This window comes from Scyliorhinus torazame, chromosome 25, assembly GCF_047496885.1.
Source record: "Scyliorhinus torazame isolate Kashiwa2021f chromosome 25, sScyTor2.1, whole genome shotgun sequence".
NCBI classification, from domain to species: domain Eukaryota; kingdom Metazoa; phylum Chordata; class Chondrichthyes; order Carcharhiniformes; family Scyliorhinidae; genus Scyliorhinus; species Scyliorhinus torazame.
In genome coordinates, this window is record NC_092731.1 from 8943256 (window position 1) to 9010755 (window position 67500).

General features: G+C 50.2%; 1 protein-coding gene across 1 annotated transcript; it reads left to right on the forward strand.

Annotated features, from left to right (window-relative positions):
- The first annotated feature begins 36472 nt into the window (after nucleotides 1-36472).
- LOC140402232 (cytochrome P450 2C18-like) lies at nucleotides 36473-55566 on the forward strand. The gene is made up of 7 exons (XM_072489860.1): nucleotides 36473-38800; nucleotides 44331-44480; nucleotides 46842-47002; nucleotides 47844-48020; nucleotides 48418-48559; nucleotides 53035-53222; nucleotides 55360-55566. Exons 1-7 carry the CDS (start codon nucleotides 38560-38562, stop codon nucleotides 55564-55566), a joined length of 1266 nt encoding a protein of 421 aa, XP_072345961.1. The 5' UTR covers nucleotides 36473-38559.
- Nucleotides 55567-67500: the final 11934 nt, after the last annotated feature.

Sequence of the window (67500 nt, forward strand, 5' to 3'; positions counted from 1 at the left end):
GGACCGGGAATGCAGGAGGAGACTCCGGATGAGCCGGGAAACCGTGGCACACATCTGCCACCTGCTGGCACACCTGTCACCGCGTGGCACTGGCGGGGGACATCTTGAGATATTCCTCACTTAATTCCTCTTAATTCTTCAAGTATTGGCCGATTTGGACAATGTTGAATTTAGAGGGTTCAAGACTTGAAGAATTAAGAGGAATTAAGTGAGGAATATCAATAATAGAGGAGATTGATGGGCCCTGATTTTAACTCCATGCAGGGAGTGGTGGGGGGGGGGGAGGAAGTTCACAGCAGCGGTGGCCATTCCGTGATGGACCCACCGTTGTAAAGATCAGGTGGATTTAGAATACTGGGATGTTCCCTCTGCAACAATCACTGTCTGTGTAATAATGACCGAGTGATAAAAATCCGTCTGACACAGGGCGACAACAGGATGTGAAACTTTTGAAAGTTTACAAAAGGGTTTCACCGGGGAGTCTGTCGAGATGGGAAGAGAAAAGACAAATAAAAGGTGTCAGATTGAGCCATTAGCACCCAGCCGGTTACCATGCGCTTTTACAGCTGGCAGCTTGCAAGAAAGCTGGTCGGGTTGCCCGGGAGCAAAATCCACTTCACTGCCCACAACAGTTTTAGTTTGGAGATTTTAATATTAGTCGCTGATGACTGTCTGCGCTCCCCCTCAATGTGTTCCCAGCTAAGATTTATTGGCAGCGACTTGCAATGGGTAAATTCAACAATGACCTTTTTTACCAATCGAAAAAAAAACCTACCCTTCATAATCAAGATGTCCCGAAACACATTAAACACTTTCCAAAGTCAGGCAACTTGTCTTAGTGGTGGAGGGTTCATACTGGAAAGGAAATGGGAAGCATTCACTCACTCCCCTGCCACTTCAAAATAACGTGCTGAGATCTTGGGCGTCATTCTCCGATCCCCCGCCGGGTCGGAGAATGGCCGTTGGCCGCCGTGAATCCCGCCCCCGCCCCCGCCGAAGTCTCCGAAGGGAGAAAAGTCGGCGGGGCGTTAATGGCGCCGCTGCCGCGGAGAATGTCACGGGTCTGCGCAAGGCAGCCGATTTTCGGCCTGCCGATATTCTCCCTTCCGGATGGGCCGAAGTCCCGTCGACGTGATGACCGTTCACGTCGACGTCAATCAAACCTCCTTTTCATCGGCGTGACCCGGTGCTCCAGGCTCACGCCGACCAGCGAGGAGGTGAGTGACGGCCTGGGGGGTTGGCTCTGGGCAGGAAATGGCGTGGCCGCAGACTGATTGCCTGAGGAGAGGTGTGTCTCGGCTTGTGTGTGTGTGCGGCGGGGGGGGGGGGGGGGGGGTGGTTAGAGTAGGCTGGGCTCCGGGGGAGTGCCGGGAGGGGGTCCGTGCCGGGGTGGAGGTTGGGGGTTGTGGAGGGGGTCCGTGCCGGGGTGGAGGTTGGGGGGGCGGGGTCCGTGCTGGGGTGGAGGTTGGGGGTTGGGGAGGGGGTCCGTGCCGGGGTGGAGGTTGGGGAGGGGGTCCGTGCCGGGGTGGAGGTTGGGGAGGGGGTCCGTGCCGGGGTGGAGGTTGGGGGTTGTGGAGGGGGTCCGTGCCGGGGTGGAGGTTGGGGGGGGGTCCGTGCTGGGGTGGAGGTTGGGGGTTGGGGAGGGGGTCCGTGCCGGGGTGGAGGTTGGGGGTTGGGGAGGGGGTCCGTGCCGGGGTGGAGGTTGGGGGGGGGGGTCCGTGCCGGGGTGGAGGTTGGGGGTTGTGGAGGGGGTCCGTGCCGGGGTGGAGGTTGGGGAGGGGGTCGGTGCCGGGGTGGAGGTTGGGGAGGGGGTCCGTGCCGGGGTGGAGGTTGGGGGTTGTGGAGGGGGTCCGTGCCGGGTGGAGGTTGGGGGGGGGTCCGTGCTGGGGTGGAGGTTGGGGGTTGGGGAGGGGGTCCGTGCCGGGGTGGAGGTTGGGGGTTGGGGAGGGGGTCCGTGCCGGGGTGGAGGTTGGGGGGGGGGTCCGTGCCGGGTTGGAGGTTGGGGGTTGTGGAGGGGGTCCGTGCCGGGGTGGAGGTTGGGGAGGGGGTCCGTGCCGGGGTGGAGGTTGGGGGGGGGTCCGTGCTGGGGTGGAGGTTGGGGGTTGGGGAGGGGGTCCGTGCCGGGGTGGAGGTTGGGGGTTGGGGAGGGGGTCCGAGCCGGGGTGGAGGTTGGGGGGGGGGGTCCGTGCCGGGGTGGAGGTTGGGGGTTGTGGAGGGGGTCCGTGCCGGGGTGGAGGTTGGGGAGGGGCTCCGTGCCGGGGTGGAGGTTGGGGGGGGGGTCCGTGCCGGGGTGGAGGTTGGGGGTTGTGGAGGGGGTCCGTGCCGGGGTGGAGGTTGGGGAGGGGGTCCGTGCCGGGGTGGAGGTTGGGGAGGGGGTCCGTGCCGGGGTGGAGGTTGGGGGTTGTGGAGGGGGTCCGTGCCGGGGTGAAGGTTGGGGGGGGGGGTCCGTGCTGGGGTGGAGGTTGGGGGTTGGGGAGGGGGTCCGTGCCGGGGTGGAGGTTGGGGAGGGGGTCCGCGCCGGGGTGGAGGTTGGGGGGGGGGGGGGTCCGTGCCGGGGTGGGTGATGGGAGGGCAAATGAGTTGGTCCACCTGGCCAGGTGCCAGCCTCCAACAGTTGGACCCATGCGGTCCATGCCACCTGGCTGGGGGGAGGAGGGGATATGGCCAATGATGACATGTCGTCGTTCCCCTCCCCCCCACCAGGTCGTCATGTTTTCAGATCATCCAGCGATGTTGGCCGCCGTGGTGGCAGCCGCTCATGTCTATGTTGCCCTGGATGAGGAGGAGGAGGAGGAGGAGGAGCGTGCCAGAGAGGCGGCGCAGGCTGCCGCAGAGGGGCAGGCGGCAGCCGCCCAGGCTGGAGGGACACCTGACCGACAGGACGAGGAGGGGGAGGAGGACGTCGCGGCCCCACGGCAACGGAGGCACCCGAGGGCGCCCCGTGTGTACCGGCCCCGGCAGTCATACCAGGACCTCACGGACCGGGAATGCAGGAGGAGACTCCGGATGAGCCGGGAAACCGTGGCACACATCTGCCACCTGCTGGCACACCTGTCACCGCGTGGCACTGGCGGGGGACACCCTCTCCCCGTGTCCGTCAAGGTTACGGTGGCCCTGAACTTTTATGCAACGGGGTCATTCCAGGCACCGAGTGGGGACCTGTCCGGCATATCGCAGACATCGGTGCATCAGTGCATCCGGGCAGTGACAGATGCCCTTTATGCCATGGCGCACCGCTACATCCGCTTCCCCGTGGACCGGGCCAGCCAAGATGCCCGGGCCGTGGGCTTCTCTGCCATTGCCGGGTTCCCCATGGTCCAGGGCGCGATCGATGGGATGCACGTCGCCGTGCGGCCACCTGCAGATAACAGGGCCGTGTTCACTAATAGGAAGGGGACCTATTCGATGAACGTACAGGTGGTCTGCGACCACCGCATGATGATCCTGCACGTCTGCGCCCGTTACCCAGGCAGTGTACACGACTCATTCGTGTTGTCGCGGTCATCCATCCCCGGCATGTACGAGGGACGCCATCCCCGGCTGAGGGGCTGGTTGCTGGGCGACAGGGGCTACCCATTGCGATCGTGGCTGATGACGCCTATACGGAGGCCACGCAATGAGGCGGAGAACCGCTACAATGATGCTCATGTAGCGACAAGGGGAGTGATCGAGAGGTGCTTTGGCGTGCTGAAGATGCGTTTCAGGTGCCTGGACCTCTCTGGGGGCGCCCTCCAGTATCGGTCAGATAGGGTCGGCCGCATCATTGTGGTGTGCTGCGTCCTGCACAACATAGCCCAGCAGAGGGGCGATGTGCCGCAGGCAGAGGAGGGCGGAGTGGAGGAGCAGCAGGAAGAGGCCCAGTCCTCCCCAGATGAGGGGGATGGGGGCAATGGTCAGGGCAGACGGGGTAGACACAGACGGGTGGCTGTCCACCGTTACCGGCTGGCCCAGCGGGCACGGGACAGACTGATAGACGCCCGCTTCACTGACTAGATGGGCGTGGGAATCGGGTAGTATGGCCACAGACCGCACACCATGACAACAGCCGACCACCCACACCCCCCACCCATCCACCCACCCAGCACCCTCACCCCCCTCCCCAACCCCACACACCCCACCCGCATGCACACCACCCCCCCACTCCCAATTGCCGATCCACCGGCGGCACAACGGGCCGGGCTCACCCAGTTGCGGGTGGACTCGTGTCTATCGCAGGCCATGGAGAATGATGACAACCCGCCTCCGATGAGCTCCTGGCTCTACATCGTTGGACTATGTCTGACCCATGGCCACAGTACCACCATCCACCCGGACCATCCCTGCATGCGGCTGTGACACTGCAGCGCACGGTCCCGTCCTCTGCCGGGGGATGTTGATGGCGGCCCAGGGGGAAGGGGGCAGACTCACCTGGGGCTGAGGTAAGACCACCCCTCACACACACACTTGCGCTCAACGTACATGACACCCCCGCACACTTTGGACAGAGCACAAAGGCAGCTTCGGTAGGTGTAACATTGACTTTAATAACCAAAGGAGTTCATGCACGTGCCCTAGCGCCTAAAACTCATCTGTGCCCTGCACCCGTGCCAACTTACTCAGTGTCTAATTGTTTGGCCTTACGGGCCCTTTGACTACGTCTACGTGGTTCCCCAGACGGTACAGCAGAACTGGAGGTGGACTCCTGTGATTCCTGCCCTCTGACACTGGATCCCTTTGGCGGCCGTTTCCTGGGGCGTCCTGGCCTAGATGGGCCAGGCTGCGGCCCGGGCGACTGGGATGGCGAGCTGCCAGCCTGTCCTGCCCGTTGCCCACCCGATGCACCTGGGACGGAAGGGGGGGAGTCCGAGGTGTCGCGGTGTACCGGGACCTCCCCTACAGAGGGAGCCGGGACGGACCACACCACCTCCTCCTCCCTCGGGGTGCCCGATGGCCCCCAGGCCTCTACATGGGTGGGGGATGCGAACGGACTGGCCATCCGACGCGCCCCCGACATCTGGCGCTGCCAGTCCTGGAGGCCCGTGCTGGTATCGACAGGGGTCTGCAGGTTTGCAGCCATGGAGCCCAGGGGGTTGTCGAACCCTGTCTGCGACAGTGCGACGCCAGCTCGCACATGGCCACTGGCGCCGATGCCCTCAGCGATGGCCTGCTGAGACTGGGCCATGGCCTGCAGAGACTGGGCCATGGCCTGCAGAGACTGGGCTATGGCCTGCTGAGACTGGGCCATGGCCTGCTGAGACTGGGCTATGGCGTTGAGCGCCTCTGCCATCTGGCGCTGGCACTGGCTCATGGCCTCCTGTGAGAGGGCAGCCATTTCCTGGGCCACAGACGCCGCCTGCACGGAAGGCCCCAGGCCTCGCAAACCGTTCCCCATGTCTGACACCGTCGCACCCATTGCCTCCACCGCGGACGCCACCCGTGCGGTGTCAGCCTGGGTGGCACGCATGACCGGGACCACTCCCAGCTCCTGGACGCGGGTGGACTCCTCCACCTGCGACCGCAGCCGCCGCAAGCCACCCGTCACCCTATTCGCTCGTCTCCGTGTCGGTGGTTGCATCGGATCTATGTGTGGGTGTGGTAACTGCAGGAACCCGGGATCCATCTGGGCGGCAGATGTTCGCTTGGCCTGGGCTGCCCTCCGACCGCCCGGTCCCTCTGCTGCTCCTACCTCCACCTGCTGTACCGGGACGGCTGTGTTGTGCGCACCAGTGAGTGTACCAGACGCCTCATCACTAAAGTGCCCAACCGTGGTGAGTGTTTCTGCGATGGTGGAGGGTGTTGGTGACAGCAGTGGCGTTGTGTCGTGCTCTTCGTCCCACTCTGAGTCCATGGCACTTTGGGGTGGGGGTTCGTCTCCACCCATCCACTCTGAGTCACTGTCCGGTATTTCGTCTTCCCGGGTAGGGGTGTCCTGGGTAGTGCTGTCCCGGGTAGTGCTGTCCCGGGTAGGGGTGTCCCGGGTAGTGCTGTCCCGGGTAGTGGTGTCCCGGGTAGGGGTGTCCTGGGTAGTGGTGTCCCGGGTAGGGGTGTCCTGGATAGTGGTGTCCTGGGTAGTGGTGTCCTGGCTCGGATGTGACGGGGGCCTGTGGCTGCCCCCCTCATCGCTGGGTGGTCGCTCCCGCACGTGACGGGGGTGTCGTCTCCCTGTTGCTCCAGGTCTCTCCGTCTCCCGTGGTCTCCGAGGGGCATCCTGCGGGCGTCGCATGCTGGAGGGTGCGGGTCTCTCCGTCTCCCGTGGTCTCGGAGGGGCATCCTGCGGGCGTCGCATGCTGGAGGGTGCGGGTCTCTCCGTCTCCCGTGGTCTCGGAGGGGCATCCTGCGGGCGTCGCATGCTGGAGGGTGCGGGTCTCTCCGTCTCCCGTGGTCTCCGAGGGGCATCCTGCGGGCGGTCTGCATCTGCGGGGATGGGTGCCTGGACGTTTGGTCCTGCGATACACAATGAAGCATGCATGGTTAGACATCAGGCAGTGATCAGGTGATACGGGAGAGGGGGATATAGGGGAGGGGGGATATGGGGACGGGCTGTTGGTGGCTCACTTGCTCGTGGGGCCCCGACCTCTGCATCAGCAACCTCCCGGTCCTCAGGTCCGCCAGCCAGTTCCAGGGCCCTTTCCTCGTGTACGGTCAGTGGCCTCTCATCAGCGGGCCCTCCTCCAGTCCTCACATGCTCCCTATAGTTGTGTGCGCGCTTCTCCTGGGGGGGGGGGGGGGTGGTGGCAGGGGTAAAAGGCAACAGTGTTAGGCAGGTATATGAATGCACGCCATCGGTTGCGCGTGCATTGCAGAGGTTAAGGTTAGGGCTGGATTCACTTGGGGATATGGGGGATATGGGGGAGGGGGGATATGGGGGAGGGGGGATATGGGGGATATGGGGGAGGGGGGATATGGGGGATATGGGGGAGGGGGGATATGGGGATATGGGGGAGGGGGGATATGGGGGAGGGGGGAATATGGGGGATATGGGGGAGGGGGGATATGGGGGATATGGGGGAGGGGGGGATATGGGGGAGGGGGGATATGGGGGATATGGGGGAGGGGGGATATGGGGGAGGGGGCGATAAGGGGGAGGGGGGAATATGGGGGATATGGGGGAGGGGGGGATATGGGGGAGGGGGGATATGGGGGATATGGGGGAGGGGGGATATGGGGGATATGGGGGAGGGGGGATATGGGGGAGGGGGGATATGGGGGATATGGGGGAGGGGGGATATGGGGGATATGGGGATATGGGGGAGGGGGGATATGGGGGATATGGGGGATATGGGGGATATGGGGGATATGGGGGGATATGGGGAGGGGGGATATGGGGGATATGGGGGAGGGGGGGATATGGGGAGGGGGGATTTGGGGGAGAGGGGATATGGGGGATATGGGGGAGGCTCACCCTGCCTGCTCTGACGAGGTCGTTCACCTTCTTGTGGCACTGGGTGCCTGTCCGTGGTGTTAGGGCCACAGCGGTGACGGCCTCTGCCACCTCCCTCCACAGACGCCGGCTGTGGCGTGGGGCAACTCTGCGGCCGTGCCCGGGATACAGGGCGTCCCTCCTCTGCTCCACCGCATCCAGGAGCGCCTCCACATCGCGTGACTCGAACCTCGGGGCTGAGCGACGGCCAGCCATCAAGTCGGGTGTTGCGGTCGGCTGTTCCGGTCGGGTGGGGGGGAGCTGCGCGGCCTTATGAGCCGTCACGCCGTGCAGCGCGTATGACGCTGCACGGCGTGAACCACTGCGCAAGCGCGGATCCCGTTACGTCGCTGCTAGCCCATTTCGGGCCGCAGACTATCGGCCCATTTTTATGACGTGACGCAAGTGGGATTTGCGCCGTTTTTTGCGCCGATCGGCGGAGTTTCCGCCGATAACGGAGAATTTCGCCCCTTTTATTTCCACCTGATGTGAGTTGGTGCCTCAGGTCAATGTGTGAGTGACAGCACCTCAGGCAGTACAGCAAAGCTACAGCACTTCAGGGAAATATCAACCCGGATCAATCACCAGGCTGGGACTTGAGGGACAAACTGCTGAGGCAAAGGAATGCCCTGAAAAGATAGTGTGAATATCTTTATGCTTTTATATTAATTTTTGCGATTTGAGTGTCTCTGGCAAGGTAAATGGAGCACCTTCTGCTACAAACCATCTGATAAAACGGAATAGCTTACCAAAGTCACCCCAGAGATGGTGAAGGGAAGTCAGTATGGGACTGGAGTCACATATCGGCACATGCTGAGTACGGATGGTGAAAGATGCAGTGAAGCTGGTCCCCTTTGTCGTACACTCCTCCAACCAGCATGAAAGTGTCATTTAATTGTCTGACTGTGCAGAGCTCTTCCATTCCAAGGCACACATAGAATTTGCAGTGTAGATGGGGGCCATTCGGCCCATCGAGTCTGCACCGGCCATAGGAAAGAGCACCCTACCTAAGCCCACACCTCCTCCCCGTAACCCAGTAACCCCACCTCACCTTTTTGGACACAAAGAGCAATTTATCACGGCCAATCCACCAAACCTGCACCTCTTTGGACTGTGGGAGGAAACCGGAGCACCCGGAGGAAACCCACGCAGAGAACGGGCTGACTCCGCACAGACAGTGACCCAAGCCGGGAATCAAAACTGGGTCCCTGGAGCTGTGAAGCAACAGTGCTAACCACTGTGCCACCGTGCTGCACATGCACACCATTCCAGCAGGGGTCAGGAGCTATCAGTTAGAGAGGAAGCTGTGGCCACACTATGTTCCCTGTTAATCTGAGAGCACAGGTCGATTGTGGCGCCCCTACCATTAGAATCCCTACAGTGCAGAAGGAGGCCATTCGGCCCATCGAGTCTGCACAGACCCTTTTGAATGAGCTACCCATTTATACTCCCCCGTTCACCCCACCCTATCCCCGTAACCCCATAGCTTGGCCTGCACACTAAGGGCAATTTATCACGGCTAATCTACCTAACACGCGCAATTCTGGACTGTGGGAGGAAACCGGAGCACCCGGAGGAAACCCACGCAGACACGGGGAGAACGTGCAAACTCCACACGGACTGTCACCCGAGGCCGGAATCGTACCCGGATCCCTGGCGCTGTGATGCAGCAGTGCTAACCACCGTGCCGCCCTGGTTGGGACTAGCTAACTGTGCTACAACCCTCCCCTTCGCCCGAACATTGATGCCTCCAGCAGACAAGATGCCTTTACTTCTTAAATGTCTCTGGTAAATGTTTGGGGGAAAATGTTGGGATAAGAGACACAGTGTGGTCCAAGCATTGGATCTGCCACTGAGATTGCTTAACTCACCAGTTTTGTACCAGGATCAAGAAAATATCTGAAAAGCTCAGCAGGTCTGGCAGCATCTGTGCAGAGAGGCACAGAGTTAACGATTCGGCCCCATTGACTGAGGTTCTGTAGAAGGAAGTCAATGGACTCAGGACGTTAACCGTGTTTCTCTCTGGAACCAGCATGGCGGGTCTTAAACAGTCGCTGGAGTTACTAGTCCAATATTTTACTATGATGTGGAGATGCCGGCGTTGGACTGGGGTGAGCACAGTAAGAAGTCTTACAACACCAGGTTAAAGTCCAACAGGTTTGTTTCGATGTCACTAGCTTTCGGAGCGCTGCTCCTGCCTCAGGTGAATGAAGAGGTCTGTTCTTCATAAGACTTCTTACAATATTTTACCATTATATTAGTTTACCTGTTATGGATGAAATGTATCAATCTTTAAGAAAAAATGAGTTGGAGATGATCAGGCTGAAAGATCACCTGCTCTGGGATTGAAAGGGGCATTTAGTACACGAGCAAGGCGGTTGTGTTGAATTTGTAGTGAATCACTTTCAGTTCCGGACACCGGAGAAAATGCCGAGAAGATTCCCAGGAATTGTTCCAGGGCTGAAGGACTTCAGCTACTGGAGAAGTTGGGACTATTTAATTGGACAGCAGAGGGTCAAGAGGAGATTTGATCGAGATTTTCAAAATTCTGAGGGGTCAGGGCAGAGGAAGAAACTGTTCCGCCTCGGTAAGAGATCTAAGATCTAAGAACGAGATGGCACAGATCGGAACTGATTGGCAAAAGAAGCAAAAGTGAGGTGAGTAAAATCTTTTTCCACACAGCGAGTGGTTTGGGTCTGGAATGAGCTGCCTGAGAGTGTGATAGAGGCAGGGTCAATTGAAGCATTCAAAAGGGAAATAGAGTGTTGGTTAAAAAGACAGAATGTGCAGGGTTATGGGGATGAGGCGGGAGAATGACACTTAGCAAATTACTCATTTGGAGAGTTGGTGCACGGTAGCACAGTGGTTAGCACGGTTGCTTCACAGCTCCATGGTCCCAGGTTTGATTCCTGGCTTGGATCACTGTGTGGAGTTTGCACTTTCTCCCCGCATCTGCGTGGGTTTCCTCCGGGTGCTCCGGTTTTCCCTCACAGTCCAAAGATGTGCAGGTTAGGTGGATTGACCGCGCTAAATTGCCCCTTGGTGTCCAAAAGGTTGGGTGGGGTTACTGGATTACGGGGATACGGTGGGGGTGTCGGCTTAAGTAGGGTGCTCTTTCCAAAGGCAGGTGCAGACTCGATGGGCCGAATGGCCTCCTTCTGCACTGTAACAATTCTGTAACTCTATATTTCGAGGACTATAAATGTCAAACGTGCCACATATGACACGCCCAGAGGTGGCGTAGCTGAAATACTTCTCTCAGGCACTAATAAAGGTGGAACAAAAGTGGTAGATCTGTGGATGTCCATGCCACTCTTGCACTGGGCACGTCAATCAGGAGTGGACCCACAGAAGACAATGAAATGATTTACTGCCTCGACATCAGAACGAGGAACCTAATACAATGCATTCACTCCTGAATGAAGTATTTAATGACAGAAAGTTTATGTTTCTGCAACATTTGCTAATCAAAGGTTAATTTTGAGACGACCAATCCACTCCTGAATATTTGTGATGAACTTGTAATCAAATCATTTGAATTGGTCGAGTAAACACAGCCAAGTGCTAAAATGAATTATTAGACAATATGAATGGTGACTGAGTTTAATATGCAAGGTGAAAAGTGTGTATTTAAGTGACTGAGGCAGGACAGATAATGAGTTTATAAACCCATCTGGTGAAATGATTGTAGTTGGTCAGAGTGAGTTCACTTCTCATTCAGAAGACAACCCAAGGAGCCCGAGGCTATGGGATGTGAGGTTAATGGTGTGGATAATGACAGATCAGCAGGAAGCAAGTGTCTGGATGACTGTTAATTATGTGAAGCATTGAGGGATAACTTTATTAAAAGGATTTGGCTACGCATCTTAAGCAGGTCATGAGTTCTTCCATCTGACAATGCAAGTGTTAGTTTTGCATTTACATAATCTGTGGTTCTGAATACACATAACAGGATAACGCTGCTTCTAAACCAATTATCAAATCAAGTAATCCTGTCAAGGGAATTCTGGTGTCTTGAGGGGCTTTATTTTGCTATTAATCAAAATCCGCTAGCCACTGTCTGACGTTGAACCGAAACAATTGCATATCTGGTGTTGTATTTTTTGTTTATAAATTTAGAGTAGTCAATTCATTTTTCCAATTATGGGGCAATTTAGCGTGTTCAATCCACCTACCCTGCACATCTTTAGGTTGTGGGAATGAGACCCACGCAGACACGGGGAGAATGTGCAAACTCCACACGGACAGTGACCCAGAGCCGGAATCGAACCTGGGACCTCGGCGCCAAGAGGCAGTAGTGCTAACCACTGCGCCACCGTGCTGCCCTCTGGTGTTGTATTTGTCCAAAATGGAGAAGGCTCAGTCTGGGAACGCACTGAGCACATTGAGAGGGTGACTGTGCAAAGCACTGACACTTTAAAAACACTGCGTTGAGCCCTTACTCCCTGATTTATTGAAAAACAGTCAGCTTTGATTTTGGACTTGGATTTGTGTGGGCATTCAAACAGATCCAAACACAAATCGCCAACGAGGCAGTAATTCAATGAGGGCAGTGTTTTAACTAATTGTCAGATTTTGAGTGTGAGGTGAGTGACCAGCCCTTTGAATTCGTTTATTTTTTTAAAAAGTGTCCAATTAAGGGGCAATTTAGCGCGGCCAATCCACCTACCCTGCACATCTTTGGGTTGTGGGGGTGAGACCCACACAGACACGGGGAGAATGTGCAAACTCCACACGGACAGTGAACCGGGGCTGGGATTGAACCCGGGTCCGCCGTGCCGTGAGGCGGCAGTGCTAACCACTGTGTCACCGTCCCGCCCCTGGACCGCTAGATTTGTGACAGCGCACGATGCTGAGAACGCAGGAAAGCCATTTCTAAATTTGTCAACAAACGCTTCCTAAACCAACCTTAACACAGAATTGGTCAGCAGAAACGTCTGCTTGCAGACACCCTGTGAGAATAAGTCATTCTCTGTGTGTCGAGTCAAATGCTTCAGCGAGGAAACATAATCAGACCTTTGTGCAGATTGACGTCTGGGAAAGATATTTAGATTTCAGTGACCTAATGTTTTCTCTTGAAGGTAATCCTTTCCAAAGTTTTCTCCCAATGTTTTCCCTTTTCCCTCCCCACAGGCATTGATTGATATTTCAGTGTGGTTGCACAAGAGCTGGCAGCTGTGATTCATTGCAAAACATCTCTGAGGCAACACAGTGAACGTGGCCGGGCCACTTCACCAGCACTGCAGCCAACAAAACTGTACACTGAACACTGACCAGGAGAAGGAGCCCCCACACCCTTCTGTACTTTCTGTACAAATAACTCAGACCAAAGAATTCAAATAAAAGTGAAAAACCGGAAATCTGAAATAAAAAAGGAAAATGCTTTGTAAACTGGGCACATCTGGCACCGTCTGTGTAGAGGGAAACAGAGTTAGTGTTTCGGGTCCACTGTGACCCTTAACCATTGTGTGAAGAATGGCTCTCACATCAACATCCCAGTTAAGCTCTGGGCTCCCCACAACCAAAGGAATTTGTTTCTCTCAATCTACCCAATTGAATCCTTTTGATATTCACTCCAATTGCATCTTTAATTTAAAACCCAATTATCAAATGTTGGTCTTCTAAGGACATCTGTAGGCAGAGATGTGACCACTGTTACAGTTCAGGATTCCCCCGAGCATTTCCCCCTCTATGTTTATGGAGGAATAAGAGTTCCAGAAACAAATGGAGTCTCCTCTGAGGTGAATGCTGCACCGTTAAACATGCGCTGAGCAGCAATAGTGTGCTGTGTGACAAATAATTACTCATGGATTATGTCGTAATACATAAGAGTCCATGTGGGATGTTCAACATGTTTCCTGTCTTCTCTTTAAGCACCACATTCTCATCATTAGTCCAATGATTTGCAATATTTTTCTGGTGTAGTAGTTATTTGTTGACTCTGTGATCGTAGAATCATAGAATCCCTACAGTGCCGAAGGAGGCCATTCGGCCCATTTAGTCTGCACCAACCCTTCGAATGAGTACTCTACCCATGTCCACCTTGTCCCCATAACCTAGTAACCTAACCTGCACATCTCTGGACACTAAGGGGTAATTTTGCGCGGCCAATCCACCTAACCTGCACATCTTTGGACTGGGGGAGGAAACCGGGGTACCCGGAGGAAACCCACGCAGACACGGGGAGAACGTGTAAACTCCACACAGACAGTGACCCGAGACGGGAATTGAACCCTGGTCCCTGGCGCTGTGAGGCAGCAGTGCTAACCACTGTGCCACTGTGCCATCCTTGAATCTTTCATGAGTGGTGTGATTCCTGTGTCACCCTCATAGAATTCAACTTCACAAGCAAATTGATCATTAACAAAAAGAACCTCCAGTTCTTAGCCTAGTCCACAAAGGCCCCTTCAACTGGACTCCCAGTTACCCAAGATAAAGGGCATCGTACTGTATATTGAATAGCTTGATGACCAGATAGATGTTCATCCATCTCTCAATTGACAGCCAGTATTACAGGCCATCAAAAAGCGTTGTCGTTTTGCATTCCAGCATTTCCCCACTGCCCCTCCTTTGTATCTTAATCAAATTACTGACATGTGGTTAAAATCAGATTATCTGCGGTGGCATGGTGGTGTAGTGGTTAGCACTGCTGCCTCAGGGCACTGAGGACCTGGGTTTGAACCCAGCCCCGGGTCACTGTCCGTGTGGAGTTTACACATTCTCCCCGTGTCTGCGTGGGGCTCACCCCCACAATCCAAAAGATGTGCAGGGTAGGTGGATTGGCCACGCTAAATTGCTCCTTAATTGGAACCCCCCCAGATTATCTGCACATCATTTCATTGCTTTTTGAGGAACCTGGTTATGCACCAATTAGCTGCAGATCTCCAGGTCCAGTTCCTGCTCTGTCCTGCGTTACTCACACTCAGCGTGGGCAGGAGCTGGAATGTTACAATTGACCACAGCACCTGTGGAGTAGGGAGGGACTGGATTAGCCAGGGCTGCAGCTCCTGATAGCCACGTGGCCGATTCTTGCTGGGAACTGACGATAATGTGGATGTGAAACAGGGGCAGGTTCAGGTTTGCATGTGATGCCACCTGAGCTGAATAGCCCACCAAAATATCTCCTAGTCTCACAATAGAAAACCCTTTGGAAGAGGGGGCAGAGGGTTGGTTGCGGCAGTAAAAGTTCCTCCAGTGGGTAAAGGAAAGGAGGGAAGGAAATGAAGGTGACAATGTAGCAAATTCAGAGCCCAATTGGTGGAAGACACCCACAGGTAATCAGAAGACGGTGTTTTCCAAATATTATGACATATGCTTGAGAAGTTACTCTTGACTCAATGGTCACTGTTTTGGCTTTGAGCCAGAATGTCACTGGTTCAGGTCCCGGTCTGCAGGCTGAGCACATAGTAAACTTCAGTACAATCACCTTGTGGGTGAGTAGAAGGTCCCGTAGAATTGTACAGACTGGTGCAGGGGAGTTCTCCCTTTGGGCTCCATGTGGCCTTCAAGGTGTTTGGGGGAATCTTGGAGATAGGAAAGATTCTGTTTGAATGTAGGTTATTTCTTTACTAATAGATGCACGGGCAGCATGGCGGCGCAGTGGTTAGCCCTGCAGCCTCATGGCGCCGAGGTCCCAGGTTCGATCCCGGCTCTGGGTCACTGTCCGTGTGGAGTTTGCACATTCTCCCCGTTTTTTGCGTGGGTTTTGCCCCCACGACCCAAAAGATGTACAGGCTCGGTGGATTGGCCACGCTAAATTGCCCCCAAATTGGAAAAAATGAATTGTGTACTCTAAATGTATTTGAAAAAAAGTAATGGCCGGGATTCCCGCCGGCTGTGGCATTTGCTCCAGTTCCAGGATTAAACACACGTTAATCATTAACCAGGTTTCTCTAAAGTTCCTGGATTGTATTGTTTCTTGAACTACAGTATACAGTCCACCTCTCCCATGATATGGCAAATGCAGACGGTTTGTCCAGCTAGCGCTCTACAGATGTTTAAATACTGTGAAAACCCATCTCGAAGATGAATTCCACATGCTAAAAAAAACTGTGGCAGGAACATTTTTTTCCATACAGCCATTAAAAATAGATTCAGCTAGATTATGTCTTTTAGAATACAGTAGCGTTGCCAATTCTAGTTGGTTGGAGACATTGCGCCAACACGGCACAGCAAGTGACCATTTCGCCCAAATTCCTGGAGGATTCATCACATGGTCTCATGTCTCAAAATGATCTTGGCTCCATTACTGGTTTACCCGCTGGGGGCATCGAATTCCCCATGCCAATTGGAGAGTAACCAAACCTTTTGTTACCCAATCGGATTCATCTTGGCTGTTATTGAAGCCCTGGCTAGTTTTTTTACACGCCCTGCCCAGGAAGTGACAGGGGGGGGAGAGGGTGTAATGTCCAGCGGGACACCATGGTCGCATCCCTCCGCTGGAATTCAACTAGTTGGGGGAGGTGCTGAGCACCTGCCCGCTCTTGACCAACCGGGGCCCCTCTTGGCAGTGGAAGCCACAACTTCAGGAAGCTCACCCTAACTTGAAGGTGGTTTGTGGAGGAGCTGTTGTCAAGTGACACTTAAACCTGAAACACTTCTTCAGTGTTTCCCTCCCTACCCCCTCCTCTAACCAAAAAAAAACAACTGCTGTAAAGATCAAGAGGAAGGCTTGAGGGCAGGTAGAAGTGGAAAGTTGAACCGTGAAGTCACAGCCTGCAGGTAAGGGTTTGGCTGGTGACTGGTAAGTAGTTTTTTTTTTTTTTCCCTTCAGGTGTTATCGTGCGGGGCGCAGAGGTTGTTGAGTGAGTGCTTGCTGGGAAGGGGAGTGAATAACAGGTAAACTCTTTCTTTTTCTTTTTTTATCTAGAGGGGATGGCAGGGAATGTAGTGCAATGTTCCTCCTGCAGAATGTTTGAGGTGAGGGACGCTGTCAGTGTCCCTGCTGATTTCATCTGTGGGAAGTGCACCCATCTCCAGCTCCTCAGAAACCACGTTAGGGAACTGGAGCTGGAGCTGGATGAACTTCGGATCATTCAGGAGGCAGAGGTGGTCATAGATAGAAGCTTCAGGGATGTAGTTACTCTGAAGAATAAAGATAGATGGGTGACGGTGAGAGGAGCTGGGAGGAAGCAGTCAGTACAGGGATCCCCTGTGGTCGTTCCCCTTAGTAACAAGTATACCGTTTTGGATACTGTTGGGGGGGGGACTTACAAGGGGTAAGCCATGGGGTACAGGTCTCTGGCACAGAGTCTGTCCCTGTTGCTCAGAAGAGAAGGGGGGAGAGGAGTAGAGCATTAGTCATTGGAGACTCCATAGTTAGGGGGAGAGAGAGGCGATTCCATGGGAACGAGAGAGACTCGCGGTTGGTGTGTTGCCTCCCAGATGCCAGGGTGCATGATGTCTCGGATCATGTTTACAGGATCCTTAAGGGGGAGGGGGAGCAGCCCCAAGTCGTGGTCCACATAGGTACCAACGACATAGGTAGGAAAAGGGATAGGGATGTAACGCAGCAAGTCAGGGAGCTAGGGTGGAAACTTAGATCTAGGACAAACAGAGTTATTATCCCTGGGTTGTTACCCGTGCCACGTGATAGCGAGACGAGCAATAGGGAAAGAGAGGAGTTGAACACGTGGCTACAGGGATGGTGCAGGAGGGAGGGTTTCAGATTTCTGGATAATTGGGGCTCATTCTGGGGTCGGTGGGACCTCTACAAACGGGATGGTCTACACCTGGGCCAGAGGGGTACCAATATCCTGGGGGGGAAATTTGCTCATGCTCTTCGGGAGGGTTTAAACTAGTTCAGCAGGGGCTTGGGAACCTGAATTGTAGCTCCAGTATACAGGAGGTTGAGAGTAGTGAGGTCATGAGTAAGGTTTCAAAATTGCAGGAGTGTACCGGCAGGCAGGAAGGTGGTTTAAAGTGTGTCTTCTTCAATGCCAGGAGCATCCGGAATAAGGTGGGTGAACTTGCGACATGGGTTGGTACCTGGGACTTCGATGTTGTGGCCATTTCGGAGACATGGATAGAGCAGGGACAGGAATGGTTGTTGCAGGTGCCGGGGTTTAGATATTTCAGTAAGCTCAGGGAAGGTGGTAAAAGAGGGGGAGGGGTGGCATTGTTAGTCAAGGACAGTATTACAATGGCAGAAAGGACGTTTGATGAGGACTCGTCTACTGAGGTAGTATGGGCTGAGGTTAGAAACAGGAAAGGAGACGTCACCCTGTTAGGGGTTTTCTATAGGCCTCTGAAAAGTTCCAGAGATGTAGAGGAAAGGATTGCAAAGATGATTCTGGATACGAGCGAAAGCAACAGGGTAGTAGTTATGGGGGACTTTAACTTTCCAAATATTGACTAGAAATGCTATAGTTCGAGTAGTTTAGATGGGTCCGTTTTTGTCCAATGTGTGCAGGAGGGTTTCCTGACACAGTATGTAGATAGGCCAACGAGAGGCGAGGCCATATTGGATTTGGTACTGGGAAATGAACCAGGACAGGTGTTAGATTTGGAGGTAGGTGAGCACTTTGGTGATAGTGACCACAATTCGATTACGTTTACTTTAGTGATGGAAAGGGATAAGTATATACTGCAGGGCAAGAGTATCACCCTACTGAGGTAGTTTTCTATAGGCCCCCCAATGTGCAGAGATGTGGAGGAACAGATTGGGAAACAGATTTTGGAAAGGTGCAGAAGTCACAGGGTAGTAGTCATGGGTGACTTTAACTTCCCAAATATTGAGCGGAAACTCTTTAGATCAAATAGCTTGGATGGGATGGTGTTTGTGCAGTGTGTCCAGGAAGCTTTCCTAACACAGTATGTAGATTGTCCGACCAGTGGAGGGGCAATATTGGATTTAGTACTTGGTAATGAACCAGGGCAAGTGATCGATTTGTTAGTGGGGAGCATTTTGGAGATAGTGACCACAATTATGTGACTTTCACTTTAGTAATGGAGAGGGATAGGTGCGTGCAACAGGGCAAGGTTTACAATTGGGGGAAGGGTAAATACGATGTTGTCAGACAAGAATTGAAGTGCATAAGTTGGGAACATAGGCTGTCAGGGAAGGACACAAGTGAAATGTGGAACTTGTTCAAGGAACAGGTACTACATGTCCTTGATATGTATGTCCCTGTCAGGCAGGGAAGAGATGGTCGAGTGAGGGAACCATGGTTGACAAGAGAGGTTGAATGTCTTGTTAAGAGGAAAAAGGAGACTTATGTAGGCTGAGGAAACAAGGTTCAGACAGGGCATTGGAGGGATACAAGATAGCCAGGAGGGAACTGAAGAAAGGAATTAGGAGAGCTAAGAGAGGGCATGAACAATCTTTGGCGGGTAGGATCAAGGAAAACCCCAAGGCCTTTTACGCATATGTGAGAAATATGAGAATGACTAGAGCGAGGGTAGGTCCGATCAAGGACAGTAGCGGGAGATTGTGTATGGAGTCTGAAGAGATAGGAGAGGTCTTGAACGAGTACTTTTCTTCTGTATTTACAAATGAGAGGGGCCATATTGTTGGAGAGGACAGTGTGAAACAGATTGGTAAGAGCGAGGAAATACTTGTTAGGAAGGAAGATGTGTTGGGCATTTTGAAAAACTTGAGGATAGACAAGTCCCCCGGGCCTGACGGGATATATCCAAGGATTCTATGGGAAGCAAGAGATGAAATTGCAGAGCCGTTGGCAATGATCCTTTCATCCTCACTGGCAACAGGGGTGGTACCAGGGGATTGGAGAGTGGCGAATGTCGTGCCCCGTTCAAAAAAGGGACTAGGGATAACCCTGGGAATTACAGGCCAGTTAGTCTTACTTCGGTGGTAGGCAAAGTAATGGAAAGGGTACTGAAGGATAGGATTTTTGAGCATCTGGAAAGACACTGCTTGATCAGGGATAGTCAGCACAGATTTGTGAGGGGTAGGTCTTGCCTTACAAGTCTTATTGAATTCTTTGAGGAGGTGACCAAGCATGTGGATGAAGGTAAAGCAGTGGATGTAGTGTACATGGATTTTAGTAAGGCATTTGATAAGGTTCCCCATGGTAGGCTTCTGCAGAAAGTAAGGAGGCATGAGATAGTGGGAAATTTGGCCAGTTGGATAACAAACTGGCTAACCGATAGAAGTCAGAGAGTGGTGGTGGATGGCAAATATTCAGCCTGGATCCCAGTTACCAGTGGCATACCGCAGGGATCAGTTCTGGGTCCTCTGCTGTTTGTGATTTTCATTAATGACTTGGATGAGGGAGTTGAAGGGTGGGTCAGTAAATTTGCAGACGATACGAAGATTGGTGGAGTTGTGGATAGTAAGGAGGGCAGTTGTCGGCTGCAAAGAGACATAGATAGGATGCAGAGCTGGGCTGAGAAATGGCAGATGGAGTTTAACCCTGAAAAGTGTGAGGTTGTCCATTTTGGAAGGGCAAATATGAATGCGGAATACAGGGTTAACGGTAGAGTTCTTGGCAATGTGGAGGAGCAGAGAGATCTTGGGGTCTATGTTCATACATCTTTGAAAGTTGCCACTCAAGTGGATAGAGCTGTGAAGAAGGCCTATGGTGTGCTCGCGTTCATTAACAGAGGGATTGAATTTAAGAGCCGTGAGGTGATGATGCAGCTGTACAAAACTTTGGTAAGGCCACATTTGGAGTACTGTGTACAGTTCTGGTCACCTCATTTTAGGAAGGATGTGGAAGCTTTGGAAAAGATGCAAAGGAGATTTACCAGGATGTTGCCTGGAATGGAGAGTAGGTCTTACGAGGAAAGGTTGAGGGTGCTAGGCCTTTTCTCATTAGAACGGAGAAGAATGAGGGGCGACTTGATAGAGGTTTATAAGATGATCAGGAGAATAGATAGAGTAGACAGTCAGAGACTTTTTCCCCGGGTGGAACAAACCATTACAAGGGGACATAAATTTAAGGTGAAAGGTGGAAGATATAGGAGGGATATCAGAGGTAGGTTCTTTACCCAGAGAGTAGTGGGGGAATGGAATGCACTGCCTGTGGAAGTAGTTGAGTCGGAAACATTAGGGACCTTCAAGCAGCTATTGGATAGGTACATGGATTACGGTAAAATGATATAGAGTAGATTTATTTGTTCTTAAGGGCAGCACGGTAGCATTGTGGATAGCACAATTGCTTCACAGCTCCAAGGTCCCAGGTTTGATTCCGGCTTGGATCACTGTCTGTGCGGAGTCTGCACATCCTCCCCGTGTCTGCGTGGGTTTCCTCCGGGTGCTCCGGTCTCCTCCCACAGTCCAAAGATGTGCAGGTTAGGTGGATTGGCCATGATAAATTGCCCTTAGTGTCCAAAATTGCCCTTGGTGTTGGGTGGAGGTGTTGAGTTTGGGTAGGGTGCTCTTTCCAAGAGCCGGTGCAGACTCAAAGGGCCGAATGGCCTCCTTCTGCACTGTAAATTAAATGATAATCTGTGATTAAACTAGGACAAAGGTTCGGCACAACATCGTGGGCCGAAGGGCCTGTTCTGTGCTGTATTTTCTATGTTCTATGTTCTATATCTGGGGGAAAGGCAATTATGATGCGATGAGGCAAGACTTAGGATGCATCGGATGGAGAGGAAAACTGCAGGGGATGGGCACAATGGAAATGTGGAGCTTGTTCAAGGAACAGCTACTGCGTGTCCTTGATAAGTGTGTACCTGTCAGGCAGGGAGGAAGTGGTCGAGCAAGGGAACCGTGGTTTACTAAAGCAGTCGAAACACTTGTCAAGAGGAAGAAGGAGGCTTATGTAAAGATGAGACATGAAGGTTCAGTTAGGGCGCTCAAGAGTTACAAGTTAGCTAGGAAGGACCTAAAGAGAGAGCTAAGAAGAGCCAGGAGGGATCATGGGAAGTCTTTGGCAGGTAGGATCAGGATAACCCTAAAGCTTTCTATAGATATGTCAGGAATAAACGAATGACTAGGGTAAGAGTAGGGCCAGTCAAGGACAGTAGTGGGAAGTTGTGCTTGGAGTCCGAGAAGATAGGAGAGGTGCTAAATGAATATTTTTCATCAGTATTCATACAGGAAAAAGACAATGTTGTCGAGGAGAATACTGAGATTCAGGCTACTTGACTAGAAGGGCTTGAGGTTCACAAGGAGGAGGTGTTAGCAATTCTGGAAAGTGTGAAAATAGATCAATCCCCTGGGCCGGATGGGATTTACCCTAGGATTCTCTGGGAAGCTATGGAGGAGATTGCTGAGTCTTTGGCTTTGATCTTTAAGTCATCTTTGTCTACAGGAATAGTGCCAAAAGACTGGAGGATAGCAAATGTTGTCCCCTTGTTCAAGAAGGGGAGTAGAGACAACCCAGGTAACTATAGACCAGTGAGCCTTACTTCTGTTGTGGGCAAAATCTTGGAAAGGTTTATAAGAGATAGGATGTATAACCATCTGGAAAGGAATAATTTGATTAGAGATAGTCAACACGGTTTTGTGAAGGGTAGGTTAGAATCATAGAATCATAGAAGTTTACAGCATGGAAACAGGCCCTTCGGCCCAACCAGTCCATGCTGCCCAGTTTTTACCATTAAGCTAGTCCCAGTTGCCCGCACTTGGCCCATAACCCTCTATACCCACCTTACCCATGTAACTATCTAAATGTTTTTTAAAAGACACAATTGTACCCGCCTCTACTACTACCTCTGGCAGCCCATTCCAGACACTCACTACCCTCTGAGTGAAGAAACTGCCCCTCTGGGCCCTTCTGAATCTCTCCCCTCTCACCTTAAACCTATGCCCTCTAGTTTTAGACTCCCCTACCTTTGGGAAACCTCACAAACCTTATTGAGTTCTTTGAAAAGGTGACCAAACAGGTGGATGAGGGTAAAGCAGTTGATGTGGTGTATACAGAGTTCAGTAAAGCGTTTGATAAGATTCCCCACGGTAGGCTACTACAGAAAATAAGTAGGCATGGGATTCAGGGTGATTTAGCAGTTTGGATCAGAAATTGGCTAGCTGGAAGAAGACAAAGGGTGGTGGTTGATGGGAAATGTTCAGACTGGAGTCCAGTTGCTAGTGGTGTACCACAAGGATCTGTTTTGGGGCCACTGCTGTTTGTCATTTTTATAAATGACCTGGAGGAGGGCGTAGAAGGATGGGTGAGTAAATTTGCAGATGACACTAAAGTCGGTGGAGTTGTCGACAGTGCGGAAGGATGTTACAAGTTACAGAGGGACATAGATAAGCTGCAGCACTGGGCTGAGAGGTGGAAAATGGAGTTTAATGCAGAAAAGTGTGAGGTGATTCATTTTGTAAGGAATAACAGGAAGACAGAGTACTGGGCTTAATGGTAAGATTCTTGGCAGTGTGGATGAGCAGAGAGATCTTGGTGTCCATGTACATAGAGCCCTGAAAGTTGCCACCCAGGTTGAGAGGGTTGTTAAGAAGGCCTATGGAGTGTTGGCCTTTATTGGTAGAGGGATTGAGTTTCAGAGCCATGAGGTCATGTTGCAGCTGTACAAAACTCTGGTGCGGCCGCATTTGGAGTATTGCGTGCAATTCTGGTCACTGCATTATCGGAAGGATGTGGAAGCATTGGAAAGGGTGCAGAGGAGATTTACCAGAATGTTGCCTGGTATGGAGGGAAGATCTTATGAGGAAAGGCTGAGGGACTTGAGGCTGTTTTCGTTAGAGAGAAGAAGGTTAAGAGGTGACTTAATTGAGGCATACAAGATGATCAGAGGATTGGATAGGGTGGACAGCGAGAGCCTTTTTCCTCGGATGGTGATGTCTAGCACGAGGGGACATAGCTTTAAATTGAGGGGAGATAGAAATAGGACAGATGTCAGAGATAGGGGGCGCGATTCTCCGCTCCCGCGCCGGTTTGGAGAATCGCCTGGGTCCCCAAATTTTCCCGCGACGCTGGCCTGACGCCCTCCTGCGATTCACGGAAGCGGCCAGATCGGCTCAATCGCTATTTGCGTGGCGCAGTCCAGTGAATTGCCCGAGAAGCCAAAATGGCAATTCACCGATACCCCCGCGATTCTCAGTGCCGGACGGGCCGAGCGGCCTGCCCAAAACGGCGGGTCCCACCCCGGCGGCGTCCACACCTGGTCGCTGCCGGCGGGAACAGCGCGGGATCGCTGGGGGGGGGGGGGGGGGGGGGGGGGGCGGCCTGCGGGGGGAGGGCCTCAAATGGGGTCTGGCCCGTGATCGGTGCCCACCGATCGTCGGGACGGCCTCTCTGAAGGAGGACCTCCTTTCTTCCGCAGCCCCGCAAGATCTGTCAGACATCTTCTTGCGGGGCGGACTCTGAGAGGACGGCAACCACGCATGCGCGGGTGACGCCAGTTATGCAGTGCCGCCTTTACGCGGCGCTAAGGCCTGCCGCGCGTAAATGACGCGGCGCCGCTCCTAGCCCATTATCGGGCCCTGAATCAGTCGGGATAGGGGCCGTTTCGCGCCGTCGTGAACCTTGACGGCGTTCACGACGGCGCGAACACTCTGCCTCCATTTTGGAGAATCCCGCCCAGGCTCTTTACTCAGAGAGTAGTAAGGGCGTGGAATGCCCTCCCTGCAACGGTAGTGGACTCGCCAACACTAAGGGCATTCAAATGGTCATTGGATAGACATATGGACGATAAGGGAATAGTGTAGGTGGGCTTTAGAGTGGTTTCACAGGTCGGCGCAACATCGAGGGCCGAAGGGCCTGTACTGCGCTGTAATGTTCTATGTTCTATGTTCTAATTTCCTGATAGATGTAAAATCCGACCCTAGCTTCCAGGACCAGTGGAGGTGGAGTCAACTTTGCAACCAATGGGTGTGGATATCGGCTCCACATTAAACATCCCCCAACCCACCCATTCTTCAATATTTTCATGACTATTAAATCAAAGAGTTGGAAGAAAAAAAGAGAAAGTTCCCCAATGTTCTTTTTCTTTGGACAGCTTGCAGCAGTGTCCTGGAGATTAATCTTCAATTCCCGGAGACCCCAGCAACACAAGAGAGTTGGCAAAAGAGAATAGAGTGAGCTGAGATTGGTGTTGGTAGCAGATACCAGAGTCTTGTCACTGACATATCAGAGAATCATAGAATCCCTACAGTGAAGAAGAAGGCCTTTTGGCCCAACCTGTCTGAACTGACCCTCCGAAGGACCACCCTACACAGGGTCAGGCCCCAGCCTATGTCCGTAACTCAGTACCCTTTTAGACACTAAGGGCAATTTAGCATGGCCAATCCACCTAACCTGCACTGTGCGAGGAAACCAGAGCACCCGGAGGAAACCCACGCAGACACGGGGGAGGGGGGGGGGGGGGCGGGGAATGTTGCTGTCTCCTTGCAAAGGAAGTCTTTGATTTGATCCCTCTGGGAGCTGGAAGTTGCACGTGACTTCCTCAGCCTTCTATATACCTATCTCCTACCATCGGAGTCCCTTCGTCCTCTCTCCACTTTTTAAAGGAGGCGACCATTGTCGGGGGGCGAACTTGTGGATTTTGCAGATGATAATAATAATCTTTATTAGTGTCACAAGTAGGCTTACATTAACACTGCAATGATGTTACTGTGAAAATCCCCGAGTCGCCACATTCCGGCGCCTGTTCGGGTACACGGAGGGAGAGTTCAGAATGTCCAATTCATCTAACAAGCACGTCTTTCGGGGCTTGTGGGAGGAAACCGGAGCGCCCGGAGGAAACCCACGCAGACACATGGAGAACGTGCAGACTCCGCACAGACAGCGTCACAAGCGGGAATCGAACCCAGGACCCTGGCGCTGTGAAGCAACTGTGCTAACCAATGTGCTTCCGTGTTGCCCTAATAAATGCACCCTGCAAGATATGTTTTACGTGTTGAGACGATACACTTTAGGTACGATTATTGAAACTACACTCATCGTTGTCATTTGTGTTGATACATGCGTTGCTTTTGTCTGATTCTGTAACGTTTGACATAAAATGTTAAAAGTCCAATAAAAACATTCTTCAAAAAGAATAGAATCTTTACAGTGCAGAAGGAGGCCATTCAGCCCATTGAGTCTGCACTGACCTCTGAAAGAGCACCCCACTTAGGCCCATTGCCCCATCCTATCCCCTGATCCCCACCTAACCTGCACATCTCTGGACACTAAGGGACAATTTAGCATGGCCAATCCACCTAACCAGCACATCTTTTGACTGTGGGAGGAAACCGGAGCAGCCGGAGGAAACCCACACAGACACGGGGAGAAAGTGCAAACTCCACACAGTCGCCCGAGATCGGAATTGAACCAAGTCTCCTGAGGCCGTAGTGCCGACCACCGTGCCACTATCCTGGGCCTGAAAATCCTCTGGCCACCCACAGTATTTGCACTGGGTCTACGAGAAGCAGAAACCCCACTAAACACACCACAGGATGTAACTTGCCGCAGTGTCACTGCCACATGGAAGATCGTCAGTGCCAGGATAGTTGTCTAAATTTTCCAGTTGAACTCTGGCTGAACTTTGTCAGGCTATTGATCAAAGTTTCTTCATCAAAGCGGCGCCAGTTTAATGGACGGTTTCACTGAACATTCAGTGCTCAAGGTAACTGTAGTAGATGTCATGAACCTTTGTGTGACTAGTTTACGGATTATGTGTTGGACTGAATTTGATTCTGTGGTTCTAATCTATATGATTGGTGTTCTCTTTGGGGCAGAGTGGTTAGCACAGTTGCTTCACAACTCCAGGGTCCCAGGTTCGATTCCCGGCTTGGGTCACTGTCTGTGCTGTAGCCATCTGGGATGGCCACTTCCAGAATACAAAATGGACGCTCGCAAAGAATGTAGGGAACTGTGGACAATGTTAGGAAAACAAGCAGGCACAGAGCCTGTGTGCATATTGGAGAGAGAGCTCCCAGGCAGAATTGAAACTATAGGTCAATTAGCATATTGATGGCCCATCTCCGGGAACAAAGGAAAGACACTCAAGCAACTGATACTGTTCCAGACATCCCGGCGCCAGTTCCCCAACCGAAAGCGCAAACAAAGCCAGGCCAACGGCCACCAAAGACACGCCCAGCCATCAGGGCACCCACCCCTTTATTGGTCAAGATCAATACCAGTGATCGAGAAGCGGCCCAATTAATTGGGGCCAAGTTTAAGGCCCACCTAAAAGTACGTGAAGCCCCTCCGGGTATAAGAAGGAACCCCCACGAGAGAATCGCTCTCTTGGATTCGGCTCTCAAGCGGAGAGACCCTTCCACCAGCTGCACCAGAAGCAAGTAGGTTCAAGGTCAACGCTCGCTACCAGACGGACGACCTTCGCTGTTCTCCTGTTACCTCTTCGAACCCAACAGCCTCAGATCCGAACAACGGCCATTGTTCCTCTGACTGTGTGGGCGCCCGAAGCTAAGTATAGGCGTTAGCGTTAAAGATAGTTTAGTTTGCAGTACTTTATGCATGAGTAGCTATTACTGTGTGTGTAAATAAATAGTATTGACTTTGAACTAACTAACTGGCGTATCGGCTCTTTAGTATTCAGGTTTGAACCTTGTGGCGGTATCGAGAGATACCTGGCGACTCTAAAGCAAACATAATTAGGATTAAGGAAGGCGACCATATTGACCGCCATATTTATAACCAGAGAAACAGAGTAACAGTGCGGAATCTGCACGTTCTCCCCGTGTGTGCGTGGGTTTCCTCCGGGTGCTCCGGTTTCCTCCCACAGTCCAAAGATGTGCAGGTTAGGTGGATTGGCCATGATCAATTGCCCTTAGTGTCCAATAATAATAATAATAATCACTTATTGTCACAAGTAGGCTTCAATGAAGTTACAGTGAAACGCCCCTAGTCGCCACATTCCGGCGCCTGTTCGGGGAGGCTGGTACGGGAAAAAGGTTAATTGGGGTTACTGGGTTAAGAGGATGGTGTGGAGGAGGTGTGTGCTTGAGTGGGGTGCTCTTTCCAAGGCCGGGGCAGACTCGATGGGCCGAATGCCCTCCTTCTGCACTGTAAATTCTATGATTCTATTGTCTCTGGAATGAACCTGATGTAGAGTTTCCTGATTTACCTCCCGAGGCTATTGGAATATTTGGCTACAATCAATAGAGGAAAATGGACTGGGAGGGGGACATGAATGACTGGAACCCGATTTTCCAATCATTTTCAAAGAGCAAATATCGAACTCACTCCCTACAGGTGACCACATGAATGTCCTTCATCTACCACACCCAGATCCGTCAATAGATCCATGCACAAGGACAATAACAATATTGAACATAGAACAGTACAGCACAGTGCAGGCCCTTCGGCCCACTATGTTGTGCCGACCATTTATCCTAATCTAAGATCAACCTAACCCACATCCTTCAATTTACTGCTGTCCATGTGCCTGTCCAAGAGTCGCTTAAATGTCCCGAATGACTCTGACTCCACCACCTCTGCTGGCAGTGCATTCCACACACCCACCACTCTCTGTGTAAAGAAACTACTTCTGACATCTCCCCTATACCTTCCTCCAATCACCTTAAAATTATGTCCCCTCGTGACAGCCATTTCCACCCTGGGGAAAAGTCTCTCGCTATCCACTCTATCCATGCCTCTCATCACCTTGTACACCTCTATCAAGTCACCTCTCTGCCTTCTTCGCTCCAGTGAGAAAAGCCCTAGCTCCCTCAACCTACATTTTTGAAATTTATTCGAAGGATATAGGGGGAAAGTGGGATCCGGCTATTGAGTTGGATGATCAGCCATGGTCATAACGAATGGCGCAGCAGGCTCGAGGGGCCGAATGGCCTCCTGCTTCTCCTATTTTCCATGTTTCTATTCACGGGGGGCGGGGGGCGGTCGATGGCTAGGCACACCATTTATTGCACATCCCTATTTGCCCTTGTGAAGGTTGCCTTCTTGAACCGTGGCAGTCCATGTGGTGTAGGTACACCCACAGTGCTGTTAGGGAGGGTGCCCCAGGATTTTGACCCAGCGACATTGAAGAAACGGCCGATATATTTCCAAGTCAGGATGGTGAGTGACATTTATTGAGCTCCTTACACAGAATAAAATGTCCCAACACGCCTTACAGAGCCATTAAGAATGTCAGCCAGATAACCAACAGCTTGGTCAAGAAGATGGGTTTTAAGGAGCGTGTAAAACGAGGAGATAGAGGAGGAGAGGCAAAGATAGACAAGGAAGGGGGCTCTCAAGCTTAGGCAGAGCCACAGTGCTGGAGTGATTAAAATCGAGACTTCAGAGGCCAGAATTGGAGTGGTTGAACATAGACATAGAACATAGAACAATACAGCGCAGTACAGGCCCTTCGGCCCACGATGTTGCACCGAAACAAAAGCCATCTAACCTACACTGTACCATTATCATCCATATGTTTATCCAATAAACTTTTGAATGCCCTCAATGTTGGCGAGTTCACTACTGTAGCAGGTAGGGCATTCCACGGCCTCACTACTCTTTGCGTAAAGAGCCTACCTCTGACCTCTGTCCTATATCTATTACCCCTCAGTTTAAGGCTATGTCCCCTCGTGCTAGCCATTTCCATCCGCGGGAGAAGGCTCTCACTGTCCACCCTATCTAACCCCCTGATCATTTTGTATGCCTCTATTAAGTCTCCTCTTAACCTTCTTCTCTCTAACGAAAACAACCTCAAGTCCATCAGCCTTTCCTCAAAAGATATTCCCTCCATACCAGGCAACATCCTGGTAAATCTCCTCTGCACCCGCTCCAAAGCCTCCACGTCCTTCCTATAATGCGGTGACCAGAACTGTACGCAATACTCCAAATGCGGCCGTACCAGAGTTTTGTACAGCTGCAACATGACCTCATGACTCCGGAACTCTATCCCTCTACCAATAAAGGCCAACACTCCATAGGCCTTCTTCACAACCCTATCAACCTGGGTGGCAACTTTCAGGGATTTATGTACATGGACACCTAGATCCCTCTGCTCATCCACACTTCCAAGAACTTTACCATTAGCCAAATATTCTGCATTCCTGTTATTCCTTCCAAAGTGAATCACCTCACACTTCTCTACATTAAACTCCATTTGCCACCTCTCAGCCCAGCTCTGCAGCTTATCTATGTCCCTTTGTAACCTGCTACATCCATCCGCACTGTCGACAACACCACCGACTTTAGTGTCGTCTGCAAATTTACTCACCCACCCTTCTGCGCCATCCTCTAGGTCATTGATAAAAATGACAAACAGCAACGGCCCCAGAACAGATCCTTGTGGTACGCCACTTGTAACTGGACTCCATTCTGAACATTTCCCATCAACCACCACCCTCTGTCTTCTTTCAGCTAGCCAATTTCTGATCCACATCTCTAAATCACCCTCAATCCCCAGCCTCCGTATTTTCTGCAATAGCCTACCGTGGGGAACCTTATCAAACGCTTTACTGAAATCCATATACACCACATCAACTGCTCTACCCGCGTCTACCTGTTCAGTCACCTTCTCAAAGAACTCGATAAGGTTTGTGAGGCATGACCTACCCTTCACAAAGCCATGCTGACTATCCCTGATCATATTATTCCTATCTAGATGATTATAAATCTTGTCTCTTATAATCCCCTCCAAGACTTTACCCACAACAGACGTGAGGCTCACCAGTCTATAGTTGCCGGGGTTGTCTTTACTCCCCTTCTTGAACAAAGGGACCACATTTCCTATCCTCCAGTCCTCTGGCACTATTCCTGTAGCCAATGATGACATAAAAATCAAAGCCAAAGGCCCAGCAATCTCTTCCCTGGCTTCCCAGAGAATCCTAGGATAAATCCCATCAGGCCCCGGGGACTTATCTATTTTCAGCCTGTCCAGAATTGCCAACACCTCTTCCCTACGTACCTCAATGCCATCTATTCTAATAGCCTGGGTCTCAGCATTCTCCTCCACAACATTATCTTTTTCCTGAGTGAATACTGACGAAAAATATTCATTTAGTATCTCGCCTATCTCTTCAGACTCCACACACAACTTCCCATCCCTGTCCTTGACTGGCCCTACTCTTACCCTAGTCATTCTTTTATTCCTGACATACCTATAGAAAGCTTTTGGGTTTTCCTTGATCCTACCTGCCAAATACTTCTCATGTGCCCTCCTAGCTCGTCTTAGCTCTCTCTTTAGATCCTTCCTCACTACCTTGTAACTATCAAGCGCCCCAACTGAAACTTCACACCTCATCTTCACATAGGCCTCCTTCTTCCTCTTAACAAGAGATTCCACTTCTTTGGTAAACCACGGTTCCCTCGCTCGACGCCTTCCTCCCTGCCTGACCGGTACGTACTTATCAAGAACACGCAGTAGCTGTTCCTTGAACAAGCTCCACTTATCCAGTGTGCCCAACACTTGCAGCCTACTTCTCCAACCTATCCCCCCCAAGTCATGTCTAATGGCATCATAATTGCCCTTCCCCCAGCTAGAACTCTTGCCCTGAGGGGTATACTTATCCCTTTCCATCACTAACGTAAACGTCACCGAATTGTGGTCACTGTCTCCAAAGTGCTCACCTACCTCCAAATCTAACACCTGGCCTGGTTCATTACCCAAAACCAAATCCAAAGTGGCCTCGCCTCTTGTTGGCCTGTCAACATATTGTGTCAGGAAACCCTCCTGCACACATTGTACAAAAAACGACCCATCTAATGTACTCGAACTATATCTTTTCCAGTCAATATTTGGAAAGTTAAAGTCTCCCATAATAACTACCCTGTTACTTTCGCTCTTATCCAGAATCATCTTCGCCATCCTTTCCTCTACATCCCTAGAACTATTTGGAGGCCTATAGAAAACTCCTAACAGGGTGACCTCTCCTTTCCTGTTTCTAACCTCAGCCCATACTACCTCGGAAGACAAGTCCCCATCTAGCATCCTCTCCGCCACCGTAACACTGTTCTTGACTAGCAGCGCCACACCTCCCCCTCTTTTGCCTCCTTCTCTGAGCTTACTAAAACACCTAAACCCCGGAACCTGCAACATCCATTCCTGTCCCTGCTCTATCCATGTCTCCGAAATGGCCACAACATCGAAGTCCCAGGTACCAACCCATGCTGCCAGTTCCCCTACCTTATTTTGTATACTCCTGGCATTGAAGTAGACACACTTCAAACCACCTATCTGAACACTGGCCCCCTCCTGCGAAGTCAAATCTGTGCTCCTGACCTCTATACTCTCATTCTCCCGTACCCTAAAACTACAATCCAGCTTCCCATGCCCCTGCTGCATTAGTTTAAACCCCCCCAAAAAGCACTAACAAATCTCCCCCCCAGGATATTTGTGCCCCTCAGGTTCAGATGTAGACCATCCTGTCTGTAGAGGTCCCACCTTCCCCAGAAAGAGCCCCAGTTATCCAGAAATCTGAATCCCTCCCGCCTGGACCATCCCTGTAGCCACGTGTTTAATTGCTCTCTCTCCCTATTCCTCATCTCATTATCACATGGCACGGGCAACAACCCAGAGATAACAACTCTGTTTGTTCTCGTTCTGAGCTTCCATCCTAGCTCCCTGAAAGCCTGCCTGACATCCTTGTCCCCTTTCCTACCTATGTCGTTAGTGCCAATGTGGACCACGACTTGGGGCTGCTCCCCCTCCCCGTTAAGGACCCGGAAAACACGATCCGAGACATCACGTACCCTTGCACCTGGGAGGCAACATACCAAACGTGAGTCTCTCTCGCTCCCACAAAATCTCCTATCTGTGCCCCTGACTATCGAGTCCCCAATTACTAATGTTCTGCTCCTCTCCCCCCTTCCCTTCTGAGCAACAGGGACAGACTCCGTGCCAGAGGCCCGTACCCCATGGCTTACCCCTGGTAAGTCCCCCCCCCCCCCCCACAAGTATCCTAAGCGGTATACTTGTTACTCAGGGGAACGACCGCAGGGGGTCCCTGCACTGACTGCTTCTTCCCAGTCCCTCTTACAGTTACCCATCTATCTCCAATCTTTGGTGTAACTAATTCCCTGAAGCTGCTATCTATGACCCCCTCTGCCTCCCGAATGATCCGAAGTTCATCCAACTCCAGCTCCAGTTCCCTAACTCGGTCTTGGAGGAGCTGGAGATGGCTGCACTACCTGCAGGTAAAATCAGCAGGGACACTAACGGCATCCCTCACCTCAAACATCCTGCAGGAGGAACATTGCACTCCCTTCCCTGCCATTCCTCTAACTTCCAACCAAGATCTGGTTAATAAGTACATTTAAAAAAAAAAAGAAAAAATAATAATATAATATGGCACTTACCTCACGCCAATGGGTCTTATTATTAGGTTAGAGGAGGAGGGCGGGTGGGAGACACTACACGTGTAGTGTCTCGGGTTTCCTCTCCACCAGAATTTATTGGGGGGGGGGACCTTCCCAGAAGTCTGCGGGTCGAACTTCCGCTTCCGGGTCGAACTTCCGGTTCCCGCCTTAAAAAATAAAATAAAAAATAAAACAGAAACGGGACCACGCTGCTCCCGCCGAAATTCTAAGTGCTGCTCCTGGCAAGGTAAGTGTTTTAAACTCAAATACTCACCTACCGGCAGCCCCTGCACGTCGCTCCCGCCGAAATTCTGTTGAGTGTGGGACTGAAAGAGGTTATAGAGAATGGTGGGGGGCAGCATGTTTGGTTGTTGGGGGAAGAGACCATGGAGTGAGATGAAGGCTACACAAAATGAAAGTCTTGCATTTTGTAAAGTGCTTTTCCTGACCATGGAATATCCAAAAGTGTTTTACAGTCAATTCAATGCTTTTGAAGTCTTTGTTATCCCGAAAGACGTGCTGTTAGGTGAATTGGACATTCTGAATTCTCCCTCCGTGTACCCGAACAGGCGCTGGAATGTGGCGACCCGGGGATTTTCACAGTAACTTCGTTGCAGTGTTAATGTAAGCCTACTTGTGACACTAATAAAGATTATTATTATTAATTGTAAATGAACAAACAAGGCACACAGGAAAAGTAACGCGGTAATCAGCAGATAATGTTTTTTTGGGGGGAATATTGATCGAGGAATAAATATTGCCCAGTCCACGAGTGATAATATCCCTGTTCTTCAAAATAGTGCCATCAGGTCTTTTTCATGCACTGAGACAGCAGATGGAACCTCAGTCTAACATCATCTATTGGCTGGGGTTACTGGTTTACGGGGATAGGGTGGAGGTGTGGGCTTAAGTAGGGTGCTCTTTCCAAGGGCCGGTGCAGACTCGATGGGCCGAATGCCCTCCTTCTGCACTGTAAATTCTATGATTCTATGAAAGACAGCACCTAGAAGGGCAGCAACTCTCTCAGAGCTGCACTTGGTGTGTCAGGTTGACTCCAGCAATCAAGTCCTGAAGCAGGACTTGAACCTACAGACTTCCAACTCAGAGGCAAGAGCGCAAACAACTGACCCACAGCTGACATAATCAATTTGCAAGGTAACAGAGGACTGGTTGAGGGTTTGAGTGAGCTGGGGCGAGGTCAAATTCGGGCGATCTCACGGGGGTAGGTAAAGGCAGTCTTGTGACGCTGCTGACGTGAAACGGTTTCATGACCACAGGCATGTTTTATTGCAAAGTAACAATATGCAAAACCCACAGTGCTTTTAGGGAGGGGGCTTCAGGTCCCAGCCAGGTCTGAGGTCTCGGCTCCAAGTCTGGCCGACTTTTATATCGAAGTCTATTGCCCTGTCCATGGGAGCAGGGAAGCTCGTACCCAATGAGCTCACGGGAGGCTAACTGTTCCGACCTCTAAGATCTCATGCGGGTTATAACAGGGCGGAGGCTCACCTTGGGAGTAAATATGACACCAAGGTTGGGCGCTGTCTGGTTTAGTCTCAAACAGTTGCCGGGGAGGTGGATGGAATTGGTGTTGATGGAACACAGTTTGTGATGGGAATCAAAGACAATGGCCTCTATCTCCTCAGTATTTAACTGGAGAATGTTTCTGCTCATCCAATATTGGATGTTGCACAAGCAATTAGACAATTTAGAAACAGGAGAGAGTTAAGCGAGATGAAGAAGAGATCGTGCTGTCAGTGTATTTTTGAAAATGAAGGCAATAATTCTGGACGATGCAGCTGAGGGGCAGCAGGTAGAAAGAAAAAGGAGGGCAGAAGAATGACCCTTGGGGAGTGAGAAAAGAAGCCAATGGCAGGATAGCAAAATCTGTCCCTTTAACTCCATTCCAAAGATATCAAAGACTGAAGATGACAAAATGTACATTTAATTGTGTTAGTTCTGTGGAGTTAAAGCTTTAAAAATCAAGCCCTGGTTTAGGAATTAGCACTAAACGTTAATCGTATTGAAATGAATACCAAATCAATCAGTTCAGAATTACAGCGTTTGATCAAATGTAACTGTATTTGGTTTGGGAGGTTACAAGAAATGAATCTTGCTGAAATGAGACACATGTTGCTGAATTTTTTCATCAGGATAAATGCAAGAATGCCAAATTTCAAACAATCACGGCAGCTTATACTGCAGGAGAAAAAGGTGCTGATTGGTTGGCAAGTCAACTGTGATTGGCCGCGGTGTTGCCATGGAGAAGATAATGGGGAATTATAGGCTCGCTATGCTCTCAGGTAATTCAGAAAGGCACAAGGCTTGAACATATTCTTCTTGTTTGCAGGGAATGGGTTCCAGTGTGTGAATGTCTGTCGATTCTAGCAAGTTAATGGACCAAGCTGTTGAGGCTTATACCAGATTAATTATCATTTTAAAAATGTTTTGATTTCCTTTTATAACCCCCACGAGACGTACGGGGACGACCCGTTGGATTTACCCCCAGTTGAGGTGCAAAACCGTGGGTGTATATTCAGGCAACCCCATTAGGTTGTCAGAGGTTTAGGGCTTGCGTCAGCCGTTGCTACTTTTCTTGGTTAGGCAGGTAACTCTTGATCTGAAACAAAACACAAGGTGACCATGTCCCTCAGGATGGCTCAGTTCCTGAATCTAAGTTGCCCCGGCATATTTCAGGGGACAATGAACTCTAGCAACCTGTCGCACCAATCACAGTGTGGAGACACTGAATCGATTGCTCTGTTACTTAATCAAGGTCATGCTCTAAGACCTACATTACACCATCAAAACACAAAACGCTATTGGTTGGAAAGGATTCTGCGCCTGAGGGTGTAAAGGAGTTATAAATACAAGCCTCTCTCAAGCCTTCAATTCCCCTCAGAGAAGCCACGTGAACGAAGGTTTGTGTTTTGGTGGGGTCTTTTTGTTGTTTATGAAGTTCACTTAACTCTTTTAATCAGGTGAAAGTTATTTTCTTTTTCTTTTTCCCAGCAAACAGCTCTCTGAATATCCAAACCAGACCACAACCTTTATTGCGCCTGCTGGGATATCGCTACATCCATCACGCCGTCAACATGGACTTCAATGACCAGGGAACAACTTTGCTTTTTGCCTTCCTGAGTATTCTGCTGGTTGTGTGGTTTCTGAAAAACAAACTGGTGCTCCCCCCAGGCCCTCCTGCTGTCCCAATTCTTGGCAGCTTGTTCCATGTGAATGTAAAATCACCTCATAAATTAGGGTCCACCCGGAGAAGGCAGCGGTTCGTCGACTTTCTCGGAGAAAATTAAAATGTCAGCAGAGACAGGAATCTAGGGGGGGTGGGGTTAGGCTATTGTTTCATTGATTGGGGGTGTGAAGAACATGATAGGGATGGAAATGTTTTATGTACCATGTTTATGTCACTGTTATCGTCATTATTATAAAAACTACAAATACCCTAACAAAATATTTTTTAAAAAAAGAAAAATGGGTTCGGCACCGGGCGACACCCACTGTGCTGATAGGGAGGGAGTTCCAGGATTTTGACCCAGCGACAGTGAAGGAACCGCCGATATATTTCCAAGTCAGGATGGTGAGTGACTTGGAGGGGACTTCCCGGTGATGGGGTTCCCGGGTATCTGCTGCCCTTGTCCTTCTAGATGGTAGTGATCGTGGGTTTGGAAAGTGCTGCTTGTAGATGGTACACAAGGCTGCCACTGTATGAAGATGGTGGAGGGAGTGAATGTTTGTGGAAGGGGGAGCAATCAAGCGGACTGCTTTGTCCTGGATGGTGTCGAGCTTCTTGAGTGTTGTTGGAGCTGCACCCATCCAGGCAAGTGGAGAGAATTCCATCGCACTCCTTGTGCCTTATAGATGGTGGACTGGCTTTTGGGGGTGGTGGGGGGGGGGGGGGGGTCAGGAGGTGAGTTCTCTCCGTAGGATCCCTAGCCACTGACCTGCTCTTGCAGCCACAGTTTTTATATGGCTAGTCCAGTTCAGTTTCTGATCAATGGTATACCTCAGGATGTTGATTGTGCGGGATTCAGTGATGGTAATGCCATTGAATGTCAAGGGAATGTCCTTAGATTCTCTTTATATTGAAGATGGTCATTGCCTGGCACTTGTGTGGCGCGACTATAACCAGTGGAGAGTTTTCCCTGATTCCCATTGACTCCAGTTTAGCGAGGGCTCCTTGATGCCGCACTCGGTCAATGCTGCCTTAATGTCAAGGGCAGTCACTCACCTTGCCTCTGGCATTCAGCTCTTTTGTCCATGTTTGAACCAAGTCTGTAATGAGGTCAGGAGCTGAGTGACCCTGGCGGAACCCAAACTGAGCGTCCGTGAGCAGGTTATTGCTGAGCAAGTGCCGTTTGATAGCGCTGTTGATGACTCCGCCCACCAATTTGCTGATGATGGAGAGTAGACGGATAGGGCGGTAATTGGCTGGGTTGCATTTGTCCTGTTTCTTGTGTACAGGACACACCTGGGCAATTTTCCACATTGCCGGGTAGATGCCAGTGTTGTGGCTGTACTGGAACAGCTTGGCGAGGGGTACGGCAAGTTCTGGAGCTCAAGTCTTCAGTACTATTGCTGGAATATTGTCAGGGCCCATAGTCTTTGCAATATCCAGTGCCTTCAGCTGTTTCTTGCTATCACATAGAGTGAACCAAATTGGCTGAAGTCTGACATCTGTGATGCCAGGGACCTCCGGAGGAGACCGAGATCGTTCATCCACTCGGCACTTCTGGCTGAAGATTATTGCGGGTGCTTCAGCCTTGTCTTTTTCACAGATGTGCTGGGCTCCTCCATCATGGAGGATGGGGATATTTGTGGAGCCTCCTCCTCCAGTGAGTTGTTTAATTGTCCACCACCATTCACAGCTGGATGTGGCAGGACTGCAGAGCTTAGATCTGATCTGTTGGTGATGGGATCGCTTAGCTCTGTCTAATACTTTCTCTTTGTTGTTTGGCATGCAAGTAGCTTTATGATGTAGCCTCACCAGGTTGACACCTCATTTTTCATTGAACCAGGGTTGATCCCCTGGCTGGGTGGGAATGGGAGAGTGGGGGATACGCCGGGCTATGCGGTTACAGATTGGGGTTGAGTATAATTCTGCTGCTGATTGCCCACAGCGCCTCATGGATGCCCAGTCTTGAGTTATTCGATCTGTTCAAAGTCTATCTGATTTAGCACGGTGATAGTGCCACACAACACGATGGAGGGTATCCTCAATGTGAAGATGACTTTGTCTCCACAAGGACTGCTGTGGTCACTTCTACCGATACTGTCATGGACAGATGCACCTGCAGCAGGCAGATTAGTGAGGATGAGGTCAATTCTATTTTTCCCTCTTGTTGGTTCCCTCACCACCTCCTGCAGACCCAGCCTATCAGCTATGCCCTTCCGTACTCAGTCAATAATGGTGCTACTGAGCCCCTCTTGGTGATGGACAATGAAGACCCCACCTAGAGAAGATTCTGCACCCTTGCTACCCTCAGTGCTTCCTCCAAGTGCTGTTCAACATGGAGGAGAATTGATTCATCAGCTGATGGTGCCCGGTATGTGGTAATCAACAGGAGGTTTCCTGGCCCATGTTAAACCGGAAGCCATGAGACTTCATGGGGTCCAGAGTCAATGTTGAGGACTCCCAGGGCAACTCCCTCCCGACTATATACCACTGTGCCACCATCTCTGCGGTCTGTCCTACCGGTGAGACAGGACATAATCAGGAATGGTGATAGCAGTGTCTGGGACGTTGTCAGTAAGGTATGATTCTGTGAGTGACTGTCAGGGTGTTGCTGAACTAGTCTGTGAGACAGCTCTCCCAACTTTGGCACATGCCCCCAGATGTTAGCAAGGATGGCTTTACAGAGTCGATAGGGCTGGGTTGGCCGTTGTCAATTGCCTGGATCGATGTCGGGTGCCCCACCTGGTTTCTGAATAGACACTGCAGACTGTTTCCTGCAGTAACTGTTTAAGTTGACTCTGTTTGCTGAGTGAGTAGGCCTTGCTGTGCCTACTTCATCCATTAATACAATGGTGCCAGTTTTGATGTTGCCCAGGGTGCAGTACTTTTTAAAAAACAGTTGCTACTTATCTAACATGTCTTCACAGCTGAGCGAGCAACATGGTCCCATATTCACCATCTGGTTTGGTACATACCCTGCGGTGGTGCTGTGTGGCTTTGAGATTATAAAGGAAGCGTTGGTTGAGCGAGCGCACAACTTTGACAGCAGGTATCTCATCCCGCTTCTCCAAAAAATATCCAAAGGCTATGGTGAGAACTCTTTTTACTCGATTCAAATTACTGCCACACCTTTTGTCCTTGTAAGATTTGAGAATTTAGATCAGCGATGGGCCAGCGAGTGGGCAGCAAGATTGAAATTAGGCATGTTAACTAACTACGACCCAAGAATAATTTTGTTGAATATACCATAACGAGTTGTGGAAAATGCTCAATCATTTATATATTAATAGAACTGTCATCAACTTCAAATGGTAAAAACAAAATAAATATTTGCACTTTGAACACAGAGGGAGCGCACGGCTCTCACAGTCAATGTTGTGAGCAATCAGCACGCCCCCCTCGCTTCACTCGCCCCCCTCGCTCCACTCGCCCCCCTCGCTTCACTTGCCCCTCACTTCACTCGCCCTCGCTTTACCGACGAATCACCATACGGCAGGAAAAAAACGACACGGGTGGGAATCAGCGGAATGTGGTGACCCTGCGCGTGGGCGACGGCCAACAAAACGTCTCGCGGGGGCCGCACTCAGAACCGTGATAGGCCGCATGTGCCCCCCCGGCCCTGGATTGGCCCCCCCCTCCCCCCCACTGATTTCGAATCCAACAATGTACATGATTGGAAGAGACCTTATGGCTCACTGAGTTTCCGCCAATTGGAATTACGTGCTTCCCTGACCTTTCCCTACATATTTACATATCCTTGCTTTTAAAATATTTTCTGACTTTTTCCTCGTCCATTTAATGACAATGCTAACGCTGACACTACCTTAAATGTAAAAGAAAGTGAGGAACAAAATGACCTCATTCGACATTCTACTTTTAGCTCATCATAGGAATATAATATTTTATTTTGCAAAGCACCTTCCTTATGCATTCTCATGACATCCCAAAGCTCGTTTTGGTCAATGAAATACTTTGGAACAATATTTGCTGCAATTATGCAGCCAACGAGCAGGGACATAAGAACATAAGAACTAGGAGCAGGAGTCGGCCATCTGGCCCCTCGAGCCTGCTCCACCATTCAATGAGATCATGGCTGATCTTTTGTGGACTCAGCTCCACTTTCCGGCCCGAACACCATAACCCTTTATTTCCTTATTCTTCAAAAAACTATCTATCTTTATCTTAAAAACATTTCATGAAGGAGCCTCTACTGCTTCACTGGGCAAGGAATTCCAGAGATTCACAACCCTTTGGGTGAAGAAGTTCCTCCTAAACTCAGTCCTAAATCTACTTCCTCTTATTTTGAGGCTATGCCCCCTAGTTCTGCTTTCACCCGCCTGTGGAAACAACCTGCCCGCATCTATCCTATCTATTCCCTTCATAATTTTATATGTTTCAATAAGATCCCCCCCGCATTCTTCTAAATTCCAACGAGTACAGTCCCAGTCTACTCAACCTTTCCTTGTAATCCAACCCTTTCAGCTCTGGGATTAACCTAGTGAATCGCCTCTGCACACCCTCCAGTGCCAGTACGTCCTTTCTCAAGTAAGGAGACCAAAACTGAACACAATACTCCAGGTGTGGCCTCACTAACACCTTATACAATTGCAGCATAACATCCCTAGTCTTAAACTCCATCCCTCGAGCAATGAAGGACAAAATTCCATTTGCCTTCTTAATCACCTGTTGCACCTGTAAACCAACTTTTTGCGACTCATGCACTAGCACACCCAGGTCTCTCTGCACAGCAGCATGTTTTAATATTTTATCATTTAAATAATAATCCCTTTTGCTGTTATTCCTACCAAAATGGATAACCTCACGTTTGTCAACATTGTATTCCATGAATGATTAATAAATTGCTTTTAGTGGCGGCGAATGGGTCAATTTTGGCCAGGACACCAATAGAACTCCGCTGTACTTCTTCAAAAAATTCTGTGGGTTATTTTACAGACGAGCCTGGGTTTAGAACCTCACCCAAGGTTAGCACCTGTCAGTGCAGCCTTTACGCTGAAATTCTTAAAAAAATATAAGAATAGCCAATTCATTTTTTTTCCAATTAAGGGGCAATTTAGTGTGGCCAATCCACCTACCCTGCACATCTTTGGGTTGTGGGGGTGAAACCCATGCAATCACGGGGAGAATGTGCAAACTCCACACGAACAGTGACCCAGAGCCGGGATCGAACCTGGGAACTCGGTGCCGTGAGGCAGCAGTGCTAACCACTGCGCCACCGTGTCCTCCATGCACTGCACCGTGCTGCCCACTATCCGCTGAAATTCTGCTATGGGAATCAAACCCGCAGTCTTCTTCTCAGAGGGGGTCTGTTATCAACTGAAGCTGAACTGGCAAATCCAATCTTTTGCCCCATTGCCTCACAAGATGCTGCCAATTTTATACTTTATCAGTGAAAAATTGTCAACCTGTTTCTGAGGTTGTTGCCCTGGCACACCGGGAGCTCCCTGCTCTTTTAGAAAAGAATAGCTACCCAACCGAGGAGCTGGAACCTTGAGTTAACCTCTCTTCCTTTCCAAGACAATGGGTGGGATTCTCCAATAATTGGGCTATGGCCCCACGCCAGCGTCAAAACGCGGGCGTTTCTCCAATTTGCAGGGGCCAGCAGGGCTCCGGGGTGCTTCCCGCGGCTCTGGCTGTGGATATGGGGCCCTGTACGTCCGGTCAGCAGTCCGCACATGCGCACGGCGGCGGCTGTCCCATGGGACATGGCAGACTCAGCCCATGGAGTGGCACCAGGAATGTAGGCCCCCCCCCCCCCCCCCCCCCCAAGATCGCGCGCACCCACGGACCCGTGCCGCCCGATCGCTTGGCGGGCCGTCCATGAGGCCCCCCCCCTTACCCGACAGGCAAAATGTGGTTAGAACCACGGCATCGGGAACTCGGCCAGTTGTCCTCGGAGAATCGCCGCGGGAGCCTCTGTCATTCGCCCCCTCCCCGCGCTGCATAGACCGCGGCGATTCGCGGCGATTCTCCGGGGACCTGGGAATCATGGGAGTGGCGTCACGCCCGATTTCGCCATCAACGCCTCTGCGACGATCACGACTTCGGCGCAGTGAATCCCGCCCCATACCTCTGACAATGTGCTGGACTGAAATGTGAAAGTAGCTCAAGGTGGAAACCTTGAGTGGACCTTCAACACACAAACTTGCACAAGCTCGAGGAGCTGCCCCCTTCTTTCGTCTGGGCATTTGTAAACTTCTGAATTCAATGTTGAGCCCAACAATATTCGATCATATCCTTTCACCCCAGTTTTTTGTGTTTATTTTTGTTTCCCTCTTGAGAGTTACATATTGTAATCCCAGGCAGAAATATTAAACTTAAACAAAGCCAATTCAAAATATATTGGTTGGGGGGGGGTGGAACTCGCTTAAGATTAATTTGGTAAATGGATTGAATGGTATAGAGGTAAATGCACATTGGGAAACATATAAAGAAGCAATTGAAAATATTCAATAAAATTAGATTACATTGAAGAACAAAAACTCAGAAAGAAGGACCCTTGCATGGCCCACTCAGGAATTTTAGGATAGTATTCGATTAAAAGAAGAGACTTACAAGGCGGCACGGTGGGTGCAGTGGTTAGCACTGCTGCCTCACACCGCTGGGGACTCAGGTTCGATCCCGGCCCCGGGTCACTGTCTGTGTGGGGTTTGCACATTCTCCCCGTGTCTGCGTGGGTCTCACCCCCACAACCCAGAGTAGGTGGATTGGTCACGCTAAATTGCCCCTTAATTGGGAAAATTAAAAAAAAGAAGAAACAACGTTGCAAAAAACCCAGAAAGTCTGAGGTTTGGAACTGTTTTAAAAACAAGCAGAGGGCACCCAAAATGATGATGAAAAGGGAAAAAAAATTGAATGAGAGTAAACTAGCCAGAAATATAAAATCAGATTTTAAGAACTTTTGCAAGTATATAAAAGGAAGAGAGTAGCTAAAGCAAACATTGGTCTCTTAGAAGCAGAAGAGAAATTATCAGGGGCATTGCACAAATACTGTGGGCGGGTTTGGGGGTGGTGGTGGAGGAGGGGAGGGTGCGCGGGTGGTGGTGGTGGAGGGGGGTGGTGACACACGTGCCATGAGGAACCGCAACTCAACAGTGTCTCACTTGCTCGCTCGATGCCAACCTCTGCCCCGATGACTGCCTTCTCCCCAGGCCCACCGGTTAGGTCCAGTGCCCGCTGCTCTTCTGCGGTGAGGGGTCGCAGGTCCGGTGGTCCACTCTCCGGTCTTTTCCCTCTCACGGTGATTGTGGGCTGACTTCTCCTGGCGGGAGAGACAGAAAATGCACGGTTACGGGTGTGTGGGTCATGGGTTGGTGCCAGGGGCACGGTGCTGCCTACTCACTCTGGCCGCCTTGAGGAGGCCATGCAGTTTCCTTCTGCCTTGCTGGTCGGTCCTGGTGGTGTTGCCCACGGCGTTTACGGCGTCACCCACCTGTGTTCAGGCCCGGGGCACGGCGGTGAGTGACAACCACCTCCCCATCCTGGGGTACAGGGCGGCCCACCTTTCCTCCATGGCGTCCAGCTGTGTCTCCAGTCCCACGTCGGTGAACCACGGTGCCATTCTCCTTCTACCATCTTGTTGGCTGGGATGGTGTGTGAGGGGAGTGGGGCTTCAGCCCATCAGCCTCTTGAGCCCGAGATCAGACATGGTCATATTGAATGGTGGAACTGGCTTGGTGAGCTAAGCTGTGTCAGCCTCCCCCTGTCCCTTACCTTTCTCGCTTCACCATTTCCTTGCACCTGGACAGCAGCTATTCTGGATAAAGCTATTCAAATCTCCCTTATACACATTCTTTATTTGTCCTATTACCACCTGCTTTGACTTTACACCATGAAACTTTCATCTTTCCTTTTCCCCCATCACAAACGGCCCCTATTGTTCTTCTGCCCTTTTGTTCGCCCAAAACCTGTCACATTTCCAACTTTCCCAAGTTCTAGTAAAGGGCCACAGTCCTGAAATGCTAATTCTCTCTCCACGGATGCTGCCAGACGTGCTGAGCATTCATATTTCCAGCATTTATAGTATTTGCATTGTCCAACCTGGAATAGCCATGATGTGGAGATGCCGGCGTTGGACTGGGGTGAGAACAGTCCAACTGTCCTGGCTTCAGACAATTCACACCTCTTTAACCTGGGGTTACCCCTCTCTCTGGATCTGTAAAGCATTAATTACCTGCAAATGCTCGCATTCAAAGCATTGTCTCGCATCTTTGAATCTGTCTATATATATGTTTCTGGAACAGACCTCTTCATTCACCCGAGGAAGGAGCTACGCTCCGAAAGCTAGTGTTTGAAACAAACCTGTTGGACTTTCACCTGGTGTTGTAAGACAGCTTACATGGAATAGCCCTGGAGCTGGACTGCAGCATTGAGAAGGTGATTCCCTGCCACTTTCTCCAGGGCCATTAGGGATGTCCAATCAATGCTGCCCTAGACAGCCACCCACATGTGTGAACCAAAAGAAAAGGAGAATGGTCATATCATTGAGGTACCCTTGGCAGCTATGGAAAAGGGGAGACAAAATGTTCAATCCACCTTGCCCACAGCTGATTGAAAATTCAATCACGGCTAATTTCCATTCACTTGCATGTGTCTCTTGCAGGAGTCATCGCCAGCAGCGGGGAGAGATGGAAACAGCTGAGGAGATTCTCCCTCAGCACCTTGAGGAATTTTGGAATGGGGAAGAAAGGCATCGAAGAGCGGATCCAGGAAGAAGCCCAGTTCCTGGTTGCGGAATTCAGAAATAAAAAAGGTTTCTGATTATAGTATTCGAGCGTTCTTTTCAATGTCTTTCTCATGCAGCAAACCAGGGTTGGGCAGGGATGACTTCCAGGGAAGAGTGGGAAGAATAGCAGTGCCGAATGGATGCAAAGTGAGGTCTGACTTGATGACTTTGGTTTCCCTAATGGAGAATTTATCTGAAACTCGGAAGCTCAGCAATCTAATGCCTACACGTTCAGGGACGGTCTAGCTCAGTGGGCTGGACGGCTGGTTCATGATGCAGAGCGAGGCCAGCAGCGCGAGTTCGATTCCTGCACCGGCTGAGGTTATTCATGAAGGCCCCATCTTCCCAATCTTGCCCCTCGCCTGAAGTGTGGTGACCCTCAGGTTAAACCACCACCAGTCAGATGGTTCGGAGATGATGTGGTGATTTATCAGAGCTTCTGCTGTTTATGCTTCACATCTACAACCCGACAAGGAAAGGTTGAAGGACTTGGGAAAGGTTAACCGCATTGAGTGGCCAGAGATTGGGTGGCCAAACGCTGAATTGGCAATATCATTTATCTCCAGTCTTTTCACATTTTGCCCCCGTATCTGAATCAGAGAGAGCTATATTGCAAAGTACCGTTAATTATGGGAGAGGAGGGTGGCACGTGGTGCAGTGGTTAGCACTGGGACTACGGCGCTGAGGACCCGCGTTCAAATCCCGGCCCTGGATCACTGTCCGTGTGGAGTTTGCACATCCTCCTCGTGTCTGCGTGGGTTTCACCCCTACAACCCAAAGGTGTGCAGGGTAGGTGGATTGGCCGAGCTAAATTGCCCCTTAGTTGGAAAAAAGAAATTGGGTACTCTCAATTTATTTTAAAAAATGGAAAAAAAACCTCAACAACTATGGGAAGGGAGCAGGGTTCATTATTTCCTATCCCGGGATGTGATTGGCAAGGCCAGCTTTTGTTGTCAATCTTTCAATGTCCTCATTGTGTTTGATCCACATTGTAATGTCTATTTGAGTATCTGTCAGCCTATAGTGTGAGGGACAAGCACAGGCGGGAGAGTGACATTCCACAACTCATTAGTACACAAGCAGATGAGGGTAAAGTGGAGGCACTTGCTCATTTGACAGGCAGCACGTTCGTCAGTTACGTTATTTCAGCTTTCGACTTGGCAGATTTTGTAACTGGCCGACGGAGATGCCAAGTAGATCGTTATATCGGCAACAGGAAATGCGGGTGGGAGTAGTTCATAGGCCCCCTAACATAGATATAACATTGGACAAAGCATTAACCAAGAAATGATTAGAGCTTGTAACAAAGGCAATTTAAAAGTTGCAGGGAATCTTTCTTTATATGGAATGGACAAGTCGCGTTGGCAAAGATGGTACGAAAATGAATCTGTACAATGCTGTTGACAATTTCCTGGAACAATACATTGCAGAGCCAACTAGGAATAAAGCTATTTTGGATCTAGTATTGTGCAATGAGGGTTAAATTAGTAATCTCATAGTAAAAGATCCACTTTTACTATGAGGCTGTACTGGTGATCATAGTACAATTGCATTCCGTATTAAATTTGCAAATGATGTACTCCAATTGCAAACCACAATGTTAAACTGAAACAAAGCAAATTACATCGGTAAGAGGGAAGAGCTGTCCATGGTAGATTTGAATTTAAAAAAACATTGGTATACAGTAAATAAAGGGTGGGAAACATTTAAAGAAACAATTTAAAATGTTGAATAATTCCGTTGAAAAACTCCCAACCAACCATGGTTTTACTAAGGTTAAGGATAGTATTAGATTAAAAGAAGAGATTTATGATGTTAGAACAGTAGTAAGTCTGAGGATTGAGAATATTTTAGATGTCAGTAAAGGACCACAAAAGGTTGAAAAATTGTAATATGAGAGCAACTTAGCCAGGAATGTAGCAAACGTTATAAGGGCTCTTATACATATATAAAAAGGAGGGTATCTAAATTAAATGTTAATTCCTTAGGGACAGGAGAAATTATCACAGGGATTGAGGAAATGGCAGACACATTGAACAAATATCTTATGTTTGTCTTCACAGTAGAAGACATGTCATAAACTAGCAATGAATGATAGGCTAGAGACATGAATGGATAGAAAACAAAGAATAGGAATAAACAGGACTTTTGTAAGTTTTTAGGCTCGGGTGGAGTGCCGCAACTTTCAGTGACGGCATTTACAATCTATAGACTTTGGCAGAGGCAGAGTAATGTGTCTAAGCTTAAAGATCTCGGGATGGGAAGCTCCCACAAAAAGCTAATTGACACTTGGAACAGAAATGTCTGATTTGTAATGTCTATGAAACATTTGTCTGCCTCTGGCATTGCTTGTGTACCGTTCTAACTGATCTTTTTCTCTGGTATCAGAGAGCCCATTTAACCCAAACTACCAGCTGAAATGTGCAGCATCAAATATCATCTGTTCCATTGTCTTTGGAGACCGGTTTGAATATGAAGATAAAAAGTTTCTCACTTTCCTGGAGATGATTGCAGAAAATGGCCGAATCGTAAGTGGCCCCTGGATGCAGGTACCTCTTTAGATTTAAGATCATAGCGTTACTGAAACTATGCACATAAATCACTCAAATGTTAAGGATAGATACAAGACAGAAATCAAAAGGCTAATGGAATGCTGACCTTTACATCTAGCCAACTGCAATGCAGGTAGATAGTAGCGATATAGTAGTTACTCAAAGCTCTGGTCAGACCGCGACACTCCCATGGCACTGTCAGTAGTTCTGGCCACCATACTTTCGGAAGAATGTATTTGCCTTGGATGGAGTGCAGTGTAGACTTACTAGACTAATAACTGGACTTTTTAAAAATTTGTTCATGGGATGTGGGAGTTGCTGGCTGGGTCAGCATTTATTGACCATCCCTGAGGGCATTTAAGAGTCAACCCCATTGCTGTGGGTCTGGAGTCACAAGTGGGCCAGACCGGGTAAGACGGCAGATTTCCTTCCCTAAAGGACATTAGTGAACCAGATGGATTTTTATGACAATTGACAATGGTTTCCCGGTCACCTTTAGAATTTTAATTCCAGATTTTTATTGAATTCAAATTTCACCATCAGCCCTACTGGGATTCGAACCCAGGTCCCCAGAGCATTTCCCTGGGTCTCGGGATTACTAGTCCAGTGACAATATCATTACACCACTGCCTTCTCCAAAAGCTTCCCCAGTGGGAAACTCAAGTCACTTGCTTTGCCCAGCTGAGATGAGCTGATAGTCTACATCTCTCCTGGCCTGTGGTCAGCACTGGATCAGGAGATGGGACTGATGCAGTGTTACACCTGATTTACACTAACCTATTGACACCACCTGGCTAGAAGCACTCCTTCATTAATTAAATTATGATTTGCTTTGCAGATATACAATAACTTCCCGAATCTCATGGATCTTTTGCCTGGACCTCACAAGAAGATCTTCCAAAATTTTGCAGATTTGAGTAACTTTTTGAATAAGAGTATTCAGAGTCACAAAGAAAGTTTCCAGCAGGATTTCTCCAGGGATTATATTGACAGCTTTCTCATTAAGATGGATGAGGTATTGGGAGTCATTTCTTTTATATAACCATACATTTCAAATTTTGTACCCCCTCCCTTGAAAACAAGTGATTGTTCCAGAACTGATCTGGTAATTCAAGCAGCACGGCGTTGAAGTTATCTCTGAATGAACAAAAACATTTGGGAATTGGTGTGGTAAACAGATTTATGTACGACGCAAACTGCGGGATTCTCCATGGGCGGGATGCTCCGCTCCTCAGGAAGCAGGTTTCCCGACGACGTGGGGGAGGGCCACAATGGGAAATTCCATTGACCAGCTGCCGGAACGGAGCATCCCGCTGCCGGCGAGGGTGCGTCGGAAAACGGGGCTGGCACGACAGAGAATCTCGCCCAAGAACGCTCATGTTTTAAAGGTAGATTAATTTGTTTTGTTTCAGGAGAAACACAAGCCTGACTCAGAATTCAATGACAAGAACTTGTTGATGACGGTGCTGAATTTGTTTCAGGCCGGAACTGAAGCAACAAGCTCAACAATGCTATGGTGCCTCCAAATCCTGGCCAAGTATCCGCATATTCAGGGTAAGCATCATCATCACTCGGAGTAACTGGATGTACATCAGCAATGGTGCACAATGGACCTTCGTGTTGAAGAATGGAATATGTTCCCATTTCAGAGGCTGCAGCTTTGGTACCAGGTGAGGCATACCTGGTTGCTGAGTAACTCTCCATATGCTCTGCCTCTACGGCGCGCCAGCCACAGGAACCATGGGCTGGATTCTCCGTCAGCGGGATCCTCCGCATCGCCACCAGCGCACCCCCGCCCGTGGATTTCACGGTGGCAGCAATCCCGTCCCATTTCTCACCCCACTCTGACCGAGATCGCTAGCTCAGGGCCAGCTTTTGTGCTGTATCTTGGCCTCACTTCAGATGGAAACCTCTCCATTGTTGAAGCAGGAAACTCTGCTTGGTCTTTGCTGCCAAACACTCCTTTCCTTCGAAACTTATAACTTTTAAAAAGTTCACTCCAACTAGAATCCTGCTCCTAAACCTGTGGAGAATTTGGTCGCTGCTCCCTCACAAACCTGGACAGCATCTGTCGATTCCATCTCAGTGGTGTAAAAACTTTTAAAAACAGTGAATTTGGGACCAAATTTGGGACAAATTTGGAAAAATGTGGATTAATTAAGGAAAGCCCATAAGGATTAAAAAAAAAAGGCAAATCATATTTAACTAACTTGATTGAGTTTTTGATGAGGTAATAGAGAGGGTTGATGAGGGGAATCTGGTTGATGTGATATACCTGGACTTCCCAAAAGGATGATATGTAGTGGGTTCCCCATGGGCCAGTTCTCCCGGAATCAGTGATTTTCTTGACACACATTAGTGACCTATATTTGTACACAATTTCAAAATTTGCAGATGATACAACATTCGGAAGTACTATGAACTATGAGAAGGATTGTGATAAACCTCATGAGGACATAGACAGGCTGGAGGAATGGATGAACAAGTGGCAGATGAAAGCTAATGCTGAGAAGCGGAAAGTGATTCATTTTGGCAGCAAGAATGAGAAAAGGCAATAGAAAATGGATGGCACGGTGGCACAGTGGTTAGCACTGCTGCCTCACGCCGCCAGGGACCCGGGTGCTATTCCAGCCTCGGGTGACTGTCTGTGTGGAGTTTGCACGTTCTCCTCATGTCTGCGTGGGTTTCCTCCGGATGCTCCGGTTTCCTCTCGCAGTCCAAAGATGTACACGTTAGGTGGATTGGCCGTGCTAAATTGCCCCTTCGGATCCAAAGGTTAGGTGAGGTAACGGGGATAGGGCGGGGGGGGGGGGGGTGGGCCTAGATGGGTTGCTCTTCCAGAGTGCCAGTGCAGACTCGATGGGCTGAATGGCCTCCTTCTGCACTGTAGGGATTCTATGAAAATAAAAGGTACAGTTTTAAAAGGGGTGCAGAATCAAAGAGACCTGGGTTTTCTGCACATAAATCATTGAAGAAGGCAGGGCAGATTAAGTAATTGGTTAATAAAGCATAAGGGATCCTGAGTTTTATAACTAGGGGGTTAGTGTACAAAAGCAATGGGGTTATGATGAACCTTTATGAAGCATTGGTTCAACCTCAACTGGATCCATTGCTGTGTGCCACTCTTTAGGAAAAATGTGAAGGGTTTAGAGAGGGTGAAGAAATGATTTACACGAATGGCTCCGGGGATGCGGGATTTTAGGTGTATAGATAGATTGGAGAAGCTGAAGAGAAAGGAAGATGAAGAAGAGATTTGGGAGAAATATTCAAAATGACGGTGGCTATGGGGAGAGTAGATGGAGAGAAAGCGTTACTTTTGAAATAGGATTGAGAACCGGTGAATACTGAGTTAAGGTGACTGGCAAAAGGACCAAGGACAAAATTCGGGAAAACGTCTTTCATGCATCAAATAGTTATGATCTGGACTGCACTGCCTGTGAGTGTGGTGGAGGCAGATTAAAATGAGGCTTTAAAAGAGAATTGGATAAGTACCTGAGGGCTGGCATGGGTACGATGGGCTGAATGGCCTCCATCTGTGCTGTAATAATTCTATGGTTCTAATTAAAGTGGTTGTGCCTCTCTCACCTTTCAAACCAACCCCACTCCAGCACTTTCCTTTCTCATTCCCTCTAACTTGCATCCGTAGGATACTCACCAAGGCATCTTCGACAGCACCTTCCAAACGCAGGCCCTCTGTTACTTTGAAGGGCAGCGAGTACATGGGAACATCACCACCGTTAAGGCCCCCATTAAGGCACGCACCACTGTGACTTGGACGTGTAGCGCTGTTCCTGCATTGTCACTCAGTCCAAATCCTGGATATCCTACATAATACAACAAGCACCTTCATCACAGGGATTGCAATCTTTTCAAGGGCAACTGGGAATGAGCAAAAAATGTTGGTCTATCCATTGCCCCCCCCACACACACACACATGAATGATGGGCCAAAATTTGGCAGATGGAGTTTAATGTGGATAATGTGAGGTAAGGAAAGCAGATTCAAAATGCGTCAGGGTAGAGGGATCTGGGTGTCTTTGTTCATGAATCACAGAAAGTCGGTACGCAGGTACATGTCATTAAAAAGGCAAATGGAATGTTAGCGTTTATTGCAAAAGGACTGGAGTATAAAAGTAGAGAAGTGTTGTTGCAATTGTACAGGGTGTTGGCGAGACCACATCTGGAGTATTGTGTCCAGTTTGGGTCTCCTTATTTGAGGAAGGATGTGGGGACATTGGAGGCAGTTCAGAGGAGGGTCACCAGATTGATTCCGGGGATGAAAGGGTTGACGGATGAGGAGAGATTAAAAAGTTTGGGCTGATACTCGCTGGAGTTTAGAAGGATGAGAGGGGATCTGATTGAGGTATATAAAATACTAAAAGGGATTGATAAAGTAAACGTAGACAAAATGTTCCTCTTGTGGGGCAACGTAGAACGAGTGGTCACGGATATAGGTTCAGAGGTGGTAGATTTAGAACTGAGATGAGGAGGAACTACTTCTCGCAGAGGGTGGTGAATTTGTGGAACTCACTGGCCCATAGTGCGGTGGAGTGCAAATCATTAAATGGTTTCAAGAAGGAGATAGATATATTTCTGATTTTAAAACAGGTTAAAGGGATATGGGGAACAGGTGGGGAGGTGGATTTGACACCAGGAAGAGATCAGCCAGGACCTGATTGAATGGTGGAGCAGGCTCAAGGGGTTAATTGCTGACTTCTCCTAATTCCTATGAAAACTTCCATTTTAAACACCTTTCTACTGAAGACTCATCTCAGTACTCCCTACTCTTTGCCAGCAGCTCAAATCAGTATAAAATATTCACCCTCCTTAATCTTTCCTCTCCTTATGGACGTTACAACCCAAACTTGGTGTGTCGAATCTTGGACGAAGGGCAATGGTTCTTCTCAGAGAAAAAACATGTAGGGCGAAATTCTCCGGAAACGGCACGATGTCCGCCGACCGGCGCCCAAAATGGCGCAAATCAGACAGGCATCGCGCCGCCCCAAAGGTGCGGAATGCTCCGCATCTTTGGGGGCCGAGCCCCTACCTGAAGGGGCTAGGTCGGCGCCGGACGAATTTCCGCCCCGCCAGCTGGCGGAAAAGGCCTTTGGTGCCCCGCCAGCTGGCGCAGAAATGACATCTCCGGGCGGCGCATGCGCGGGAGCGTCAGCGGCCGCTGACGGCATTCCCGCGCATGCGCATTGGAGGGAGTCTCTTCTGCCTCCGCCATGGTGGAGACCGGGGCGGAGGCGGAAGGGAAAGAGTGCCCCTACGGCACAGGCCCACCCGCGGATCGGTGGGCCCCGATCGCGGGCCAGGCCACTGTGGGGGCACCCCCCGGGGCCAGATCGCCCCACACCTCCCCAGGACCCCGGACCCTGCCCGCGCCGCCTTGTCCCACCGGTAAGGTAGGTGGTTTAATTTACGCCGGCGGGACAGGCATTTTAACGGCGGGACCTCGGCCCATCCGGGCCGGAGAATCGCGCGAGGGGGCCCGCCAACCGGCGCGGCGCGATTCCCGCCCCCGCCGAATATCCGCTGCCGGAGACTTCGGCAACTGGCGGGGGCGGGATACACACCAGCCCCCGGCGATTCTCCGACCCGGCGGGGGGTCGGAGAATCTCGCCCCTAATTTCTCCAAGGTCTTGTGATTGGATAAGAATGTCTTATGAACTGACAGTCAAATGGTGCAATATTGCTGATGCAGCGTCAATTACCACAAGACGGGAATGATGGAACAATCGAGGCTTTATTGAACAAGATGTTGTGCCTCCTGTAGCTGGAACCAGAATGGCTGTAGCGCCGGAGAGCACACACTTTTATACTCCGCCTGCTGGGCGGAGCCAGCAGGCAGGGATTCACCACTATACCCTTAATATACGGGCAGTGCCGTAATACATATAATATACCACAAGTGGTGACTACCACAATTGCTAATTATGTTAGAGTTGTGTTAGAAGATGGGAGTTGAGCGGTGCCTGGAAACAAAGTACAATTTAAAATAATTGTAAAATTGCCACCCCCCCACAGAGAAAATCCATCGAGAAATTGAAGAGGTGGTTGGATCCTGTCGATGTCCTGCTGTTGAAGATCGAGCAAAAATGCCTTACACAGATGCCGTTATACACGAGGTCCAACGATTTATTGACCTAGTCCCCATGAAGCTCCCACACATGGCATCCAACGATATAGAATTCCGAGGATATCTGATCCCTAAGGTCAGAATCAAACCTGTTATAATGGTCTAAATTTGTATAACATCTCTAAAAAATAAATTTAGAGTACGCAATTCATTTTTTTCCAATGAAGGGGCAATTTAGCGCGGCCAATCCACCTAACCTGCACATCTTTGGGGTTGTGGGGGTGAGACCCACGCAGACACGGGGAGAATGTGCAAACTCCACACGGACAGTGACCCAGGGCCGGGATCGAACCTGGGACCTCGGCGCCGTGAGGTCGCAGTGCTAACCACTGCATCACCGTGCTGCCCTTCAGGATATCAAACTATAATTGATTGTTGTAAAAACCCATCTGGTTCACTAATGTCGCCTTTAGGGAAGGAAATCTGCCGTCCTTACCCGGTCTGGCCGACATGTGACTACAGACCCACAGCAATGTGGTTGACCTCTGAAAAGGCCCAGCAAGCCACCCAGTTCCAGGGCAATTAGGAACGGGCATCAAATGTTGGCCCAGCCAGAGTAGCCCACATCCTATGGAACTGTTTTTTAAAAAATGAGAAATTACTTTTGAAATTTTGAGACTAGAACTATTGAAGGACAGGTGGCTATTGCTCTGTGTCGGTACTATCTCATAAAACACACAATGAGCTGAATGATCAGTTTGTCTGTTTTGGGGTTGAAGGAAGAATCTTGACCAGGACACAGACTCGATGGGCCGAACAGCCTTGTAAATGACTCTGGGCACCAGGCCCAACTCTGAGCAGCACCACAGGCTCTTTCAAGCAAAGCAACAGGGACATTTGGTTTTGTTTTAAATTCTGCTTCTCACTCGTACACTCGGATGTCAGTACAGACTAGGCTGAAACCACACTCTAGAACAGGGCTTGAGTCAACATCGTCCTGTTTCGATTGTCTGACCAACTGACTCAAACTTTGCACAGAGCGGGGGTACCCTGGGAGGATGTTGTAACTTCCCATTGTTCAACACCATGGAGTTATCGGTGCAATTATAATAATAATCTTTATTGTCACAAGTAGGCTTGCATTGACACTGCAATGAAGTTACTGTGGAGAGCCCCTAGTCGCCACATTCCGGCCAGAGTACAAACGTTAAAGCGCTTGGGCTGGATTCTCCCTTATTGGGACTATGTCCCCACACTGGCGTCAAAACTGTGCAGCTTCACACCAGAAAAACTGGCATGAAACGGACACGAATTCCCAGCCCTGCAGGGGGTTGGCAGGGACCCGGCGCAGACCTTGCAGCTTTTGCTGCAGATACAGGCCCCCGCACCTCCGGGTCGGAGGCCGCACGTGCGCACGGGGGTGGCTTCCCGCGGCGGCAGCGCCGTCCTCCATGGCAGACTCAGACCGTGGAGCTGGACCCTGAAAATAAACCCCCCACTCGGCCGCGCACCCGACGTTGACCTCCCGAGAATGGTGGAGCGGGCCTCCATCAATGGTCCCAGGTAGGTCCCAGGCGGCATGAGTGCGCCGCTTTTCAGAGCCTTGGGGAACTGGCGGCAGTCCTGATTCTGTGTGGGAAAATGGATTCTCCGCCCCCGCGCCGGTCGCGATTCTGGCGCCGCGGTGCAGAGAATCCAGCCCCTTGCCTTGAAGTCTCTCAATAAAGAAAGTAAATTAACAAACAATAGTCAGGCAGATTTCAAATATAATTGATGACACTCTAGGGTGGCACAGTGGTTAGCACTGCTGCCTCACAGCGCCTGGGACCTGGGTTTAATTTGGGTCCCTGTCTGTGCGGAGTCTGCACCTTCTCCCCCTGACTGCGTGGGTTTCCTCCCACAGTCCAAAGATGTGCAGGTTAGGTGGGGTTACGGGGATATTGCGGGGGGAGTGAGCCTAGGTACGGTGCTCTTTCTAAGGGCTAGTGCAGACCGATGGGCTGAAAGGACTCCTTCTGCACTGTAAATTCTGTGATCTATGACTCTCACTTCAATTGAGACCGAGTAACTCGGTCAAGCTCAGGGATCAAATGTGTGATCAAATGTTGCTTCCTGTTGATCAAAATCGAGGGGCACTTCTGCTAAATCACCAAGGCAGATCTCTCTCAGCATTTATACCGACTATGTTTCTGTATTGTTAAAGACTGCAGGTTGTTACTGATGTAAAATTCTGTTTGCTTCCTTCTCTGAACTTGCGCTGATTTTATTTTTAGGGCACGCTTGTGATTCCCGTACTTTCCTCTGTTTTGAAAGGGAGCGGGCAATGGCAGGTCCCAGAATCATTTAACCCCAACCATTTCCTTGATGAAAATGGATCCTTCAAAAATAGTGAAAGTTTCATGCCGTTCTCTGCAGGTACAGACTTTCCCCTTTTTCAATCTAATCTCAGTTCTGCATTCCTTCTGGCCAAGGGTGAGTAAGCATTTGAAAGATTGCTGTAGAAGGAACAGAGTCGACAATCTTTACCGGGAGGTTAGTGCTGACACATTCCACCTGCTCGATGTGATAAAGTGTCAGCTGAATTTGATCCATATGATGATAATAGACTGAGATGTTGGTATCAAGGTAGTCAGACCTTAGTGAGTGTGAACAGCTGGTTGAAGACCTAATTTTGCTCAAAATAACCGTTAAATTGGTAAAAACGATCCCTTTTATAATTGATATCTTTGGCAATAATGACCACTGATAAGAAATGGTGGCGTGACGTTTTAGACGTGATAGGCACTGAAAATACCAGGCTTGTCCAAACGCTTTGCGTGGGGCACCACATTTGCACATTATCCTCACACAAGTGGCTAATGGGAACATTTCGGAAAAGTGAGGTTTGGCAAAAAATAAACTGAATTTCAAAATAAATGTTGGGGATTTAAGGAAAGAAACGATCTCTGTCTGAGCAAAATGCACACTCACTCTCTCTCACTCACTCTCACACACTCTCTCACTCACCCTCACTCTCTCCCTCTCACACTCACTCTCTCTCACTCACTCTCACACACTCTCTCACTCACCCTCACTCTCTCTCTCTCACACTCACTCTCTCTCACTCACTCTCACACACTCTCTCTCACTCACACTCACTCTCTCTCTCTCTCACACACTCTCACTCACCCTCACTCTCTCTCTCTCACACTCACTCTCTCTCACTCACTCTCACACACTCTCTCTCACTCACACTCACTCACTCTCTCACACACACTCTCTCTCACTCACTCTCACACACTCTCTCACTCACCCTCACTCTCTCCCTCTCACACTCACACTCTCTCACTCACTCTCACACACTCTCTCTCTCACACTCACTCTCTCTCTCACACACTCTCTCTCACTCACTCTCACACACTCTCTCTCACTCACTCTCACACACTCTCTCTCACTCACCCTCACTCTCTCTCTCTCACACTCACTCTCTCTCTCACTCTCACACTCTCTCTCACTCACACTCACTCTCACTCTCTCTCTCACTCTCACACTCACTCTCACACTCACTCTCTCTCACTCACTCTCACACACTCACACTCACTCTCACACACTCACACTCACTCTCACTCACTCTCACTCACTCTCACTCACTCTCACTCACTCTCACTCACTCTCACTCACTCTCTCATTCACCCCCACTCTCTCTCTCTCACACTCACACTCTCTCACTCGCTCTCACACACTCTCTCTCACTCACACTCACTCTCGCTCTCTCTCACACACTCTCTCTCACTCACTCTCACACACTCTCTCTCACTCACCCTCACTCTCTCTCTCTCACACTCACACTCTCTCACTCACTCTCACACCCTCTCTCTCACTCACACTCACTCTCTCTCTCTCTCACACTCACTCGCTCTCACACTCTCTCTCACTCATACTCACTCTCTCACTCTCACACTCTCTCTCACACTCACTCTCTCTCACTCACTCACTCTCACACACTCTCTCTCACTCACACTCACTCTCTCTCTCACACTCACTCTCTCACTCACTCTCACATTCTCTCTCACTCACTCTCACACATTCTCTCTCACTCACTCTCACACTCACTCTCTCACTCTCACACTCTCTCTCACGCATTCTCACACTCACTCACTCTCTCTCTTTCACACTCACACTCTCACTCACTCTCACACTCACTCACTCTCACACTCTCTCACACTCTCTCACACTCACTCTCTCTCACTCTCACACTCTCTCACACTCTCTCACACTCACTCTCTCTCACTCTCACGCTCCCTCTCACTCTCACACTCTCTCTCACTCTCTCACACTCACTCACTCTCACTATCACACTCACTCTCTCACTCTCACACTCACCTTCTCTCACTCACTCTCACACATTCTCTCTCACTCACACTCACTCTCTCTCACATTCACTCTCTCACTCACTCTCTCACTCACTCTCACACTCTCTCTCTCACTCACACTCACTCTCTCTCTCACACTCACTCTCTCACTCATTCACACATTCTCTCTCACTCACTCTCACACTCACTCACTCTCACACTCTCTCTCTCTCACACTCTCTCTCTCTCACACTCACACTCTCTCTCTCTCACTCTCACTCTCTCTCACGCACTCTCACACTCACTCACTCTCACACTCTCTCTCTCTCACACTCTCTCTCTCTCACACTCTCTCTCACTCTCACACTCAATCTCTCTCACTCACTCTCACACTCACTCACACTCACTCTCTCTCTCACTCTCTCTCTCACTCTCACACTCACTCTCACACTCACTCACTCTCTCTCACTCACTCTCACACTCACTCTCTCTCTCACTCTCACACTCTCTCTCACTCACTCTCACTCTCTCTCTCTCTCTCACACTCACTCTCTCTCACTCACTCTCACACTCTCTCTCTCTCACTCTCACACTCTCTCTCTCTCAATCTCTCTCACTCTCACGCTCCCTCTCACTCTCACACTCTCTCTCACTCTCACACTCACTCACTCTCACTATCACACTCACTCTCTCACTCTCACACTCACTCTCACACTCACTCACTCTCACACATTCTCTCTCACTCACACTCACTCTCTCTCACATTCACTCTCTCTCACTCACTCTCTCACTCACTCTCACACTCTCTCTCTCACTCACACTCACTCTCTCTCTCACTCACTCTCACACTCACTCTCTTTTGAGTGCTTTTTGAGTGCTATAGTGAGAGTTTGGTGACCGAGGGAGTGCTGAATTTGGTGCTTTTTGAGTGCTATAGTGAGAGTTTGGTGACCGAGGGAGTTAGGTGAGGAGGGAGTAAGGTGCTCCTTTCATTTTGTTTCCGACGTTTCCGCAAAGAGTGCGAAGAGAGCCAGGAGTTTACAAGAAGTGTAGCAGAGTTGGAGGGCGGAGATCTAGTTAGTCCACACAGCAGCTATATTCTGTAAGGTAAGAGGGGATGGAGGCTAGGCCAGTTACATGCTCCTCCTGTAGGATGTGGGTGGTGAGGGATACCACCGGTGTCCCCACTGACTATACCTGCGGGAAGTGCACCCAACTTCAGCTCCTCAAAGACCGTGTTAGGGAACTGGAGCTGAAGCTGGATGAACTTCGGATCATCCGGGAGGCAGAGGGGGTGATTGAGAAGAGTTACAGGGAGGTAACCACACCCAAGGTACAGGACAAGAATAGCTGGGTTACAGTCAGGGGGAAAAAAACAAACAGGCAGACAGTGCAGGGATCCCTCGTGGCCGTTCCCCTTCAAAACAAGTATACCGTTTTGGATGCTGTTGGGGGGGATGACCTACCGGGGGAAGGCCCTAGCGGCCAGGTCTCTGGCACTGAGTCTGGCTCTGGGGCTCAGAAGGGAAGGGGGGAGAATAGAAAAGCAATAGTTGTAGGAGATTCAATGGTTAGGGGAATAGATAGGAGATTCTGTGGTCGCGAGCGAGACTCCCGGAAGGTATGTTGCCTCCCGGGTGCCAGGGCCAGGGATGTCTCGGATCGTGTCTTCAGGATCCTTAAGGGGGAGGGGGCGCAGCCAGAAGTCGTGGTGCACATTGGTACCAACGACATAGGTAGGAAAAGGGGTGTGGAGGTAATAAACAAGTTTAGGGAGTTAGGCTGGAAGTTGAAAGCCAGGACAGACAGAGTTGTCATCTCTGGTTTGTTGCCGGTGCCACGTGATAGCGAGGCTAGGAATAGGGAGAGAGTGCAGTTGAACACGTGGCTGCAGGAATGGTGTAGGAGGGAGGGCTTCAGGTATTTGGATAATTGGAGCGCATTCTGGGGAAGGTGGGACCTGTACAAGCAGGACGGGTTGCATCTGAACCAGAGGGGCACCAATATCCTGGGAGGGAGGTTTGCTAGTACTCTTCGGGAGGGTTTAAACTAATTTGGCAGGGGAATGGGAACCGGATTTGTAGTCCAGCAACTAAGGTAGCCGATATTCAGGACGCCAAAGCGTGTAATGAGGCAGTGGGGAAGGGAACACTGACAAAGGAGAGTATTTGCAGGCACGGAGATGGGTTGAAGTGTGTATACTTCAACGCAAGAAGCATCAGGAATAAGGTGGGTGAACTTAAGGCATGGATCGGTACTTGGGACTACGATGTGGTAGCCATCACGGAAACTTGGATAGAAGAGGGGCAGAAATGGTTGTTGGAGGTCCCTGGGTATAGATGTTTCAATAAGATTAGGGAGGGTGGTAAAAGAGGTGGGGGGGTAGCATTATTAATTAGAGATAGTATAACAGCTGCAGAAAGGCAGTTCGAGGAGTATCACCCTATTGAGGTAGTATGGGTTGAAGTCAGAAATAGGAAAGGAGCAGTCACCTTGTTAGGAGTTTTCTATAGGCCCCCCAATAGTAGCAGAGATGTGGAGGAACAGATTGGGAAACAGATTTTGGAAAGGTGCAGAAGTCATAGGGTAGTAGTCATGGGCGACTTTAACTTCCCAAATATTGAGTGGAAACTCTTTAGATCAAATAGTTTGGATGGGGTGGTGTTTGTGCAGTGTGTCCAGGAAGCTTTTCTAACACAGTATGTAGATTGTCCAACCAGAGGAGGGGCAATATTAGATTTAGTACTGGGTAATGAACCAGGGCAAGTGATAGATTTGTTAGTGGGGGAGCATTTTGGAGATAGTGACCACAATTCTGTGACTTTCACTTTAGTAATGGAGAGGGATAGGTACGTGCAACAGGGCAAGGTTTACAATTGGGGGAAGGGTAAATACGATGTTGTCAGACAAGAATTGAAGTGCATAAGTTGGGAACATAGGCTGGCAGGGAAGGACACAAGTGAAATGTGGAACTTGTTCAAGGAACAGGTGCTACGTGTCCTTGATATGTATGTCCCTGTCAGGCAGGGAAGAGATGGTCGAGTGAGGGAACCATGGTTGACAAGAGAGGTTGAATGTCTTGTTAAGAGGAAAAAGGAGACTTATGTAAGGCTGAGGAAACAAGGTTCAGACAGGGCATTGGAGGGATACAAGATAGCCAGGAGGGAACTGAAGAAAGGGATTAGGAGAGCTAAGAGAGGGCATGAACAATCTTTGGCGGGTAGGATCAAGGAAAACCCCAAGGCCTTTTACACATATGTGAGAAATATGAGAATGACTAGAGCGAGGGTAGGTCCGATCAAGGACAGTAGCGGGAGATTGTGTATTGAGTCTGAAGAGATAGGAGAGGTCTTGAATGAGTACTTTTCTTCTGTATTTACAAATGAGAGGGGCGATATTGTTGGAGAGGACAGTGTGAAACAGATTGGTAAGCTCGAGGAAATACTTGTTAGGAAGGAAGATGTGTTGGGCATTTTGAAAAACTTGAGGATAGACAAGAGCCCCGGGCCTGACGGGATATATCCAAGGATTCTATGGGAAGCAAGAGATGAAATTGCAGAGCCGTTGGCAATTATCTTTTCGTCCTCACTGTCAACAGGGGTGGTACCAGGGGATTGGAGAGTGGCGAATGTCGTGCCCCTGTTCAAAAAAGAAACTAGGGATAACCCTGGGAATTACAGGCCAGTTAGTCTTACTTCGGTGGTAGGCAAAGTAATGGAAAGGGTACTGAAGGATAGGATTTCTGAGCATCTGGAAAGACACTGCTTGATTAGGGATAGTCAGCACGGATTTGTGAGGGGTAGGTCTTGCCTTACAAATCTTATTGAATTCTTTGAGGAGGTGACCAAGCATGTGGATGAAGGTAAAGCAGTGGATGTAGTGTACATGGATTTTAGTAAGGCATTTGATAAAGTTCCCCATGGTAGGCTTCTGCACAAAGTAAGGAGGCATGGGATAGTGGGAAATTTGGCCAGTTGGATAACGAACTGGCTAACCGATAGAAGTCAGAGAGTGGTGGTGGATGGCAAATATTCAGCCTGGATCCCAGTTACCAGTGGTGTACCGCAGGGATCAGTTCTGGGTCCTCTGCTGTTTGTGATTTTCATTAATGACTTGGATGAGGGAGTTGAAGGGTGGGTCAGTAAATTTGCAGACGATACGAAGATTGGTGGAGTTGTGGATAGTAAGGAGGGCTGTTGTCGGCTGCAAAGAGACATAGATAGGATGCAGAGCTGGGCTGAGAAGTGGCAGATGGAGTTTAACCCTGAAAAGTGTGAGGTTGTCCATTTTGGAAGGACAAATATGAATGCGGAATACAGGGTTAACGGTAGAGTTCTTGGCATTGTGGAGGAGCAGAGAGACCTTGGGGTCTATGTTCATACATCTTTGAAAGTTGCCACTCAAGTGGATAGAGCTGTGAAGAAGGCCTATGGTGCGCTCGCGTTCATTAACAGAGGGATTGAATTTAAGAGCCGTGAGGTGATGATGCAGCTGTACAAAACTTTGGTAAGGCCACATTTGGAGTACTGTGTACAGTTCTGGTCGCCTCATTTTAGGAAGGATGTGGAAGCTCTGGAAAAGGTGCAAAGAAGATTTACCAGGATGTTGCCTGGAATGGAGAGTAGGTCTTACGAGGAAAGGTTGAGGGTGCTAGGCCTTTTCTCATTAGAGCGGAGAAGGATGAGGGGCGACTTGATAGAGGTTTATAAGATGATCAGGGGAATAGATAGAGTAGACAGTCAGAGACTTTTTCCCCAGGTGGAACACACCATTACAAGGGGACATAAATTTAAGGTGAAAGGTGGAAGATATAGGAGGGATATCAGAGGTAGGTTCTTTACCCAGAGAGTAGTGGGGGCATGGAATGCACTGCCTGTGGAAGTAGTTGAGTCGGAAACATTAGGGACCTTCAAGCAGCTGTTGGATAGGTACATGGATTACGGGAAAATGATATAGTGTAGATTTATTTGTTCTTAAGGGCAGCACGGTAGCATTGTGGATAGCACAATTGCTTCACAGATCCATGGTCCCAGGTTCTATTCCGGCTTGGGTCATTGTCTGTGCGGAGTCTGCACGTCCTCCCCGTGTCTGCGTGGGTTTCCTCCGGGTGCTCCGGTTTCCTCCCACAGTCCAAAGATGTGCGGGTTAGGTGAATTGGCCAATGATAAATTGCCCTTAATGTCCAAATTGCCCTTGGTGTTGGGTGGAGGTGTTGAGTTTGGGTAGGGTGCTCTTTCCAAGAGCTGGTGCAGACTCGGGGGGCCGAATGGCCTCCTTCTGCACTGTAAATTCAATGATAATCTATGATTAATCTAGGACAAAGGTTCGGCACAACATCGTGGGCCGAAGGGCCTGTTCTGTGCTGTATTTTCTATGTTCTATGTTCTATGTTCTCACTCTCACACTCTCTCTCACGCACTCTCACACTCACTCACTCTCACACTCTCTCTCTCTTACACTCACACTCTCTCACTCACTCTCACACTCACTCACTCTCACACTCTCTCTCACACTCACTCTCTCTCACTCACTCTCACACACTCTCTCTCACTCACTCTCACACTCCCTCTCACTCTCACACTCTCCTCACTCTCACACTCTCTCTCACTCTCACACTCACTCATTCTCACTATCACATTCACTCTCTCCCTCTCACACTCAATCTCTCTCACTCACTCTCACACTCACTCACACTCACTCTCTCTCTCTCACTCTCTCTCTCTCTCACTCTCACACTCACTCACTCACTCACTCACTCACTCACACTCACTCTCTCTCACTCACTCTCACACTCACTCTCTCTCTCACTCTCACACTCTCTCACTCTCACTCTCTCTCACTCACTCTCACTCACTCTCACTCTCTCTCTCACACTCACTCTCTCTCACTCACTCTCACACGCTCTCTCTCTCACTCTCACTCTCACACTCACTCACTCTCTCACTCTCTCACACTCACTCTCTCACTTACTCTCACACTCACTCTCTCTCTCACTCACTCTCACACTCCCTCTCACTCTCACACTCTCTCTCACTCTCACACTCACTCACTCTCACTCTCACACTCACTCTCTCACACTCACTCTCTCTCACTCACTCTCACACTCACTCTCACTCTCACACTCACTCACACTCACTCTCTCTCTCTCTCACTCTCACACTCTCTCTCACTCTCTTACTCTCACACTCTCACACTCACTCTCACTCTCACACTGACTCTCTCACACTCACTCTCTCTCACTCACTCTCTCTCTCACTCTCACACTCTCACTCTCTTACCCTCTCTCTCTCACTCACTCTCACTCACTCTCACACTCACTCTCACACTCTCTCTCCCAACTCGCTCGAGGTTCATGACGGCGCGGAACGGCCCCGGTCCCGACCGATTCAGGCCCTGACAATGGGCCAGTATCGGGGCCGCGTCATCTACCCGCGCCAGGCCTTGTCGCCCGCGTAAAAGCGGCGCCGCATAGATGACGGGGCCGGCGCCGCATAATGCATAGCGCGCATGTGTGGTTGCCATCCTGTCTAAATCCGCCCCGCAAGAAGATGGCGGACGGATCTTGCGGGGCGGCGGAAGGAAGGAGGTCCTCCCTCAGAGAGGACGGCCCGACAATCGGTGGGCACCGATCGCGGGTCACCCCGCATTTGAGGTACCCCCCAGTGCAGGATACCCCCTCGCCCCCCCATAGGCCGCCCCCCCCAGCGTTCACGCACCGCCCACGACTGCAGCGACCAGGTGTGGACGGCGCCGGGGGGAACCCGCCGTTTTGGCCTGGCCGCCAAAGTGGGAGGGAGGGAGAGAGAGTGAGTGAGTGTTGGGAGGGAGTGAGAGAGAGTGAGGGAATGTTGGGAGGGAGTGAGAGAGTGAGTGAGTGAGTGTTGGGAGGGAGTGTGAGAGAGAGTGAGTGAGTGTTGGGAGGGAGTGAGAGAGAGAGTGAGTGAGCGTTGGGAGGGAGTGAGAGAGAGAGTGAGTGAATGTTGGGAGGGAGTGTGAGAGAGAGTGAGTGAATGTTGGGAGGGAGTGAGAGTGAGTGAGTGAGTGTTGGGAGGGGGTGAGAGAGAGAATGAGTGAGTGTTGGGAGGGAGTGAGAGAGAGAATGAGTGAGTGTTGGGAGGGAGTGAGAGTGAGTGAGTGAGTGTTGGGAGGGAGTGAGAGAGAGTGTTGGGAGGGAGCGAGAGAGAGTGAGTGAGTGTTGGGAGGGAGAGAGAGAGTGAGTGAGTGAGTGTTGGGAGGGAATGAGATAGAGTGAGTGTTGGGAGGGAGTGAGAGAGAGAGTGAGTGAGTGAGTGTTGGGAGGGAGTGAGAGTGAGTGAGTGAGTGTTGGGAGGGGGTGAGAGAGAGAATGAGTGAGTGTTGGGAGGGAGTGAGAGAGAGAATGAGTGAGTGTTGGGAGGGAGTGAGAGTGAGTGAGTGAGTGTTGGGAGGGAGTGAGAGAGAGTGTTGGGAGGGAGCGAGAGAGAGTGAGTGAGTGTTGGGAGGGAGAGAGAGAGTGAGTGAGTGAGTGTTGGGAGGGAATGAGATAGAGTGAGTGTTGGGAGGGAGTGAGAGAGAGAGTGAGTGAGTGAGTGTTGGGAGGGAGTGAGAGAGAGTGAGTGAGTGTTGGGAGGGAGTGAGAGAGAGAATGAGTGAGTGTTGGGAGGGAGTGAGAGTGAGTGAGTGAGTGTTGGGAGGGAATGAGAGAGAGTGAGTGAGGGTTGGGAGGGAGCGAGAGAGTGAGTGAGTGTTGGGAGGGAGTGTGAGAGAGAGAGAGTGAGTGTTGGGAGGGAGTGAGAGTGAGTGAGTGAGTATTGGGAGGGAGTGTGAGAGAGAGTGAGTGAGTGTTGGGAGGAAGCAAGAGAGAGAGTGAGTGAGTGTTGGGAGTGAGTGAGAGAGAGAGTGAGTGTTGGGAGAGAGTGAGTGAGTGTGAGAGTGAGTGAGAGAGAGAGAAAGTGAGTGAGTGTGTGTTCGGAGGGAATGAGAGGGAGTGAGTGTGAGAGTGAGGGAGAGAGTGAGTGTGAGAGTGAGAGAGTGTGTTGGAAGTGAGAGAGTGAGTGTGAGAGTGAGTGTGAGAGAGAGAGAGTGTGAGAGTGAGAGAGTGAGTGTTGGGAGGGAGTGAGTGAGTGTTGGAAGTGAGTGAGAGAGAGTGAGTGTGAGAGTGAGTAGAGTGAGTGTTGGGAGGGAGTGAGAGAGTGAGTGAGTGTTGGAAGTGGGTGAGTGAAAGTGAGTGTTGGGAGAGAGAGAGAGTGAGTGTTGGGAGAGAGGAAGTGAGTATTGGGAGTGTGGGAGTGAGTGAGAGAGAGTGAGTGTTGGGAGGGAGCAAGAGAGAGAGTGAGTGAGTGTTGGGAGGGAGCAAGAGAGAGAGTGAGTGTTGGGAGGGAGCAAGAGAGAGAAGGAGAGCAGGCTTCAGGCAAGTGAAGAAGATCCTGTTCAAGAGGAAAGTGAAATTCGGGCTTCTCTACCCAGAGGCCTCTGGGTCACTCGTGAGGACCAGCACCACTACTCCCTCCCAACACTCACTCACTCTCTCTCACTCCCTCCCAACACTCACTCACTCTCTCTCACTCCCTCCCAACACTCACTCTCTCTCTCACTCCCTCCCAACACTCACTCACTCTCTCTCTCACTCCCTCCCAACACTCACTCACTCTCTCTCACTCCCTCCCAACACTCACTCACTCTCTCTCACTCCTCCCAAGCAACTCACTAGCTAGCTAGCAGCGAGATAGCAAGACATTCTCAGCTCAGCTCGCAGAGCAAGACTCACTTCTCGATCGCCTCGAACACTCACGAACACTCTCTCGACTCCAGCTCCAGAGCGACTCACTCACTCTCTCTCACTCCCTCCCAACACTCACTCACTCTCTCTCACTCCCTCCCAAACACTCACTCACTCACTCTCTCTCACTCCCTCCCAACACTCTCTCACTCCCTCCCAACACTCACTCACTCTCTCTCTCACTCCCTCCCAACTCTCACTCACTCTCTCTCTCACTCCCTCCCAACATACACTCACTCTCTCTCACACTCCCTCCCAACACTCACTCACTCTCCCTCTCACTCCCTCCCAACATTCACTCACTCTCTCTCTCACTCCCTCCCAACACTCACTCACTCTCTCTCACACTCCCTCCCAACACTCACTCACTCTCTCTCTCACTCCATCCCAACATTCACTCACTCTCTCTCTCACTTCCTCCCAACACTCACTCACTCTCTCTCTCACTCCCTCCCAACACTCAATCACTCACTCTCACTCCCTCCCAACACTCACTCACTCTCTCACTCCCTCCCAACATTCACTCACTCTCTCTCACACTCCCTCCAAACACTCACTCACTCCCTCCCAACAATCACTCACTCACTCTCTCACTCCCTCCCTCCCAACACTCACTCACTCTCTCTCACACTCCCTCCCAACACTCACTCTCTCTCTCTCTCTCACTCCCTCCCAACACTCACTCACTCTCTCTCTCACTCCCTCCCAACATTCCCTCACTCTCTCTCACTCCCTCCCAACACTCACTCACTCTCTCTCTCACTCCCTCCCAACATTCCCTCACTCTCTCTCACTCCCTCCCAACACTCACTCACTCTCTCTCTCACTCCCTCCCAACACTCACTCTCTCTCTCACTCCCTCCCAACACTCACTCACTCTCTCTCTCACTCCCTCCCAACATTCACTCACTCTCTCTCTCACTCCCTCCCAACACTCACTCACTCTCTCTCTCACTCCCTCCCAAGACTCACTCACTCTCTCTCATACTCCCTCCCAACATTCACTCACTCGCTCACTCACTCCCTCCCAACACTCACTCACTCTCTCTCACTCCCTCCCAACATTCACTCACTCTCTCTCTCACTCCCTCCCAACACTCACTCACTCTCTCTCTCACTCCCTCCCAACACTCACTCACTCTCTCTCATACTCCCTCCCAACATTCACTCACTCTCTCTCTCACTTCCTCCCAACACTCACTCACTCTCTCTCACACTCCCTCCCAACACTCACTCACTCACTCTCACTCCCTCCCAACACTCACTCACTCTCACTCCCTCCCAACACTCACTCACTCACTCTCACTCCCTCCCAACACTCACTC

Bases quoted from the DNA above. Each gene is read 5' to 3' on its own strand.
- LOC140402232 (XM_072489860.1), top strand. From the start codon at position 38,560: ATGGTGCCAGTTTTGATGTTGCCCAGGGTGCAGTACTTTTTAAAAAAC. The intron at 44,481-46,841 runs GTTTCTGATTAT...CTCTGGTATCAG, and splicing joins GGAATTCAGAAATAAAAAAG to AGAGCCCATTTAACCCAAAC. The intron at 53,223-55,359 runs GTCAGAATCAAA...TTTTATTTTTAG, and splicing joins GAGGATATCTGATCCCTAAG to GGCACGCTTGTGATTCCCGT.